The 72,089-nt window shown below is 34.0% G+C and overlaps 3 protein-coding genes across 5 annotated transcripts; 1 reads left to right on the forward strand and 2 right to left on the reverse strand.

Moving 5' to 3' along the window:
• Positions 1-4,043: 4,043 nt before the first annotated feature.
• On the forward strand, positions 4,044-6,094 carry LOC107914866 (probable serine/threonine-protein kinase At1g01540). 2 transcript variants are annotated; one of them, XM_016843946.2, is made up of 7 exons: positions 4,044-4,620; positions 4,690-4,791; positions 4,870-4,992; positions 5,070-5,240; positions 5,332-5,458; positions 5,547-5,756; positions 5,843-6,094. In XM_016843946.2, the coding sequence occupies exons 1-7, from the start codon at positions 4,097-4,099 to the stop codon at positions 5,906-5,908; spliced, it is 1,323 nt and encodes a 440-aa protein (XP_016699435.2). In that variant the 5' UTR covers positions 4,044-4,096; the 3' UTR covers positions 5,909-6,094. The 2 variants fall into 2 exon arrangements, with proteins under 2 accessions (XP_016699435.2, XP_040930685.1); XM_041074751.1 differs by lacking the exon at positions 4,870-4,992.
• A 70-nt stretch (positions 6,095-6,164) lies between these two features.
• Positions 6,165-10,869, reverse strand: LOC107914942 (glutaminyl-peptide cyclotransferase). Its single transcript, XM_016844039.2, has 11 exons — positions 10,266-10,869; positions 10,093-10,149; positions 9,866-9,901; positions 9,471-9,535; positions 8,984-9,047; positions 8,131-8,248; positions 7,892-7,989; positions 6,942-7,012; positions 6,827-6,854; positions 6,563-6,617; positions 6,165-6,447 (listed from the first exon to the last, which is right to left on the reverse strand). The coding sequence occupies exons 1-11, from the start codon at positions 10,458-10,460 to the stop codon at positions 6,350-6,352; spliced, it is 885 nt and encodes a 294-aa protein (XP_016699528.1). The 5' UTR covers positions 10,461-10,869; the 3' UTR covers positions 6,165-6,349.
• An 18,247-nt stretch (positions 10,870-29,116) lies between these two features.
• LOC107914729 (uncharacterized protein At3g49140) lies at positions 29,117-33,458 on the reverse strand. 2 transcript variants are annotated; one of them, XM_016843778.2, is made up of 11 exons: positions 33,239-33,458; positions 32,925-33,015; positions 32,523-32,742; positions 32,036-32,138; positions 31,885-31,952; positions 31,063-31,227; positions 30,836-30,958; positions 30,272-30,610; positions 29,802-29,954; positions 29,424-29,519; positions 29,117-29,339 (listed from the first exon to the last, which is right to left on the reverse strand). In XM_016843778.2, the coding sequence occupies exons 1-11, from the start codon at positions 33,309-33,311 to the stop codon at positions 29,250-29,252; spliced, it is 1,521 nt and encodes a 506-aa protein (XP_016699267.2). In that variant the 5' UTR covers positions 33,312-33,458; the 3' UTR covers positions 29,117-29,249. The 2 variants fall into 2 exon arrangements, with proteins under 2 accessions (XP_016699267.2, XP_016699335.2); XM_016843846.2 differs by having other exon boundaries at positions 32,523-32,736; positions 33,239-33,454.
• Positions 33,459-72,089: the final 38,631 nt, after the last annotated feature.

The raw sequence follows: 72,089 nt of genomic DNA on the forward strand, positions 1-72,089 counted from the left end.
TTTTGAAGTCGAAGTCGCCCACACTATCAAAGCTCCTTTTGGTATACTTTTGGTTGAACTTTGAAATGGCATGTATAGGACTACCCTCTTTGTTGTGGGTCATGGACCCTTGGATTTGTATAATTTTGGATAGCCATGCGAAAATGGCTTATATATGTTTGAGCATAATGTTATAACCATTTGGTATGGATATGGTTATTGAGAGGTGTGGATATGCTTAATAAGGATTGGCCATGGGAATGGTTAATCACTATCATAAATTGTGCTATTTATGCTAAAAGGGCTAGTTGAATCATGGAAACTATGAAATAGGTAAAGTCTACCTTAAAGGCAGATGTTGACAACAGCAGTGATGTAGATTTGGAAAATCACTAAAAATAGTAGGAATAGAATTAAATAGTGAATAAATTATGTAAACGAACCTTGATGAATCTATTTTCATAGGAAAGTAATGAAACGATCATATGAATAGTATGTTAAGAGATATTCAGGTTTTCGTGAGACAGGGCCAGAACGGTTTCTGGATTCCCTGTTCCGACTTTGGAAATTCATTATAAATCAAACAGAGATAATTAGAAGTCATGCCATATATGCATAGATTCCTTTTTGAGTCTAGTTTCTATAGAAACAAATGGCATCAGTATTGAAGCCCTGTACAGGGAGATATCCAAGTCGTAATGCGCAAATGTCAGTGTAGTCGATCCTTGTAACATGGGAGACTTTGACTAATAAACTGTACTAATTGGCCTGACCAAAAATTCTAGAAAAAAATTTGTAGATGCATATATGAGTCTAGTTTTAGGGAAAAATCACGAAATTGATTTTCGAGTTGTGAAACTCAAGATATGATTTTTAAGGTGATAGTGACGCAGTTAGCCAGCTTGCCTGGAAAATTTAAAATGGATTGTGCAAAGAAGTGATTTAAGTCTGCAAACCCCTCGTGTCCGACTCCGGCGACGGACTCGGGTACGGGGTGTTACAATTATCCTATACTTGGAATGTATGAATAAGTGTGCCCATGAGAAATAATAACTTTTATATTGAGCTCCGTTGTGAAAAAATGATTAAGGGATCCATGAAATGGTAAGTTCATGATAGTTGGAAATGATCTTATGATAGTGATCATTATATTGTACCAAAACAGATTTGGACAGCAGCATTGGTCCGACTTTGAAAATCCACTAAAAATAGTGGAAATTGAGTTAGAAGCTTAATAAAATATAAAATTAAATCTTAATAGTCTAGTTTCACATAAAGGAAACGGTGAAAGCAAAAGAATTTTGTATCATGAGATATTTGAATTCTTGTGAGACAGAGTCAGAGTGATTCCAGACTCCCCTGTCTCAACTTTTGGAAAATCACTAGAAATTGTAAAAAAATAATTATGAGTTAAAATTTATATTACTGAAATCCTTAATGAGTCTACTTTCAGGAAAATAGACGGGAACATTATCTGAGTCTCGTACTATGAGATAAATAAATTTTAGTGAAGAAAGGTCAAAGCTGTCAAATAGCAAAATAGGGAAGACTTTGAATAATAAAATGTACTTATTGGCTAGACCAAAAATTCTGAAAATTTTATGATAAGAAGAGATATGAGTCTAGTTTCTGGAAAAATTAACGTATCTTAATTTGGAGTTCCGTAGCTCTGGATATAGATAATTTAATGATTGTGACTTGGGAAAACAGCTTAACTGGAATTTGAATAAATAGAAAAAAAATGAAAATAGCATGTTATCGCATTGCTTATTATTTCATGCAAGCTTACTAAGCGTAAAGCTCACTCCCTCATTTCTATTTCTTTTAGTTTTTTCAGGTCAGCTCGGGGTTGGAGATCGTCGGAGACAGCATCACATTATCGAGCCATTATCCGTGGAGTATTGATATGTGTATGTTAAATGTTTTCAAATGAGTGGCATGTATAGGGACTTAGTTTTTCTATGATGACTATTGTTGTGATTAGCCAAAGGTATTGGTTTATATTGATTTGTTGTTTATAGCCATGAGATATGGCTTATAATGATTTTGGCTTGTAAGCCTATTTATCCATGATATGTGTTAATGTCTTGTGATGTGGTTATGTGATTGTGCTTGTTCACTATGTATGAGAAGTATATGGCATATATACATGTTGAATGTCATTGAAATCGTGTATGTGTGTGTATGTAAAGATGACAAAAAGGCTTGGAAATTAGCCTAAGTCTTGACCACACGGATAGAGACATGGTCGTGTGTCTCAACCGTGTGGAGGACACGGCCTCTGGCCACGGGTGTGTGCCTTGGCCGTGTGCCCTTAAACGGTTGCTGATGTCATAAACAGTGAGTTACACGGGCTGAGGACACGGGCGTGTCCCAAGCCACATGGACGTGTGCGACCACACGGCCCAACCCACACAGACGTGTGACTCTCCAAAGCTGGAAAATAGTTAAGTTGCCCAAAGACTTTCAAAAGTTCTCGGTTTAGTCTCGAACCACCCCGATGTATGTTATAGGCTTCGAAGGCCTGTATAAGGGACAATATGCATGTGTTTGAAAAGTTTAAATTTTGGGCGAAATTTGGTAACCCAGTTTTGTATGTTTGTGAATGTTTAAGTCCGGGAACGCCTCGAACCCTGTCCCGGAGTTGGATACAGGTGAGGGGTGTTACAGTATCTATTGTGACAAGATAGATTAGCAGTTGACAAAGTGAACCTGATCGTCGCAGAGCGAAAGTAGCAAACTTTTGAAGATAAGGTTCAAAGGAATTTTAAATTCAAAACTAAAGAACCAGTTGCCTCAAGAAAAAAAAAAACTAAAGAACCATAAGCAAAAAGTTAAAAACAAAAATCAAGTGGGCTTAATGGAAAGTCTGCTAAATTTTTTATGATTTCAAATCTATCTATTGGACTTAAAATTGGGTTTGAAGCTCAAACAATAAATCATAAATCAAACCCAACTTAATAAAGTAAAAGGGATGATCCGAAGCCCAACTAAAAGTAAATACTCAATTCTGTAATCCACATTGTTTGATTAGAATTAGGGGTGAGTATTCTTTCGAGTCAAGTCGGATCGAGTCAAAAAATTTCGAGTTAGTCGAGTTGACGAATCCTATTTTAGCAACCGAACTTAATTTGAATTTTTTTGAATCGAATCGAATCGAGTCAAAAAATTTCGAGTCAAGTCGAGTCGAGTTAACGAATTCTATTATTTGTACTCAATGTTACGCTTACATGAACAGATTATTTAACTAGTAAACGAAGTATAAAATTATTTAACAACATAAACAATATAATGATTTTGCCTTTTAACTTAATTAGTAAACATTTATTAAAATGACGTAGTTTTGCCTTTTCTTATTCGGATTTTCGGATAACTCGAATTGTGTAATTCACATCCGAGTTAAACTGAAAAACTTATTTTTTTTATTCGAGTTGATCCAAATAACTTGATTAACTCAAATAACTCGAACTATTTAATTCAAAATTTGAAAATTTTATCAAGTTCTTCAAATCGAATCGGATTTTGCTCACCCCTAATTAGAATAGTCGGATAAAATCGGGTATTCACGTTATACATTATTTTAGTTTTTAAAATTTACATGGTTGTAATTTAATAAATTTATCATCTAACATTTGCATAAATATTGAAGATGAATTTATTCAATTTTTTAGAATTAAGGTCAAAATGATAAAATATATAAATATTAAAAGTTAAATTTATTATTATATCTCGTATTTATTTTTTTTAAGAGAAATTAATTTACTCAATTTTAAAATTGAAAGAGACAAAAACGATTTAATGATTAAGAAATAAGGCTGATCCAACCACTGATTACCTTTCGATTGATGATTTTACCAAAAGTATGCACAAGACAAATGAATTGCTTATTTGAATTAATGGGAAAACTTGAAAAAAGGTGGTTTTTAGTAAATTTAATGAAATATATATTCCCTTTAACCCCGCTAATTAGTTGGCGTAGGAAGAATTTTTAAAATAAATCCCATAGAGATTTAAGCTAAACTGAATCTCTTCTGTTTTACCAACTAAACCACATTTCCTCTTCCATGAAGCCTGAAACCCACTAATTCCACGTCCTTTTCTTCCTCTGCTACGCACCATGTCATCAGAGGTTTCATATCTCAGTGAAAAGCTCTCCAACCATACCTCTTTTCTGGGTCTTCCATTATGGATCTTGATCCTTGCTTTCCTGTCTTCCTTCCTTCTTTTATCTTTCTCCATTGTCTCTTGTTATGTCGTATGCTATCGACGTACAAAATCCAGCAGAACCCCCACCAATTATCGAACCGCTTACTGCTCTTCCTCACTCAATAGGAGTCTCCTTCCGCTTAGCATTTCGGAGATAGAGATTAACACGTCCACCCAGCCTGAGCTTCAGGTGATGTTTCCCGACCAGTGGTCTACTCGCGCCAATTATCTAGCTGATATAGAGCACTTTCCTAACTTCTCCCATGGAGTTCCCGACACCTGGACGAGTAATCGCTTCAGTTTGAGGGATGTTGACGTTTTCACAAATGGTTTCGCCTATGATAATTTAATTGGAAATGGTTATTATGGTGTTGTCTACCGTGGGGTTCTTTTAGACGGTACAACAGTGGCAGTGAAGAGGCTACCCACTAACAGGTATCTATCATTATTTTTACTTCTTTCAATGAGTTCACTAGCTAAGCGAATTGATCATGTGACGATCAGTTGCCAAACGGAGGGGTTCGTAACAGAGGCCGAGGCAATCGGGCATGTCCGACACAAGAATCTAGTCAAGCTCCTAGGATACTGCATGGAACAAGGTTACAGGTATTTTTTTTTTACTTTATGTGATCCGGAAATGGTGATGCCTCAAACTCCTGCCTGATTAGTTTTCTGCTTCATTAGGATGCTTGTATATGAATATGTTAATAACAGTAATCTCCATCAATGGCTTCATGGTCCTCTAGGACAAGAGAGTCCTCTTACCTGGACCGCTCGTATGAACATTATCCATGGGATAGCAAAAGGGCGAGTTCTTCAATCCTAATTTCTAATGATTTAGTTCATGTTACATTGATATGGTTGATGAGAATAGTGATTTACAGATTGGCTTACCTGCATGAAGATATTGAACCACATATTGTCCATCAAAACTTAAAGGCAAACAATATACTACTTGATCACCTATGGAATCCTAAGATCTCTGATGCTGCACTTTCTAGGCTGCTGGGTCCAGACCACACCCATGGAACCACTCCTTCATTGGTGAAGCTAGGGTCTGTTTATTGACTGTTCACTTGCAAGTATTTTGAGAAACATGATAATGGGTTAAAAACTTTTTTGTTGATTTGCATGGGGAGCCTATAGTTATGCTGCTGAAGAACACGGTTCCACCAGCCGCTGGGATAAGAAGAGTGATGTGTATAGCTTTGGAATACTTGTGATGGAGCTTGTATCAGGGAGGATGCCTGTTGATCATCATCATCAACCCCAAGTACCAATTCTTAATCTTTGAATGTTTGAGCATTATATTATACAGAGCTGCTTGTCACTAATTTCGATACTGAAATTTCATGTTGTAGATTTACTTGATTGACTGGTTAAAGTCCATGGTTGCAAACAAGAAAATTGCAGATGTAGTTGATCCTAAGATGCCAGAAATTCCTTCTGTAAAGGAACTCAAACGGATTACCTTGATCGCATTTCGATGCGTGGATCCGGATTTAGACCATAGGCCAAAAATGGGAGAAGTGATTCATATGCTTGAGCCACGTGACTTATTGCTAAATGATGTAAGAAAGAAGATATCACACTTTCTGTACCTATTGCTGTCTGGTCTTTTTGGGCTACCGATCAGTTCAGTTTTTGTTGTATGCAGGAACGGCGCATCAGACGAGAGGCTTCGCTAAGAAATCATGCAAAGGGTAGCCGGGTGGACGTCTGATGCTTCTCATGTGTAACACTTGTAATAATATACCACTGAAAATCTAGTACGAGGAACTCCAAAATCTCTTCACAGATTTTTCATACCATCATGTATAACTTCCTCCCTATTACATTCCTTCTTTTGGGTAGAAGTTTCCTTCCCAAGGTTTTCCTTCTAATGAATCATGTAAAGAATCCAATTTAAGTCGTGGAGAGCTTAAAGAACATGCATCTCAATATGGGGTTTCAAGTTCAATACTAATTATAATAGAACATAAAAAAAATGTGAATTATTAGTATTATCAGAACTGGCCGATGCTGGCTTCTCAAGTAAATACAAATTTTACAACAATGCTAGTAATCAAATGTGTAAATACAATCTCCAATTCACGTATTTTTAAATGGAAAAATTTGGGTTCCAGTTTTAACGTACAAATATCCCATGCGTATACCTTAATTTTCACGCCAAGCAAAGCTTCTCAATGTCTTCAATGTTGTAGTGTTTCTTAGCTGGATGCAGCTTGATCTCATAAAGCTTTGGCCAGAGTTTTCCGGTAACTAGAAAATGAACAGAAATATGGGTCCTCAATATATATAATTGTCATGCAAAATGGACTAACCAAACATATAAGCTGCTGCATAAAACATCGGCCAATTCTGGTTTACAACTTACCAAAAATGCGATTATTGTCGCTATCCCAAGCGATGCCATTTAAAACATCAATACCCTAAACCATAGTGAGATTCATGAGTTAGGCTGCTAAGCAGTAAACATTGATGAATCAATGTACCATTAAGTGATGAAGACTGGAATAAGTAAAAGGTGTAGCATAAAGAGTATCTACCATCTTTAAAGAAATCGTATAGAGCTTCCATTGTACCACAAGCGACAGGCAGTGTTAAAAAAGAAAAAGGAAATTCAGAATTAGGTGCTTACGTTATATCCGGCCGCTAATAGTCCTTCTCTGTAAAACAATCAAACAGTACGATGGATTTAATTAGTAATTATTAGATTAGAGAGAACACTAAGCCAAATAATAATATATATATACCTTAAACTTGGAAGAAGAATCCATCCAAGTATTGTACCATTATTAGGTGAGATTCTTATAATGCAGTCAGTCTACACAGAAAGCAAGCAGACTTCAGGAAGCAATTTAAGTAAGCAGCTAATCTTTTCTTTCCCAGATATATAACTCATAACGCAGAAGATTGAGCAGTGACAGGGGCAATAGTGTCAAATAAAAGTTAATATATTGAGAAAATGAGACAGATAAAACAAAGGTGAATTTACTTGGCAAGTCCCCCTATTATAGGGACCGGATCGAATTAGTCTCTCTACTATTAAATTTATCAATTTAGTCCTTGTGCTATCAAAAAGAATCAAATAAGGCTAAATTTCAACAGAGTTAACATTATTTATTGTTTAAAAGAATTAATATTTTTGAAGTTTTTTATGGTTCTGCAAAATGGAATCTTTTGTTTGGAGTTGAACTACAAAATAAAAAGTCAATTTTCATGCCATTTTTTAAACAACAAATGTTAACTTTGTTACAATTTGACCTTATTTGATTCTATTTAACAGTACAAAGATTAAATTGATCCATTTAATAGTAGAAATATTAATTTGATCAAGTCATAGAGGGACTTGGCAAGTACTTTCACCATAAAACAAATTGATTCTCATGAAGGCCACTCAAGATAGACATAAATCGATTCGCATGTGAAAGGGAAAGGATTGTGAAGGGGCCATTAAGAAATAGTTTCTTCTAGGCATTCACAGAATGGTGTTTTCCAGGAAACTTTTGTTTAGAATGTCAAAAACCAAAAGCCAATTAATTATTTTCTGCTATACTGCTATCAGAGGACACAAGATTACGTGAATTTCACAAGGTGAACAACCTGTTATAAAGCCAGACTCCACTAAGTTCCAAACAATGAAACATAAAGTCCATCCTATATGAACCCCAAAAATAAAATAATAAAGATATCAAAGGCATACCTGCCAAACATTAGCCCATATTTCACCATTTATATATTCCAATTCATTCAGGTAGCGTACATTTTGACCATTAAACTTGATGACATTTTTTGTTGTGACTGCAACATATTGTAAAAGAGAGAACACAGTTATAAAAACACTAAACTATGAAGGTTACCGATATTTACTATTAGTAAACAAAACTTCTATCTGGAGTGAGAATATATATAATCAACAGTAAATGCATGTACAAGGAGAACCTTTTAATGTTTGAGGATCGATTTGATACAGTGTTGAAGTCCCATCACTTCCATATAAGATTTTGCCATCAGTTGCCAGTCCCCACCCATCTTCCATCTCATGTGTAAATTGCTCTAACTGCAGTGGGTATGACAAAATAATACCATTACAGACAAAGAACACTGGTATTACAAGCAAAGGATGCACTATATTCAAAAGAAACAAGTAAAATCTGTTTGGATAATGAGATGGTAAAGAAAGCAGTAAGCTGTTTCTAATGAGATGCAAACATAATGATGATTTTTGTCATATCATAAACAAGAAAGTTACTATTTTGGACATTGTTTCAAGTTACTATTCCGGATATGCATCATACAAGCAAGAACGAAAGGTAACTTATGAAGTCAGTGACCCAAATCAAATAATTGAACATGACAGGACACAAAAAAGTAACAAAAATACCACATTAATACACAAACATCTTTAATACAAATTATTAACCTATCAATATTTATAAAAATAAAAAGTACTTTAAACATAATTGTAACATAATACATGAACACGACACTAGTACATGAATTGCCAAATTCTTGTATTAAAAATTCATGACAGCATAATGTAATATCAGTAGAGCAAAAGGAATAATGGAAATTATTGCAACACTTGCCAACAGCCATGTGGTCTGTTAGTAGAGTGTTGGGCTCTAAGTTGACCAAGGATCAAACCTTGGCAACTTCAATTATACAAAAGAAATTATTGTAACACTCAACAATGCATGCTTAGATTCTCAACAAGTGTTTATTTAAATCATGATAATACAAATCAAACGAGCGAAACAAGGAGTATAATGATGAAGAGACTGGAAGCACAAACTTTCTGCAATTTTTTTCTGTCATATATGAAACCAATTTTCGTCAACCAAGTTACTTGGAACAGCCTACAAAAGAACATAAGAACTACTAATTAGTCTTAAAAGCACGCAAAAAGTTATACAATGCAAAATCCACAAATTTAGAAACCATATTAATAAATGTCATCCATTGTAAACCAAACGATAAACGTAGATGAAGAGCAAAAAAAATGTCAATTGAATGCATATAAATGCAGAGCAAGCTGCCAAGTATGAACAGAATTTCCACTAACTGGAAAATGATCTTTATGTACTTTAAACTTCAGAAATATTAAAACCAATTTGGAGGCAAAATAATTGGCTTAGCTAATAGGGAGCTTCAAAGGACCTGATGAAGTGAAAAGGGAAGAACACATAACATGAAGAAGAGGAAGAAAATGAAGAAAGGAGCTCAATGTTTTAGATGAACGCAAGAGCCGAAGTATACCAACTAAATTCCTTCTAACAGACCTTTCACCCAGAAGAGTTAAACCCTCTCCAAAATATGAATCAGCCATCTTGTGAAGAATCTCAACCTGGAAAAACATACATATATGTATATAAGATTGGAATTACAAAATATGGTTTGTTTCAGGTTACAACCAAGGACATATTCTCTGATTTGTCACTTTAATTCAATCAAACTGTTATTTTAAACTCATAATATAATATGGCATGTATATTACACCCTACTAGCAAGCTTTCAAGCAAATTTAACTCCATTTACGTTATATTTCTCAAGAAATCTTATTGTACACAATTTTTAACATCCAAAAATACTAATATTCGTTCATCTGAAAATGGAAAATTATGAATAACCAAGTAAGAACAAGCTTGAATGAAAATCGAAAGACAGGGATCTGTACCTTTCCAGTCCGAATAGCTACTTTCCGAACCGATGACTGAAACAGTGAGAAGATTAGGTGGTTAAGTAAAGGTTTTCAGATCATTCAAATCCAACCCTAAACAAAAATTAGAGACACGAAGCAAAATAATGGAAACTAATTTTGGAACTGCAAACTGATGATTCAAACTTGAGGAATAATGAAACATATACATACATAAAGAGACAGCCAAAAAAAAACTAACTCACTTGCCGGTAAAGACCAGTTGACTCAAATAAAGTATCATTTCCAGCATAAAGAAGACCCTGAAAGCAATCAAACCATAAAATTTCAATGTTAAAATATGGTCAAAAGATAAATAAGGAAAAATAAGTCTGAAAATAAATCATAAAGTTTGATCGATCCTCCTTTGGGGACTTACCTGAGTGAAGGCAGTGGAGTCGTGAGGGAATTCATTGACTATTTCAAAGTCGTAAAACTGAAGGGAATAATGATCGGAGGATACCTTATTCCAAGTGGCTGAAGAAACTCCCAAAACAAGAATTACAGAAACAAGCAAAATAATGGATACTAAAATGAAGACTTTTCTGAGATACAGTTGCTTGAAAGTGGCCATAGAGGCGAAGGCTTGGAGCTTGATCTCTTGCCGTAATGCTTCCTTTCAAAGTCGGAATTTCGTAAAGAGTTGCAAAGGCGTCATCTACACTTAGATGTATAGTTTGGCGAACATGGTAAAAGGTGCATAATACGCAGTTGTTGGTTGACCAACAAATATCAAACAAATATTTGTGTAGACTTTCCTTCCATCTTTTTTAATCTTTACTTCAGATAAAAAAAAAAATCTTTATTTGATCTTCCTAGCCAGTAATGGACAGCAATAGCATATGATGTTGTCCCAACAAATTGGAAGATTAAAAAAAAAGAAAAAAAAAAAGAAAGAGCTAGGGGTATATAACCGAACTTTTGAGAAAATTTATAAGCCACAGCTAAAAATTTACTCTTAAATTCTCAAATTGTATTAATCTAGTTATTTGACTAATATTTTTCGACTTTAGTAGTTAAAATATTGATGTGACCGTAACAACCCTAACATGACACTTTATGTCAATGACAATTACTAGCATAGCGGTGCCACGTTAATTACTAGCTCAGTAAAAATAAAAAATTTAAAAATAAAAAACTAAAAGTAATATTTTTACTAGAATGAATTCATGTCAAAACTTAAAATCTTTTAAAATTAATTTTTTTAAAAATATTTTTAAATTTTATAAATTTTTAAAAACATTTTTAAAATTTATAAAAATATTAAATAAATTTCAAAAATAAAAATCATTTAAAAGTTAAAGTTTAGAATGCATCTAGACATGTGGTTGTCTAGATTCAATGTAAATCTGACATACATTTTGTTAAGCTTACTGTTTAGTATTTTAGTATCGGACATCACAAACAATGGATGATGTGATTGGGTTTCCATTAATTTGATTATTTCGTTTGTTTGAAGCTTTGATTTGATGCCTAATCACCAAATAATATGTGCATTCTATTGATACAATGTACAACAAAGGAAGAGGATAATGAGGAGTAAGGAAGAGATCGCGATGGTGCAATAAAGGTCAGTTCACCTAAAGAGGCTGGGAGTCGAAATAACAATAAGAGGACAGGTTGATCAAAAAGATAATTGCTCAGAGTAACTTTAGAGTGCTTCAAGATCGATCATTTCCTCATTGTTTATTAGCGCATTTATGAGAAAGGTCCCTCTTTTTGTTAGTATGACGTGACAGGATATACATTTAGTTCGCTAAATGTGTAAATATAATCATGAGTGTGTATCGTGGCACTTTATCAATATGAGGTTATCATGCCTGAATGAACTCCTTATTGTCTTAGAAGTCTGTTCATACTAGGAGAGTGTTCACTTAGATATTGATGGGTGACTCCCTCTAGGTAGAACGTGTAATTTGTCTAAAGTTATTAAGAGTGGGTGGTCTACTAAGGCGTTACTTCAATAGGAGTCAATGTAGAGGTCAACGATGTGCCTGGTGCTGATATGTGTCCGAGTGGCAGAAGGTTAAAACCTATAGCTCCCCTGAGTTGAACAAAAGGTTATAAAGTATCTTTTCGTGAGACATGATCTAAATTTTGATTAAGGTTTGTCCCATCGGAGAAGGTGAAGGAACACTTGATTCCTTCTAGGAGAACAAACAAAAATGTGAAGTTTTGGGGAATAGTGGCCATGATGAAGAGTATCTAACACTGTGCAAATGGGTAGATGCTATTCGTCATGCCTTTTGTTCCCAAAATGATGCATTTAAGAAGGTGTATTGAAAAATCTATGAATTTGGTTTCTTACTTTCCCTAAAACTAATTTGTTGTTTTTGTGTTCGTGCTTTTTTGTTGCTTGGATTTCTTTCTTTGAAGTTGCAGTTTAGAAATTTTCTTTGCTTCGTCATTGTTTTTGCAATTTCGTAGGGAATCTCCAAAGCCCAAAGCTTTTTAACTACCCAACTTAACTCCAAGACAACCATCTTTGTCAATCCATAATGGTTGCCTATTCCATCGCTAATGGTGCTTCCTCTATCCAGTACTATGGTTCCGAAAATCGGCACCCACCTTCCGTAAGAGTATGATCAACTACATTAGTCGTCCTACCAACAAAATAGAAGGTAATACTTTTAAAAAAAATCGCATCCTTGCCTTTATATCTTGAATAATTGAACTAAATATCGATCTATTAGGAATACAAAGTTCAATTTCTTGATGACCGTAAATGAATCTCCCTCCACCTAGATCGATCGAAACCCTAACTCTTATGCAAAAACAACTGCTTGTTCACACGCCCTTGCTTCAACTGCGAAAGCATTAGCAATGCCATGATGAGGGTAAGTACAAGCAGCCATAATTTTCCCAAATTCATTTCTGGCAAAAGTACCTGATACAAAAGTATTTACACTAGAGTTAAAAGAAGCATCACAATTTGGATTTATTTTATCTAAATCTAGTGGTACCCAAATCTCTTGTTTAGGTAGAAAAATACTTGGTCTTAACTCCTTAAGGGCCTCAATTTCCTAAATATGCCTCTTAATAAACACAACAAGCTCTTGAATAGTGGGTCTAATTCCCTTATGAGCCATCTATTTCGAGTATACCAGATTGCCCAGTAAGCAATCACCATAATCTTCCTATCTCTAATATCTACTTGATTGAAGACCTCTCTACTAACCAAAGCATGTAATCTGGTTACTGTAAGACAAGAAGCACCCCAATTTTCAATCAGCCAAATGTTTGCTTAAAGATAAAATAAAATCTTAACAAATAATCCATCGTTTCTTCAGCTTCCTTGCACGAAGAACACGGGTTGCCAAGAATAAAATCTGAACAAATAATCCACCGTTTCTTCAGCTTCCTTACACGAAGGACACAAGTTGTCAACATGCAGCTTGCGCCTCAATAAATTCCTGAAAATAGGTAAGAAATTATTAGAAAATTTCCATATAGAAATCTTAATTTTTGCTGGAATTTGTAACGTCCACTACTTTGTATAAAATACTATAATTAGGCTAGGCATAGTCGTAGAATGTAATCCCCTATTGTGTAACTCTTCATTAAGAAGCAACTTGTATCCACTCTTGGAAGAATATTCACTATACCCTTCATAGTGCCACACTAGAGTATCTGGAGGTCTTATTTGAGCAAGTGGAATAGTAAGAACCTTCTCAGCCTAATCAATCTCAAGAATGGATCTAACTCGTCCTTCAATCCAAGTACACGAATATGAATTAGTCAATTGTGCCACAATAGTAAATCTAACATCTATATGCTGACATTGAACTCTTTCATTTCTCGGACCAGGAATCCAAGAATTATTCCATATAGTAACCTTATCCCCAATACCAATTCGCCAACCAACTCTAATTTCAATTAAACCTCTAGTGCTTAAGATACGTATCATGGTAAATGAAGAGTAAGTCCTAACCGAACTAACATAAAATCTATCTGTGGATAATACCTAGCTTTCAAAAATTTAGCCAACAAACTATCTAGATGAGTAATAATACGCCAACATCTTTTGGCTAATAGGGCAATATTAAATTTGGACAAATCACAAAAACCTAATCCTCCTTTCGCTTTCGGCAAATAAAGTGAATATCATGTAGCCCAATGTATAGCTCATCAAGATTTATTATTCCTCTACCAAAATAAGTTAAGAACATTTTCTAACTTGCTACATAACACTTTTGGTAAGAGGAAACATTGCATTGCATAGATAGGTATAGCTTGCAAAATTGCCTTAATAAAGACCTCTTTCTCCCCCCCAATCGACAAATATCTCATACTCTAGCCTTGCACTTTCTTGTTAAACCGATCCAAGTAATGCACAAAAGCTTGCTTCTTACATCTACCAACCATCATCGGCAGACCCAAATACTTCTCTGGGCTTGTTGAAACCCTAACTCCTAAAAGGCTATCCACAATCTCCTGCTCAACTGATCCAACATTAGCCCTAAAATGATTCACCTTGCCTCAAACCTCTCGAAGGTAAAAATGATTCACTAATGCAACTATTAACGCCAACCATATAGGAAACATAGGTCACACACTTCATAACCAAAGCCACACAACTATCACGAAAGCCCAATTATAACATTATCCTTGCTAAGAAGTCCCATTCCACCCTATCATATGCTTTGCTCATGTCGAGCTTAAGCGCAGAATTACCCTGCTAGCCAGATCTTTTTATTTTAAGGGAATGCAAACTTTCATACGCAACTAGAACATTATCTGGAATCTGCCGTCCAGGTATAAAAGCTCATTGAGCCTCATCAACACAACCTTTCAAAACTTTACTCGTTCTACCCATTATTACTTTAGCAATGATTTTGTACAGAACATTGTACAAGCTAATAGGTCTAAATTGTGTCATGTTTCTAGGACTACTGACTTTCGGGATCAAGACAATATGAGTCTTATTTATCTTCTCAGTGGCAACCTCCCTATGAAGAACTGACGATAGTATTTCGTAACATCATTGCCTACAATATGCCAATATTTTTTATAAAAAAAAACCATCAATACATGATTCCTTAATAGGTGTCATAGACTTGACCGCAGCCCATACTTCCTCAAGTCTGAAAGGAAGCAACAACTTCTTATTCATATCTGATGAAACCTTTCTTTGAACAATAGCACAAATCCATGAAGCATTCCCTGCGGGGGAGGTCGTGAAAATTTCAATGAAATAATTTAAAGCAATTTTTAAAACCTCTTCCTCCTCAAATACCCAAACTGCCTCTTCACCTTCAATACTGATAATATTATTGCACTTTTTTCAACTAGTTGCAACCTTATTAAAGAAAGTAATGTTTCTATCACCATTTGAAAGCCAATTGACACGAGTTCTCTATTACCAAAACAATTCCATCTTATCTGCTTTTAAATTCAGTCCAACCTGAATCTTTGACAGCTTAGCGAAGATATCATCATATGGATCTTTTTCATAAAGCTCATTCATTTTGAGTTCTAGCATTTTTCTTATTAACCTCTCTATTTCCTTTTACTATAAGGCTCTAATGTCTCAACTTTCTTCCCAACCCAACCAATTTTAAAGGCAACGTATCTAAAGATGAATACTAAAATTGGCTTATTTCTTCTTCACAAGACCCCTCTAAACACCAATTAGCATCAAAGTAAAAATTATGACAACCCCCTCTCAGCCAACTTATTCGCCCTTTCGTATCTATTACTACAAGAGAGAGATCAATTAAAAGAATGTGTCCAATAAGCAACCAAGTAATCAGGAAACAAACTCCACCATGTTGTATTCGGCATTCCCCTATCAAGCTTCTCCCAGATGTTGTTTGCCGCTAATCTACCTCTCTCCCATGTGAACCAGCACCCTATAAACCGTAAATCACTTAGATCACAGTCTTGCAGAATAGATCTAAAAGCCTCCATATTCATTTTCACTTGCAATCGTGTACCTTTCTTTTTAAAATAATATACTATCTCAATAAAATCCCCAACCACCAACCACAGAATAGATTGATCTTAACCCAAATGGAAAAGTAGATCCTAAGAATTGCTTATTAGGCGTTCCTCAAAATGCCCATAAAAATCAGTAAAACGCCATAAAAAAAACCCCTGCTCATCCTGAATGTCAACATTAATATGATACTGCAAATAACTTTGCAAACTAAGCACACAACTTTGTCTCCAACCCAACGATAATCCTCCTTTAGAATCCACTACTCCCGCATCAATACCATTAGAAAATCCACACTTCTACCAAACTACTTCCATTCTTCTCGTGCTAACTTTTTTTCATAAAGAACACTATTTATGTAATACTCCATACCCGTATCCTATACTGTGATGGAATACGAGGTGTTACCCAACTTTAAACTCAAGTTTTCATTCCTTTTCGAGTTACCGAAACTCTGTCCAATTTTAAAAATTATCAACATACCATGAATATGGGCTTACGAGGCCCAAAACACACATCGTACATCATTCGAGACCATTTCGGGCCATTTTCCCATCTATAGAAAAATGTCACTTAACACAGGGACACACACCTTTGTGGAAGGGTAACACGCCCATGTGATCATTTTGACATGGTCGTGCTGATGGCCCGTGTGGCCCACACGGCCGAAGCACTCTAGGACACGCTCGTGTTCCACACCCATGTAGAATTAATTTCCAATTCACACCTACAGGGGTTTTCACACCGCCAGACACACGCTCGTGTCATTGGTCCGTGTCCCTCACACGGCCACAACACGCCTGTGTCCTAGCCCATATGCAAAAACTTGGGTATTCTGTTTCTGACGTCAGCATGCTCATAATGTTACACGGCCAAGGCACACGCCCGTATGTTGGGCCGTGTCCTCCACAAGGATGAGACACACGATCGTGTCTCTGCCCATATGTTTATTGCTATGTATACTGACTTGAAATTTTTACGTGCAGGGGACACACGGCCGGACCGCACGTCCATGGGGTAGACCGTGCGTCACACACGGCCTAGACACACGCCCTTGTACCTACCCATGTGGACAGTATAAGGATATTTACCAAGCATCATTGCCACCCTTACATATATAGTTCCCTACAAATACCAACCAATATCGAAATAAGTATAACTCCTATAACTAAATCAGCCATAATAGAAATTCATTCAACCATGAAAATGCATCTTTTATAAATTCAAAATGAATACTACTGTCATTAAAAGCTTAATACAAATTAAAGGGTTTCCAACCCAAGCCAACACATTTGGCCAATTCTCAAAGACACAAAATAATAAAGTGTAAGTCCTATACATGTCATATTCAAAAATATAAATCCAACTATATTGAATGCTTCGGTTGATAGTGTGATCGATATCTCTGACTTCTGGAATCTTGAGCTAGTTAGGCAGCACTGTAAAGAAATGGAAAGGAAAGGGAGTAAGCATAAAAACTTAGTAAGTTACATATAAGTAAGTACACAACAATAACATTTTATCAATGATCCACATGCTCATGACACCAAGGTAGGCATAGGCATAACTTACTCATTACCATCCATACTAGTCACATATTGTTCAATAAGCTCATGTCTCATACGTACCAATTAGGTACCTGTACCACTCACAACACGGTTATACTTTCCTCGTTAGCTTAAGAACATAACGTTCACCGTTGAACCATTTGGAACAGTATCGGATATTCATTAAGCCTCAAACGTGGGTAAGGTGCCGATGCCATGTCCCAGACATGGTCTTACACTGGCTCATATCTCAAGTCAATGCCATGTCCCAAACATGGTCTTACATTGACTATCACATCGTAGCCAATGCATGTCCCAGACATGTCTTACACTGGCTTACGTCTCGAGGCCGATGCATATCCTAGACATGTCTTACACTAGCTCTCGTATCAATGCCGATGCCATTTCCCAGACATAGTCTTACACTGGCTCTCATAATGTGGCCGATGCATGTCCTTGATATGTCTTACACTAGCTCACACACAAATGACCCAAACTTCACGGCATGAATATTTGATTTATTTCCTAGGTTCGAATAGGAACTCTACTATCTCTATTCTCATCATACCATATCAATCCCACAATCAAGCAATTCATGCTATATTAATTCAAATGCAATTCAACACATACATTAGTAATGTAGTTGTATTATTTACATACAACTTACCTCAAATTACAAAATGTGGCAACTAATCGGTTTAGTCAATTTGCTTGATTTTTCCCCAATCTAGGTTTGGATTTGGCAATTCTTGATCTAAAATAGTAAAATGCACTCATTTAATCACTAAATAAAATTAAGCAATTAAAAATTCACATATTCGGTAATGTAACATCCTGATTTTTGGGTTTTTTGCGATTCTTGATATTTTAAGTAAGTTTCTAAAATTTGGTATGTGATTATGGAATTCATAATTTGGGTATGTAAATGGGCTTATGGAAGGCCCATGAGTTGGCCAAAACCCGGTAGAATTTTTAAATTTTGGACTTAGGAGTTAGGGGTTCTGGCTAGGTGCCCTTATATAAAGTTGTGGGTAAAATGTATCACAAAAAGAGCTTTAGTAAAGTGGCAAGGGTGACGCCACTAAGCTCCTAAAAAGGTGGCGTGTGGAGCATTAGGGAAGACAGGGGATCGATTCCCTGTGTTGGCAAGTAAGAGTATTTATTTTTATGTGCAGGAAGGGTAAGTGTTGGAATCCAAGTGGATTCTGTAAGAGGAGAGTTTGGATCAAGTCAAATGCATGGATTAAGGAGGGATAAGGGGAGAGATTTTAGGGATTTGATATGAAGATAGAGTTGGCCGAATAAGGGAGATTGGAGGGGGGATTTTCGGCAGAGGGGTTTAGTTAGGGATTTTCGGCACTTAGGTATTTGTGTGCCATTTTCTCCCTAGAGGATTAGTCTCTTTCTCTCTTTTTCTTTTGCAGCCGAATCTACCATCTCTTCTTCCATCTTTTCTTCCTTCTCCTTCTTTCAAACCAGCCCACTATTCCCTCCATTCACCCATTGTTTCTTTCATTTATCTCTACTTCTGCCGAGATACCGCAAAAAGCCGAAATCAGTGAAGATAGGGGGTGCCGATTCTTTGTGACTAGCAACCTTTTCTTTCCTTTTCAATTGTTGGCGTTCAATTCCTTTACCTTTTAGGCATACGGATTCAAGAGATGAAAGATTTTGGTAAGTGCTCGAATTCTAAACGATTCCTAGAGTAACTTTTGGCCAAAAGCCGAAACCCCTCTAGTTTAGGGAGGTGGCCGAATATGGGTATAGGCCTTATGGGGTCTTCTTTTAATATTTTTGTGGTTTATTTAGTGGAGGACCAACAAGGTGTAGTGTCGACTTGGAGTAGCTTGGATCACCGGAGTGGTTAGAACTAGTCATCAATCGCGGCAAGGTAAGATTCCTAAGGCCATTATGGATGGTGGCCGAATGTGTAAGTATTAATATTAGATGATTTTTGGGTTGGTTCAATTATGGGAAGCTGATTATTAACGATGGATATAGGAGAAATCGTGTAGGAGATCTCGTCGAGGAATATCGCCAAACATGTGTGTAACGAACCCTTTTTCATAGCTTAAAGTGATAAATGCCGAAAAGCCAAAATGCCGAAATTCTGGCATTTCGAGGACTTGTGAGCAAGCGAACACTCATTAGTTAGTTTGATTCGTTGAGATGATGATCAGGAACATTGGAAATAGTAAGATCGTGATTTTGGCATTCACGGTAAGTTGGGCCTCGAGGGGCTGCAATAGGGCCCAATAGGCTTTCGGGCCCATTTGGGAAAATTGGTACAAAACGAAAATCTGTTAAATTGCATGTTAAGACTGTTAATACTGTTATGGATATGGGCTAAATGGGCCTAGATGACAAAATCGGCTAAGTAGGGCCCATTAGGGGTTTTAGGCCCAATAACTCGATTTCGCTAAAAGTGGGCCAGAAACGCTGTTTAAACAAATGAATAGTTAGTAATTGATGATGAACATGGAAAAATCCCTAAATTTTGGTAAAATTATGATATTACCCTTATAATATGAAAATGACCGTTTTTGCCCTTAAGTAAAAATGACCATTATACCCCTAGGGTTTAAATGTGAATTTTGATACATGGGATTTTAGTAAACATGGTATGTATGATATGCACATGACATGTATGCTATGCACATGATATGTATGATATGCACATGATGTATTCATAAATGCATTGGGTTGGGCTTTTATATGGATGGAGGAAGTGCAAAAGGGCTTATGCCCCAGTTATTAAAGGGCTTATGCCCCAGTTATTAAAGGGATTATGCCCCAGTTATTAAAAGGGCTTTTGCCCCAGTTATTAAAAGAGGCTAGGCCTCCAATTATATGATAAAGCAGCTATGCTGCCAGTGGAGAGTTATGGCGAGGCGGGTCGAGTTAATCCCCACATGGTGTATTGGTTGGTACGGGTGGAGAGTAGCGGATGGTGGGTTGAGTAGTCTCCCCAAATGGGCTTGCATTCTCTCATTGACATTACATGTGATATTGAAATGGGCCTATGGGCCATACCGTTTACAGTAAAGGCTTCGGCCCAGTAATATGAAATATGAAAAATGAAAAGGCTTCGACCCAGTGTTATGAAATATGAAATATGAAAAGGGCTACGGCCCAGTACATGTTGAGATTGGATTTGGGCTTAGGCCCAACAGGCTGTTATTGTTTCAGGCTCTGAAAGGGGCTTGTTGCACACTGAGTTTCCAAACTCACCCCCTTTCCTTAACCTCGCAGGTGAGCCTTGATGTGGGGACTTGGGCCGGAGGGGATTTAAAGTAGCCACGGTGATCGTCTTTGGGCTTTTAAATAAGCGTTGGTTTTTATTAAATTTCCTTTAATTATTATTTATTTTTGGGTTTTAATAAGGCCATTTTAACTTTCCTTTTATTTCTTTTCGGGATTATTTTATTTTTAATAACTTTAAACCTGGTTGATATTTATTCAAATGGGCTAGACTTAGGACGTGTTTTCAAAACGATACTTGTTTTCAAAATATCTCAACGCCACGATTAATCGATTTATCAAAGACGTCCACTTAAACGAATTTAAACACGATATAACAAAGCGTGGCTATGGTTGTGGGCATGTCTAGGATTGGATCCAATCAAAGAGCTTGGTACTTAAGCAGCCTTCATCGCTCACCTCCTCTGTCTCGGATACCTACCTGGTGCTCAGCTTCCATACACTTTGTTAACTCAACAAAAAAAATATGGTTTTTAAAACACTAAAACGGAACGTGGGTTTTCAACTCCAATGTGGCACGTCAGATTCGGCCATAACGTCTGGGCCGAGTTTGGGGTGTTACAGGTAAAATGACCATTTTGCCCCTAGACTTTGGTAAAATGACCATTTTGCCCCTAGACTTTGGCAAAATGGCCATTTTACCCTTATGCTCGAAAATCAATTTTTATCAAATTTCTTTGCATATTAAGCCTAGATGAACTCTTTTTACTCTTATAGTAACCCCAAATTCTCCCTATTTCACACATTTATCAATTATTTTACAACTTGTGCAAAATGGTCTCTTTAGGTGTTTTCATGGTAACACTTTTCACAAAAGTTATCTAGTATACAACTAAGACTCATATTATTCCATAAAATTTTAGAAAACACCCTAAATGCTCTCATGGAAAAACCCTAGACCTTCAACCATTTTGCAAGACATACCCCTCATTTGAAAGCTCATGCTTCAAGGGTCTTAAAAATGCAAAAATCATCAATAAAGGGTATGGAAATCACTTACTTGTGAGTCAACTATGTAGCTAAAAATTTTAAGCTTTCAAACCCCCTTCAATGGCTGATTTTCGGTGGTGTATGGGAGAAGAAAAGAAAAGATGATAACTTTTCTTTATTTTACTCAATTTGCTAATGTCATCAAAACCTAACACATTGACTAATTGATTTCCTTGTCTCATGGCAGGCTATGCTTTCTTTAAAGGGTCTAATTTCCCTTTAAATACCCTCAATTTTGGTTCTCTAGCTATTTGACACCTTTAGCTATCAATTTAGGACTTTTACATTTTACGCGATTTAGTCTTTTTTCGCAATTGGGCTCACAAACGTCAAAATTAACTCACCAAAATTTTCATGTACTATTATAAACATGCTATGACTCCAAAATAATAATAAAATAATTTACTCAACTATGGATTTGTGGTCCCGAGACCACTATTTCGACTAGCCTCAAAATCGGGCTGTTACAATTTGGGGACAAATTTCTCTTAATTTATTCCTGAGACAATTTATAACATGTGGTTTCCCCAGTCCACAGGCATTCCAACTTAAAGTTTTTATTTTGCCTAGCTGGCATACATTGTAGAGCTAGTCGATTTATCTTGACCTTCCTCTGACACCTTAACATCGCCATTGAACAAACCAGTAGAAATTGCACCAAGCATCCGTTAGCTCTTTTTCCCCTCAACAAATTGAATAGGACACTCTTTACCATATGAGCCCAACCCCATAAGCTCAGAATCATTAGACCCATTAACCTTCAACTCATTATCCCAGTTAGGTACTCATTCATTTTCCTTAGCTAATTGGAATTTTATGGTTTGATTGCGATTAAGATAGATATTTGTAACATTATCCCCAAAATCACACTCGTTTATACTCTTACCCTTATCCAACCTCTGACTCACCATTCTATCATCTCATAACCATCGGCTAACCACCGAAGACCCTCTTCTAACCAGAGCATGCAACGAAATATCCCACCCAAAAAGAATCTTAGTTAGATCTATCCTCACCCTAACCGAGAAAAAACTCTCCCCATGCTCAAGCTTCCCATAGAGAAAACAAAATAGGCTGAGCTTTTTATACTGAAACCTAGCATATACAATCCAACTAGCCCTCAACACAATCTTCTTTATACACTTCAATGGAAGTCAAACGTCCAATCAAACTTTAATCCTCATATACCTCTTCACGACAAACATTGTAATCTTCGTATCATAATCAAGAAAACTACCCAAAAAAGAACAAAATTGATGTGTCATTGCTTTTAACATCAAACCCAGAGGCAGATCGTGAATCTACACCCAAAACTCCACATATAACAATGACAATGTATTTGGACCCTCCCCTAGTTGAATCTTATACAACAACAACAAATGATTATTAAAAAACCACGGAGTTCCCTCCAAAACCCAATTCACATCAACTTCATAGAAAAACTGAAACAAAACTGCTTCTCACCTAGATCTGTGATAGAAATACCATCAATAGGGTACCATAAATCAGCCAATGTGTTCCTCAATGAAGAGAAGTGCACTACACTATCTGTCAAACAACTTCCAACCAAACAAAACTTGAAATCTTCCTCTAACTCACTCTTCTCCTGTTGAAATGCCTCCACCTTCCCGTTGACAAGAATAAAATTTTCCAACTCATCCTCATGGCCCTTTCCATGGGCGTCTTTAAAGTATGAAATTCTACTGTTGGATCGCAACACCAGATTTGCATTGTGGCAGATTAAGATGCAAGCAGTTCTTGAGCAGATGGACTAGAGGATGCCCTGCTAGGGATAGATAAGATGCCTTTGAAATTAATAGATAAAGAGAAGAAGCGTAAGGATAGAAAGGCGTTAACACAATTACATCTGTATTTGTCTAATGAAATTTTACAGGATGTGATGAAAGAGAAGATCGTCGCTGTATTATGGAAGAGGCTAGAACAAATATGTATGTCGAAAAATCTAACAAGCAAGTTGCATATGAAGTAGCGTCTTTATGCTCATCGTTTGGAGGAAGGTGCATCTGTACACGAACACTTAACAGTGTTTAAAGAAATTCTCTCAAACTTGGAGGCCATGGAGGTTCAGTATGATAAGGAAGATCTAGGGTTGATTCTACTTTTTTCGTTGCCCCCGTCTTATTCAACCTTTAGAAACATGATTTTATATAGCCGTGAGTCTCTCACAGTTGATGAGGTTTATGATTCTTTGACCTCGTATGATAAGATGAAGTATCTTGTGGTTAAACCCGACTCTCAAAGAGAAGGTCTCATTGTTTGTAAGAGACAAGATCGGAATGCTGATGATGATCGTGGAAGGACACAGAAACGGAATCCTCGCGGTAAATCTAAAGGTAGATCAAAGTCTTCAAACAGAGGTAAAACTTGTAACTTCTGCAAGAAGAAATGGCACATTAAATCTGAGTGTTATAAGCTACAGAACAAGATTAAAAGGGAGGCTGCGAATCAAAAAGGAAAACAATCAAAAAATTCTGGTGAAGCTGATGTTGTAGAAGACTATAGCGATGGTGAACTTCTAGTCGCTTCAGTCAACAATTCTAAAGTGAGCGAGGAGTGGATACTTGATTCAGGCTGCACCTTCCACATCAGTCCTAATTGGGATTGGTTTACAACTTACGAAACAGTGTCTGAAGGTATTGTTTTGATGGGAAATAATGCTTCGTGTAAAATCACAGGTGTTGGAACAATTAAAGTTAAGATGTTTGATAGAGTTGTCAGAACACTCAGTGATGTACGACATGTTCCAGAATTGAAAAGAAATTTAATTTCATTGAGTACTCTTTATTTAAAAGGGTACAGATACACAGCTGAAAGTGGGGTTTTAAAGATTTCCAAAGGTTCCCTTGTTGTGATGAAAGGGCAGAGAAAGACTGCCAAGTTATATGTTTTGTAGGGTTCTACTGTTACTGGTAATGCAGCTGTCGCTTCCTCTTCCTTGTCAGATGATGATATTACTAAACTTTTCCATATGCGCCTAAGGCATATGAGTGAGAATGGTATGGCAGAATTGAGCAAAAGATGACTTTTTGATGGGCAAGGAATTTGTAAACTGAATTTTCTTGAGCACTGTGTTTTTGAGAAGCAAAAGAGAGTTCAATTCACAAGAGGAATCTATAACACGAAGGGAACATTGGAGTATATTCATTTTGATCTGTGGGGGCCATCCAGAGTGCCTTCGAGAGGTGGAGTTAATTATATCCTAACCTTTATTGATGATTTTTCCAGAAAATTTTGGGCGTTCTTCTTGAAGCAGAAAAGCGATGTGTTTTCTACATATAAGTCTTGGAAAATTATGATTGAAAAACAGATGGGAAAAAAAATAAAATACCTCCGCACAGATAATGACTTAGAGTTCTATTCTGATGAGTTTAATAGATTGTGCAAGTTAGAAGGGATCGTGAGACACTTGACAGTTTGCCATACTCCACAGCAAAATGGCATTGTAGAATGAATAAACAGAATGATCATGGAGAAAGTTCGATGTATGTTGTCAAATGTTAACTTACCAAAGTCGTTTTAGGCTGAAGCAGCCTCTACTGCATGTTTTTTGATCAACCAATCCTCATCCGTTGCCATTGAGAAAAAGATTCCACAAGAGGTATGGTCTGGTAATCCTGCTAATTATTCTAATTTAAAGATTTTTAGGTGTCCTGCGTACGCTCATGTTGATAATGGAAAATTGGAACCGAGATCCATTAAATGTGTTTTTCTTGGTTATAAAGCTGGTGTAAAAGGGTATAAGTTATGGTGTCTTGAAAATAGAAAAGTTATGATTAGCAGAGATGTTGTTTTTAATGAAACTGATATGGTACCTAACTTATCTCTTAAAGACTCTTCCAATAAAGAAAATCAAAAGCAGTTGAAGCATCAGATTAATACAGAGTCGACTCCTCAAGCCAGTAAAAAAATTGAGAATAGAGTTACTTCTTCACCGCAATATTCTATCGCCAAAAATAGAATTAGAAGAGAAATTAAACCTCCAAAGAAGTATGCCGAGGCTGATCTAGTTGCTTATGCTTTAAATGTGGTTGAAGATATAGATGCAAACTAGGAGCCATTTAATTATTCTGAGGCAATTAGCTGTGAAGACTCAGAAAAGTGGATGTTTGCTATGCAAGAGGAGATGGAATCACTTCACAAAAATAGAACATTGGATATTATGAAACTTCCTAAAGGTAAAAAGACTGTTCGTTGTAAAAAGAAAGAAGGGACTCTAGGAGTTGAAGAACCCAGATATAAAGCAATGTTTGTTGCAAAGGGTTACAGTCAAATTCCAGGAGTATAATTCACAGATGTGTTCTCCCCAGTTGTGAAGCATAGTTCAATTCGAGCTTTACTTGGTATTGTGGCCATGCATGATTTGGAGCTTGAGCAATTAGATGTAAAAACTGCATTTTTGCATGGAAAACTTGAGGAGGACATTTACATGCAATGACCAGAGGGTTTTATAGCCTTAGAAAAAGAGGAGTATATTTGTTTATTAAAAAAGTCTCTTTACGGTTTGAAACAGTCACCAAGACAATGTTATAAAAGGTTTGATTCCTTTATGACTTCTCATGATTTCAAAAGAAGCAGTTTTGACAGTTGTATTTACTTTAAGAAAAACAGTGATAGTTCTTTTGTATATCTACTTCTTTATGTTGATGACATGTTGATAGCAGTAAAAGATAAAGGAGAGATAAGAAAGGTTAAAGCCCAACTAAGTGAAGAATTTGAGATGAAAGATTTAGGACCAACAAAGAAGATACTTGTTATGGAGATTCTCAGAGATAGAAAAACAAGTAAATTGTGCCTAAGTCAGAAGGGGTACATTAAGAAAGTTCTTTGCAGGTTCAATATGCAGAGTGCTAAGCCTGTTAGTACTCCTTTAGCAGCCCATTTCAAACTTTCATCGGCTTTGTCTCCACAATCAGATAATGAGATTGAGTACATGTCACATGTTCTATACTCTACTGCGGTGGGATCTCTCATGTATGCTATGGTTTGTTCACGTCCAGATTTATCATATGCTGTCAGTGCAGTTAGTAGATATATGGCGAATCCCGGTAAAGAACACTAGAAAGCAGTTCAGTGGATTTTAAGATACTTACGAGGTACTACTGATGTTTGCTTGCAGTTTGGAAGAACTGAAGATGGAATTATTGGGTATGTTGATGCTGATTTTGCTGGAGACCTTGATAGAAGAAGATCTCTCACAGATTATGTATTTACAATCGGAGGTTGTGCAATCAGTTGGAAAGTCACTTTGCAAACTACAGTCGCTTTGTCTACCACTGAAGTTGAGTACATGGTAATATTGAGGCTTGTAAAGAAGCTATTTGGTTGAAGGGACTCTTTAGTGAACTCAATGAAGACCTTCAAATCAGCACAGTATTTTGTGACAATCAGAGTGTCATATTTCTTACAAAAGATCAAATGTTTCATGAGAGAACAAAACACATTGATGTTCGGTATCATTTTGTTCGTGATATTATTGCTCGTGGTGATATTGTTGTGAGCAAAATTAGTACTCATGAAAATCCTGCAGATATGATGACTAAGTCACTTCCTATAACCAAGTTTGAGTATTGCTTAAACTTGGTTGGTGTTCATTGTTGAAGTTAAACCCTTAAGGGGTTTTATGGAAGAGGTGGAGAACTTGTTCGTTGAGAGTTCGCGATGAAGAACTTTTCATTGAGAATTCATGTCAATGTGGAAATTGTTAGAATTAAGTGACCTGAATCCTTATTTAAATAAAATACAGTGGTAAAATAAAATAAAAGAAGAATCCATATAAAATTACACTTTTTTTATTTTATTTTAGAATAAGGTTTTTTAAACCTTATTAAATTCCATCTATTTGATATTGATTAGAATAAGGTGTTTCAGTCTTACTAGAATATGACTTTACAAGCCTATAAATAGACATAGTCTATTCATCTTGTAGTTATTCGAATTCGACATAGTGAATTTTCTTCTCCTCTGCTCGTAGTTTTTTCCCGAAAGGGTTACCACGTAAAAATCTGTATGTTCTTTATTTTTTATTTTATTTTCACAACATTATTTTATAAAATTTTACATCCTAACAATTTAGACAATACTATAGCATCTATTTCGCTTTCAATGAACGTGGCAACATATATTCCAATATTTGAGTAATTAACATTTGCAAATGGCAAAAAAAAATAAAAATACATTTGTAACAATATATAATGCATGCTATTTTTTAAAATGCTTACAACTGAGTTCTTAATGCAAATTGTGTATGCTTTACTAAATAAATCTAGATGTTTAACTTTATATTTCAAATTATAAAATAATCAAAAGATAGGAGAGGGATCCACTTACAAGGGTAAAATTAAAGTAATTTTGCACTTTTTTTTTATCTTTTTGTACCATTAATATTTTAACAATGTAACCGACATAATTCATATTTCATTTATATAGATCATGCACCTCAGATTTGATGTAAATTAAAAATTCCTATCTATTTACTTTATGTAAAAAACTTTCAATCATTTAATAAATATTAATATATACAGTATTGTAGATCGTTATGATAGTGATATCAGATCAGTTTAAAAAAATGCATGCATGAAAAATACAATTATATTGATAAATCCAACGATTAAATTGTTAAAACATTAATTGTACAAAAAGATATAAAATAATATAAAATTACTTTAATTTTATACCGTGTAAATGGATTTCTTCCTATAAGGGGATAGGAAAGAAAGCTCTTGAAATTATTATATTTTCAACTTTTTTGAATATTTAAGATTACTTAATTACATTCTTGGGTTTTTTTTTTAATTTTAATTCTCAAGTATGACATATTAAACCATTTTGTTAATTGATTACTAACCTTTCATTAATGATATATTCTACTATTTTCAAACATCTGTTTTTTGGGTTGTAATTATAGTTAGAACTTTTAAAATGAGAATCAAAATGATTTTAGCCATTACATGATTTTAGGTTTTAGATTTTGTATTTATCCTACCTTATTATTATTGTTTTTTTGAGAAAAAAATTGAAATGGTAAGCAAGATATCAAGATTATTAAGATTAATCAATTTATGTATTAAGTATTTTTTCTTCTTAATTGATGTTGACCACGAGTTTTAAAGTTGCCTCATACCCAAGGCAAGAATCGAACCCTCAACCACTGATTAAGGTAGGAGAGACTTATCATCTCACTTATCTCCCATGGTTAATACTATACACATTTTAAACATTATATTAACACACAATAGTCATCTGTTTAAATATAAAAGGCAAAAACTATTTTACTGGTTTAATCCAATTTTTATTGGATATGGATTCATTGGATCCTCTTGTTGGGGATTTGTTGAAGTAGAGGTAGCTAATCGTACAAGTCAGACTAAACTCGGTTTTAGACTTTGGATCATCTTCGCCTGTATAACTTGTCCTCCAATTGGCTTTTTATCAGTCTGTAGACTTTTTGGTTGTTGGCAACATTAAATTGTGATATCATCAAGGAAAGAATTTATTATCGCGTCAACAAATACATACACTTGATGCTGGAAACTATTGTTGCTTTCTTTCAGCCTGCATTTTACAAAACTATTCAGAATTATGCTGATGACTTTAGCTCTCATTTTGATCACCCTGTTATCCTCTTCTGTGGCTTTTGATGACTCCTTGGAAACAATAAGTCCTTAATTTGTCGCTCAGCACTATACTCTGAAGTTGCCTGCAAAGGCCAAATTCGACAACTGCTTAAAACCAATGATCTTAAGAATAATAATAAGAAGAAGAAACAAGTCAAGGGACATACCCGAGCATTATACGTGAATCTTAAGGTTTGGATTTGGGTTCCACAGGAAATTCTCAAGTTAAACCCAAGGGAGTCTACACTGATAATTGCTGCCTCCTATAATGCATTGCAAAGAAAACGAATCATCATCTAAAGTATTATAATTAACACAACAAATGATACTAAATGTTAAGGTATTAGGGATATGTTAAGGCAACGAATCTTACTTGTCAACGTCCTCAAGGTTCCTTTTTAAAAAAAAAATAGAACATGTTTCCGAAACTTGGACATTTTACACTTTGCCAAGTATGGTCAGATATAGTACCAGTAGCTAAACATCCAGACAGCAGACATTCACAAAGTTAAGTTATTCCTAACTTCCATTTTAATGTTTTTTACCTCAACTGGGATACCCTTGCATCTCCAACATAGTGATTTAAGTGCTTGTACGGTCTTCTCTCCACCAGCTTTCAGGCGAGATATGATTTTGGCTGCTGAATGTGCAATGGCATCAGGTTGAGCTTGTTTGAAGTCTTCTAATTCAACATCTGTCTGGAGAAATGGAAGAAATCAATTTTGCTGATGGAACAAGTGCTAGCGTAGCACTCAATTATATTCCATGGAACAGCCTTCCTATGTGGCAAATTATATATGACAATATGATTTAGTTACAGAAGAATGTTTCTTAATAACACTAACAAACAATGCATATCAATCAGCAACTTTATTAATCTAGCTAAGAACAGGATACAAGACCAGAACTGCAAATGATCTCGAACACAAGTAATAAAAGAATTCACACATTAATCAAACAAAATTTAAAAGAGAAAGAGGATGAAAACCACTAAACACGAAAGCCTTCTACAAACCTGATGTCCATGTGCTGTAATTAGCTGAATTTTAGACATCTGCAATTTGTAAAACAAAGACCCATTCATGGAGATTTCATTTTTCTCAGATTCTTCTGATGTTGAATTATCTTCTGAGGACCCTAACCCATTTCTGTGACCATTAATTATGCTAACATCTTCTACTTTGTCTCCCACAACTTTCTCAACCTGATTTTTATCAGAACTACGAGACTGATTGGTAGATATATGCTTCTGAATTTCAGAATGTTCTTCAATGAAGGCTGGCCTTAGACGGCCTTGAATAGCTAAACCATCCGAAGGTTGCTCCATCAAGTCTATAGGATCATCTGAAGCAACCTATAACAAATAAAAAAAGATAAAGTGAGAAAATGTTCACTGGTACAAACCCATGCATCAAAGATATTTTCTTTAAAACATAGTTGCTACCAAGGGTTCCTTCAAATCAAGCTTGACACATGCCAGGAAAGGTTATATTGGCATAAACATGGATTTAGTTCACTCATCTTCCAAGCAGTGTTCCGCGTTAATTTGCCCTTACTATCAAACATAAAGTATCATTACCTCAGTCAACTTGTTGGCGAAGTACATCGGATGGGAGGAATGCATAGTCTCCAATTTTGCCCAGTCTCCTAGTGTCCCATCAGAGTCATCTTGATCATTATCTTCAAAAGCAGCAACCAAATCCTACAAATAAGAAATTAAAAGATGTCTTAGACAGGTTAGAAGAAACATCTTGCATGAAAAGCTAAGTTCATGCACAAGTTAAATTTGAAAGGAGAGGGTCAAACCTCATCATAATCCTCTTCTTCAGCATTCTCATCTTCATCTTCATCTTCATCTTCAATATCACTATCTTGATCGTCAATATCCTCAATTTCAAAATCAACTTCAGATGGGCCTGATAACTCAAGTTCCTTCATGATTTCTGTAGTATCAAAGCCTATAATGACTTGCTGCATAAATGAACAACGTAAGCTTTCAGGAAGGCAACAGGAAAAAGAAAAAGGAACTATAAGTTGACCTTTCCGTATGTGACTGCAACTAAAGGTTATTATTCTTATAAATTATTCCAATTTACTCAAATTGAAGCCCATTATTCCGATTAGAATAGCGCATTCATTATCATGTCAAATCAATAACATTAATGCCTCATTTGGTTAGTAGTGTAATAAGATGAGGAAAATGCCTATTTATTACAGTAGTTACTTAAAATAAAAAATAATTAATACAGTTTTAAACTTGAAATTAGAAAAATGAGTAAAAACTCTTGTAAAAAAAAGAAAAAGAAAAAAGGAGCTCTTCAAAATAAGCAAAAGTCTTTTCCTCTTTTTGCAAAGAATAGGTCATGGGAATGGCTAAATATTACCAATTGAATTAGTTTATTACTCATGTACTAAAATATGGGTAAAAAATACTCCTACCAAACATATAGTAAATACTCAAGAACTTTTAGTTATTCATGGGTTACCTTGACAAACAAGACTAATGTCAATATTGAAAAACAAATGCTTCAGACAGAATCTAAGCACCATCTTGAGCCATGCATGCAGGCGTTTCAGATTATTGCAGGTCAGCATTGGAAATTTTATCAGAAAGAAAATATTGCATACCAGAAAGTTATTTTCTACAGCAAAACTTTGCAAAATATCTTCATCACTTTTTACTTGAAAGTATACATCTGCAAGGCATCAGAGTACAGCTTCAATTTGATAAAATAAGACTGACAAGCCTAAATCACAGATATGAGAATAGTCAACTTACTTCCATGTCCGTCGGTTACATAAGGCAAGTCTGGCCACATTATACTTTCATGAATTTCATCATTAATCATCCCCGAAAACATAAGTGTAGCTTTAGTATTCACCTGAATATGATATACTATAGCCAACATTAGCCGCACATACGGGCTAAAAAGTAGGAAGCTATTTTGCTCTGACTATTCAATTTTCTTAAACTACCCAAAACTGACACCCATGTCAACCATATATTAAAACACGGGTATGACTCTCCAAAGACATAAAAAGAGAACCTTAGAAAAATCAAACACACCCACCTATATCCAACACTTAAATTTTCTACTATCCGGATAATATAGCATAAAAGTACATATTCCAAATGTTAGCCGATCCCAAAACTCCTCAAAAGACATCTAATTTTCTTTTCTTAGAGAATAAAATTTTAATTCCCTTAAATGACATGCATCTGAACTCTGAAGTTGATTCTTTGATCAACAATCAAAGCAATTTACCTCAATGATGGTCCTACAGGTTTCTGCAGCTGTGAGTGTAGCATCATCGCTATTATTAGAATTCGCCTCACCAATCTCCTCAAACGGATGGTAATCCGGCCTTCCATTCTGCTTGGTAGGACCAGATGCAGAACCCAAATGCTCTGCTGTCACTTGATTCTTTTTCTTTATGGGAGCTCTTATCCAAGGGGAAGCAGTGTTTAGTCTTTGAAATCTATTCCTGCATACAGCTCTTAGTCCTTAAGATTTCACAACTACTATTCTTAATCTCCATGAGCATTTACACAAAAATGGGAAAAAAAATCACCATCAGCTAATGCGCAATTCTACAATTTCGACTAAAACCAATGTGTTACTTAGGACAAGTACTTAATTAGGAAATATATAAATTAAACTTAGTACCGAGTTACGTCGAATCCACCACGGCGAAACGGGCGGCGAGAGGTGAGGTGGCAACTAGTAACCTCATCGGAGCAGCAGGTAGGACGGTAATCTACTCAAACAGTACATGCACAACATATACAAAAAGGTTAAGTCGCGGTTTGGCGGCTTAGAAAATGCAAGAAAGTTTAAAAGAAGCAAAAGCTAACATATCGAATCATTGGTGGCAGCTAAGTTCATTGAGTTGGTCTCTTAGTCAGGTCTTAATAAGCCATGAACAGCACTAAAAAGGTATATGATTTCGAAAAGGTAGGCAGAGAGGGGAAGAGAGTTACGGTGGAAGGCGGAGGAGCAGAAGTTAGCAGCGGCGGGAAATCGGGCGGCTATAGCTGATTCAAGCATCATCATATTTTAAGACAAAAACCAAAAATTAATTTCTATCCCCGGAAAAACGAGTGCAAAATCTTTGTGAGACACGAGCGAAGTACCCATTCCCTTCCAAGAGAGAAGATGAGGTATAAGGCTAGAGTTCCTCCGCCGCAAATAAGAGTTCTGTATTTCCTGCAATCGAACACGTGGAGTAATATAAATGGATGCAAATATTGGTAGGGACAACTAAGAAATAAAAAGACAGCCTCGTAATATCATAATTCTTTAATATATAATTATAATATTTGGATATAAAACTATATCAACTAATAAAAAAATCACTTGAAAACAACATTGTTCATTGAATTAAATCGAATGAATTTTCGATCGAATTGAATTAAATCGAATGAATTTTTGATCGAATTAAATTGAATTGAATGAAAAAATTTTGAGTTAATCGAGTTGACGAATTATATTTTATCATCCTAACACGATTTAAAATTTTCTCGAATCGAGTTGAGTGAGATGAAATTCAAATCGAATCAAATATATTTGTTCGAGTTCAATTTTAAAAAATAATTTTGGATTCTTGTAACCACTGTCACTGACCGTAATCAAAATTTTCCATCATAATCGAATTTATTATTAACTTTCATCACCTCATAATTTATTTATTAATCTTTTATATACGAGTTAGCTTATTTGCTTAATTAGTTGCTTCAATTATCTTCTGATATGTATTTTGAAATTAAAAAATATATTAAATGTAAAATGTGATTTTTTAATAAAAGTTAATTTAAAGATAAATTGTGAAATTGATACCAATATAAAATTTTAACACAAATATTTATGGCATTATTAATTATTCAATTTTAATATAAATATTCAATATGATTAAACAATTCAATAATTTAAATAGTACAAAATGTGAAATTTAATTTAATAATATAAATAGTATATATAAATAAAATTATTATTTAGGTTTAGGGATTTTTTTAGATGATTTTAATTTTTTATTTGGGGTAAAGGGTGAGAAGTAAAAGTTTAGGGAGGAAATAAAAAGTTTCGGAGGAGTAAAATTTTGAGGGAAAGTGAATAGGGGAGTAAAATTTTAGAGAGAAAATATTAAAACAAAATGGGAGGATGAGTTTGGGGTAGATGGGGGTAGGATGGGATGGGATGGGATGGGATGGTATGGGATGAGAGGGGAGGGGAGTAAAAGTTTTAGGGGGAAAGTGAGAGGGAGTAAAAATTTGGGGAAAAATAAAAAGTTTTGAGGGTTTTTGGGAGTAAAATTTTGAGGGAAAGTAAATGGAGGAGTAAAATTTGGTAGAGAAAATATTAAAAAAAATTGGTGGGAAATGGATTTGGGGTAGATGAGGGATTAAGATGGGTGGGGAGGGGAGTAAATGTTTTGGGGGAAAGTGAGAAGGAGTCAAAGTTTTAGGGGAAATGTAAAGAGGTTTGAGGGTTTCAGATAAAAATGTAAAATATCATAGTTTGATATTCGGTTTATTCAAATTCAAAAATTCAACTTGATTTGAATTCAAAATTCGAAAAAAAATTTGAGTTGACTTGAATAACTCGATTAACTCTAATAACTCGATTCGTTTAACTCGAAATTTGATTTTTTCTTCGATTTTTTGAGTCGAATCGAAGTTTTCAGGTCGTGGCAGATGTAGGAAATATGTCGAGTTTGGCATGTGTCTATTTAATTTAAAGAGGGAAAAAAATGCCATTTTTAGGGACACTTTGTGAATAAAAATGCCACTAATAGTAGCATTTTTCCATTTTCTTGAACGTGATACACAACTTGCCTCCAACGCTCCGGTTGCCTTTTTTACCTCAATACCCTTTTTTCACTTTATATAACTCTATTTCTTTTATGCTTATTTGCAATATCTCTTACTATATTCGACGATTATCATAGATAAGATATGTCACATTAGCACATTTTTAGTATTTATAAAATTTTCTTTAGCAAAACCATCATTAATAATTTAATAAAAAGCACCTTTGTTCAACATTTGAAGAGCTTTGATCACATTTTAAACTAATATGGAATCATATCATAGATGTTCAGACATCTTAAATACATAAAACCAACATTTAGTAATTTAAATGCAACCAAAACACTTCAAAACAACCCTAATGCCATCCAGATGGTTATTTTTTCATTCTTATGGCCATTTGGCAAGAACATAATTACTAAGACAGCTTATCTCCTATCTGAATGGCGAATTTGACCATCCAAATAGCCTTATGGCTACTAGGCCAAACAAATCCTAATCAATTAGTCATTTATTGGAATGTCGGTACGCCCCGTGACACGGTGAAAAAGTAATTTCAATGATTACAACCCATGGATCCATGCACGAGTAATGAATCTAAGTTGAAAGAAAGGTTAAAAATTTTACCTTCCTAAATTAAGTAAGGAAAAATGGCATACCCCAAAATTTTCTAATCCATGTTTTGGATGATTTACCAAGTAAGATTAGTGATGACTTGCGTGTGAGCTAGTCAAATTCACGAGAATTGACTTGTTCCATTTTATTGTATTTTCCTTGTAGATCATTCCGCCAAGTTCCGCCATCTTGCGGATTCCTATTTCACATTTGGTGAGTTCTTCCATTGCGAACCTACCAGTGGTGAGTTCAACTGTTGTGAACATGTTCATTCATTTTAAAATCCACAATAGGTGGAGCACGTACAAGAAGCATGTCACTAGAAATTTTACCTTCCTAAATTAAGTAGGGAAAAATGTCACACCCTAAAATTTTCTAATCAATGTTTTGGATGATTTGCCAAGTGAGATTGGTGATGACTCGCGTGTGAGCAAGTCAAATTCACGAGAATTGACTTGTTCCATTTTATTGTATTTTCCTTGTAGATTGTTCCGCCAAGTTCCGCCATCTTGCGGATTCCTATTTCACATTTGGTGAGTTCTTCCATTGCGAACCTGCCAGTGGTGAGTTCAATTATTGTGAACATGTTCATTCATTTTAGAATCCACAATAGGTGGAGTACGTACAAGAAGCATGTCATTTTGCATGATACATGTAGAGCCTCGATGATTGTGTCTGATTAGTGGAATTTTGTGTGATTAGTGGAATTGTGTGTGATTAGTGAACTCATATGTGCATGTAATATTATCAGGTATCTTGCTTAGAATTGGATTACGGGCTAATTCTTATATAAATAGGATAGAAGTTTAGAGGAAAAGGCTTTATTTTCCTTTTCTCTGTTCATCTTTGTTAGTGTAGAAGAAACCTAAAGTGTTTTTCATTACTTGAAGAAGGAACCAATTTTTCAACTTGATTAGCAACTAACCTTTTCAAGCCAATTGTTGGTAAATTATTGAGTCCTTCTTTAGTTTAATACAAGGAAATGAAAGGGTAGTTGAATTGTTTATACAGGTTTCTACTGGAAGTCATGGAGGGAAGGAAACTTCCTTCTGGCTAATGATTGCATATTATCTATTCTCATTTTTACTTTAAAGTTTTAATTATTTCTATATTTAATAGAGTGTTTGATTTTATTTAACTAAAGAAATGGGAGAAGGCCCTAGTGCAAAAGGGAAAGAACCCGTAGAGTAGACAAAGTTTTTCCTAATAATATTTGGTGAGTTCCTTTTACTTGTGCTCCTGATAAATTCCAACTGAATCAATAATAATGTTTTTCTTCATATAAGTTAGTTTATTATAAATTAGTTGTGAGTGAATGTGTTAATAAACTAGAAAGATAAATTTTGTTGCAAGAGCAAATGTATAAAATGTTTTAATAAACCTACTGAATGTAATAAAATTACTATATTTAACCTTTACAAATCTAGATAAACCCATAAAATTAATTGAAACAGACAAAAGTTTATTGAAACTTGACCAACGAGAAAGCATGTCATAAGAAATCAGTAGCATACTTATCAAACACATGCGATGTATGCCCTCTTAATTCAATTTCTAATGTTTCTTTTCCTTTCTTACCTTGTAGCACTTGTGGAGAATTATTAATGTTCAACTTATCTCTCTCCCACAAGTAAAATTGTCTATCGATAATAGGGTAATGTAATTGGAAGTCCTTGAATCTTGTAATAAAAAAACACCATTGAAAAGATCTGAGTTATGATTAGTTAAAACATGATCATTCCTCACTTTTGCATAGATATTTTTTTCTTTTCATCTTCTTTTCCCATGTAACGCCCAAAAAGTTATACCTTTGTTTCTGTGAATTTATGAAATAAATGTGTATCTACTTCAGTGGTTAAGTGTTTTGGTATGTGTGAGAGGTCCCAAGTTCAAGCCCTGACTTGGGTAAATTTTGGTATTTTTCTGAATATAGCCTTAACTTTGTTTAATAGGCTTATATTTAAATATTTGTAAAACCATATCAGAATGGGCTTGCTGGCTGGTGGTTAAGTGGGGTGTTAATATGTTGGAAGTCTTTTGTTCGAATCTTGTCATAGGCATTTTTTTTCTTGTCTGTCCAGGAAAGTTTGAGATGGACTAAAAGTCTAGGAAGTGAATTAGTGGGAGAAAAGTAAGGATTTGGGAGTTAATTTGAAAAAATATTTTTGTTTTCAAAATTATTCTTTTCTTTTCCCAAAATTTCCCCCCCTTCTCCGAGAACAATTGACATTAGTTTCTCTTCTCTCGTTTTCCTAAAGTTCGTTCTATTTTTCCAATTCTACCGATTTTGCTGTGGAATTCCTGCGATTTTGAGTTTTTGCGCTATCCATAGTTCGAGTGGTAAGTGTTTTTGGTGCTTTGTAATCTTGATTTTCAGATATTAATTGGAGAGCTATGTTTACTATTTTGACACCGGAAGAGTGGGTGTAAGGGGCTGTCTAGTGCCGAGTTGTAGTTGGAAGCGTCCCGAGTTTTCGAGGTAAGTGTTAATTCGATGTTTTAACCTTTGTTAAGAAGGTGGTTTTAGATTAATCAAGGTTTTAGACTGATTTTTAGGTGTTGTAACGTCGTGTGTAGGTTTGGGAGTGCTCGTGGTTGTTTTAGCAGCATAAAAAATACAGGTGTGTACTCAAAAACATAGAAAACGAGAATCAATGAAAGCTGAAAAATGAAACTGTTGATGCCACACGGGCGTGTGATCGACAAGCCAGGCCGTGTGCTCAAGACACGGGCGCATGACACGACTGTGTGATGGCCGGTGAGGCTGTGCGCAACACACGAGCTCTACCTATTGGGCTGTGTGGGTTACACCGGCGTGTGGGCCCACACGAGTGAATGACACAAGCATGTGAAATTCTAGTCCAGGCCGTGTGATCCACATGGCCAAGGCCAATTTGGGCCGTGTGGTCCATAAGGGCGTGTGGGCCCACATGGGCAGGCCACATGGACGTGTGAGCTCAATTTTTTGAAAAATTCTGAAAGGTTGCTTAGGTCACCCAAGTCAACTGGGACCTTTTGTAGGGTCGGTAAAAGTCACTTGACCCCTGATTACGTGATCTGACTATGTGATATATGTGCATTAGCATGTTACCCTTAGCATGTAGACCGATTTGTATGTATAATCTGTTAATTGCATATTTTCATGACATGTATTGTATGCTGCATTGCATCGAGTTAGGTTATTATATACGGAGGAAGAATTCTGAAAGGCTCCTTAGCCTGATATCTGGCAGCACAGTTGCAATTATCTGATTATGTGCCGCATTTCGGTACAGCATGGTGTGTAGGGATGGGTGGGTCGATTTTATCCCCACATGGTGTGTAGGGTTGGACGGAGATGGTGTGTAGAGGCTGGTGGGTAGGACTTTATTATTCTGTTTTGTTATGCATGATATATCTGAGATGGGCTAAGGCCCATTCGTATCTGATTCTTATCTGAGTGGACTAAGGTTCACACCGACTCTGTAAAGGGTTCAAGCCTGAGTTATCTGATATTTGGATGCATGCCTGGTTTATGCTATTGTGTATATTTTCTGAGGGGATTACACACTGAGTTTGCGAAAACTCACCCTTTTCTGTTTAATCTGTGTAGGTAATCCCCAGACTTGACAGTTCGATGCAGCAGAGGACTCGACGGTGGCCACACATATTTAGACTATTTTAAATTCAGTCTCGGTATTCATTTCTTTTAATTATATTCTGGGTTGGTTAATGTAATTTGGGACTTTATGGACTTTATTTGGATTTTTAAACTGTTTATGGGATTTTAGACTAAACTCGGTTTTCCTAAAAGCTAATGTTTTCGTACACAAAACGATTTCCAAAAATTTATTGGGATTTTCAAAAGCTTCTGCTCAAAAGAAATGTTTTAAATCAAATCAATTAAATCAAGTTTTCTCAAACTAAGTAAAATTAATAGTTGGGATAATTTTAAGGTCAATGCGTTTTCAAAAACACTCTCATGTGATATCGCCAAATTCGGCCATAACGTCTAGGCCGGGTTTGGTGTGTTACATCCCAGTTGAGAACTCTCCAAATTTACCTCATATGTATTTTCACTCACCAAAAGTGGACTATCAAGTAGACTTTTATTATTCAATGTCTCTTTTGTAACAACCCAATTTTCAGTGGAGTTGGAATAGTTGTTTTTGGGCCTCAAATCTGACAAGTGAGTTCATACTATTTAATATTTACGAGTTAAATATTACTATTTAATATTTACGAGTTAAATATAATATTATAATAAAATTTGATATGGTAATTTATGTTATTTGAATGAGTAGTTAAGTTCAAGTGGTATGTCCCTAAAATCAAGTGGTTTTAGAAAATGAGGTATCGGGACCTCGTTTCTATAAATCGAAATATTTACAGAGAGTTATTAGGTTCATATTAAAATTTAGTTAAGAAATTTTAACGTTTAGATAGTTAATTAATTGAAAGAACTAAATCGTGAACGATGTAAAAGTTGAATTCTATTAGTTTAAAGGATCAAATGACTATGAAATTTTAAAGTCACGAAATTAAAAGGTAATTATACCAATTAGAGATGTAATGGACGGTTTTGGATGATTAAAAGCATGAAATTTGGCTAATTTTAAAAAGGGTAAATTTGTAATTTTAAAATTAGCCAAATCACCATTAGAGAAGGCAAAAGCCTTCGACCAAGCTTGCTTTGAATGCATGGTATGTATTTGATGCCCGTTTTTAGTGATTTTTATATTTTTGAGCTCGTATTAGCTTAATCTAGCTAACCTGGGGATCAATTTGTAAAAATTTTAAATGTTATAGATTAACCCATGGATGAAATTGATATGTTTGTGAAGTTTTGTGATAGATTGCTAAGCTTGGTTGTTAAATAGATATATTTTGTTAGGTAATTTTTTATAATTTTAAGGTTTAGCGACTTATTTGTGAAAGTAGTAAAATTTAAGGAAAATATTATAAATTATTGATAAATAGGGGCTATTATAAGAGTAGGCAAAAACCAGCTAGTATGATTTATTGTTAAAAATGGTGAAATTGCAAGTTTCAAGTTTAGGGATTAAATTGCATAAAAGGAAAACTTTGAGGGTAATTTTGTAAATTTTGTAATTAAGGGTTATAAGCTAAATTGATTATTTTAAATGCTGGAATGAGGTTAACTGAATAAAAATATTTATCTAGATCAAGAAACAATTTGAATGGACACAAATCACAGAAAAATCAAAGTAGCAGAATAGTGGTCGATTTGTGTTTGAAGTCGTTATGAGTTCAGGTAAGTTCATGTTTCATTTTAAAATATTACTTTTGAGTTTAAAATATTAATTTATAGCTTTATATATGTGTTTATGAAATTGTTAATTGGTTTATTTTATTTGAGAAAAAGGAAAGGATCATAATTAAAATACCTCAAAAAAGAAAAGACCATAGTTGAAAGACACCATGGCACTACATTCGGAATTTCTAAATAATTGAAAAGGTTGAAAAGGAAGCTACCCGAAAGGGATAACACATGAAAAGGTTGAAAAGGATGTATTTGAAAAAAAAGGATATCAATGGAAAAGTCTAAAATGATAGTCAGTATCTTATCCTTCAACCATCCGCTATTCAGGTAACATGTTTCAGGTGAGATATGTATCATAAGTATGAATATGAAATGAATGTTTTGATTAGTATAGTTTGATAATGAATATTAATGCCTTGGTAATTATATGTTTAATATGTCTATAAATACGTTATCTAGTTATATTTGTGGTGTGTTTAGAGAATTAAATGGTTATATGAGTACTATCCTAAGTATTTGATGTTATTCTATTTGGTTCAACAGGTAAATAAAGCTAAAATAGGTATATGAATATATGAAATGAATCATGATTTTGGCTAATGAAATGGACTATAATCACATGTGTAATTAAAAAGAAATGATGGTTTATTATACATGTATAAGTGATGAATTATGAAATGGAAATGTTGACATGTTTTATACCATGTTTTGGTTGGATTTATATGGGTATTGCTTCGCCAACTAACCATGTGAGATGTTGCTTCTACGAAAGGAAATTTGGACTATGACTAAGAAAATTATGCTTGATTACTTAATTTAATGTATTCGATAAGTTTGAGTTTCCTTTATACAAACTTACTAAGCATTAGTTGTTTATACAGTTGTTTTAATTATTTTGTAGATCATCAAAAAGCTCAAACGGTTGAAATTAACATTGGAGCACGATCACACTATCCGTCGATCTGCTTCAGTAACCTATGAATATATTGAATTCGTTATAAATGGCATGTATAGGGTAGTATGTTAATATGATCTGTTTCGAGCCTATGCTTAACCTGCTTGTGTATATATATTTTTGAAATTAGTTGGTATATGCTTGTGTTGATAGGTGAATTTGGTCTTTTATGTGTGTCTTGTGAAGAAGTATGGCTAGGTGGTATAAATTGAGAATGAAGTAATTAAATGAAGTGTATGTGTGATATGCGTTTTAACATGTATAGGAATTATTGCTACTTTGGCAATATGGTAATGTTTTTGAGTTGTACCAAACCTTGATATGCATAATGCCTTTTGTCTTTGGTTTTATGGCTATACACATTTGAATACGATCATGTTGGTTATGCCTAGCTAAATTGTAAGTTGTGATGGTTTAGATTGAAAAGAAGTTTAGGGCCACTTTTGGTCATATAAAAGTGTGTGGGATTTGAGATGTAGCACCCCAAACCCGGCCCAGACGTTATGACCGGATCCGACATGCCACATCGAAGCATTCAAAACATTTTATATTGTTGAACCGAGAAAAACTTACTTAGTGTTTTAAAAGAAAATTTCATTATAGGTTAAAGTGAATGGAAGCTGTGCACCAGGTAGGAAACCGGAAAAGAGGTGGTGAGTCCATCGGACTGCTTAAGTACCAAGCTCCCTTCGGATCCAATCCTAGACATGCATACCGCCATTGCCACACCTTAACGTCATGGATATTTCTAGAAACCGATTTGATTATGTCATTTTTAGGAAAAGTGATTAATTTTGGAAAATACTTTCATTGCGGAAGCTTTGCTTGTTGTCGTGTTATTTTGAAATCAACTGTTGTTTTTGAAAACGCGCCCTAAAGCTATCCAATTTCAACAGTTAAAATAAGTATTACCTATCTTAGTAATACATATTAAAACCATCAAAAATAATTAAGCGGCCTTATTACATTTAAAAGCCCAAAAACTTCAAACGTAAATAAAAGGATGTCCAGTTCACCAGAAGAAAATCAAACTTTCAGAACGGGTAGCCACTCCGAATTCCCTCACAGCTCCAAGCCCACTATGGTTGGGGATTTCCTGCGTGGATGAAAATAAAAGGGGTGAGTTTGGGGAAACTCAGTGTGTAAGGAAAACCCATTCAAAGCCCAAGTCAGCTCAAGTCTATTGGGCCTAAGCCCATTCAGGTTACAGTGGTACTGGGCCAGAGCCCTTTTCAGATTACAATAAAACTGGGCCTTAGCCCTTTATTCAGATAACAGTATGGCCCATAGGCCCATTTCAAAATACATGCAACATCAGTAAACATATGCAAGCCCATTTGGGGAGACTACTCAACCCACCAACCACTACACTCCACCCGTACCAGCCATACACTCCATGTGGAGAATAGCTCAACCCACCCAGCCCAACACTCCACAGTTGCAGCCTTGCTGCTCAGTTAACAGTAAATTGAGGCAAAGCCTCCAGTACGTGGACAAGCCACTTTCAGTACTTCCTCCGTCAATATCCCAGTCCCATGCATCAGATAATAACAACATGGCATGCAGTAAATAACAACAGTCAAACATGCATTTAGGTCAATTTAACCCTAGGGGTATTTCGGTAATTTACCTCCTAGGGGTAAAACTGTAAATTTTCCACTTTTAAAGATATTTCAGTAACTTATCTATTTTAGGGTTTTTCATGCATATTCCTACCTTTCACGTACTAACAAAATCACTACTGAGGGTTCTTACCGAATTGGGCCCGTTGGCCCATCATTCCAATTTTGGCCCATTAAGCCCAAAAATATCGAGGGCACAGAAATCATGCACTTTGCAGTCCAAACATTGCAGCTTACCAAAAACATTAATCGATTTACCTCACGAGCATTCGCACACTCGCAAATCTACAAAATACCAGTTTTCGGCATTTCGGCTTTTCGGCTTTTGCCGATCCAGACTAAGAAAGAGGGTGTTAGTTACACACCTGTTTGCGACGATATGCTGACGAGATCTACACACGAACCGCCTACAATTGGATTACTAACACGTTAATCTAACTATTCAAATACAAACTACGTATTAACCCCTTACAATATTCGGCCAACCACACCTACAAATCATAGTAAGCTTATAAGAAATCAATAAGCAACTCATTAACAAATTTTTGTCAATGTTTACCACATAATCATAATTTCACTGCAAGCTGTCTTCCTGAGCAATAGTCACTAAATTATTTATAACTGGAGCTACGAAACTCCAAATCAAGTGCCGTTAATTTTCCATGAAAATAGACTCATATATCTTCTATCTACAAAATTTTCAGAATTTTTGGTATGGCCAATCAATACCAGATTTTTCTTAAAGTTTCCCATGTTTCACTGTTTGACTAATCTGACCACTCTTCATTACGAATCAAATTTCTCATTGTACAGAATTCAAAATATGTTCTAGTTTATTCCATTTGAAACTAGACTCATTAAGCTTTAATTACATAATTTATGCAGCTTCTAACTCATCTCCCACAATTTATGGTGATTTTCCAAAGTCACGTTACTGCTGCTGTCCCAAGCAGATTTATTACCAAATCACTCTTTCACACCTAACTTGCATGCTTGTTATTTAAACATGTATATCACCAATCAATCATCACATATCTATGATTTTACTTAAGTATAGTCTCCATTTCATCATTTTAAAGCACAACATGTTAGCTGATTTTTCCCTTTAACATCTAAGGCACATGCATGCTCATTTGTTTGGCTCAACTTCACCTATCCTCCATTTTTCATCAAAAGAACATGAAACAACAACCATTTCCTTCATTTTAATTCATGACTAAATGCTCACAACACAACTAAAAATCAAAATATACTTCAAGAGTTAAGGTAGAATTAAGAAGAACTCATGAACCTCAAAATAGAAGCAAGGTACCAAGAACTTACCTTCAATTTTCCTCCTCCTAATGACCGAATACTCAAGAGCTTTCTCCTCTCCTTTCTCTTCTCTAACTTTCAGCTATGATGAACAAAGATGGACAAAACTTTGTTCTTTTCACCCCTTTTTCTTTTAATAAAACTTCATATTTCATCCATTTAATTCTTTAATACAAAAGACATGAAATTCTTATCATGAAACATTTACCTAACCCATTATCATGAAACATTTACCTAACCAATTATCATGGAACATTTACCTAACCTATTATCATGGAACATTTACCTAACCTATTATCAATTTGTATCAATTTGTACCATAAATTATGGATATCAAGTGCACATTTTGTCTACAACAACATGATGGCTAGCCACTTCATGTAAAATGGGAGGTTTGTCATGCAAATCCTCCTATTTTGCACTCCTATTTATTTGGCCACTTCAATTTAGCCTATAGCATTTTCAAACATTTTCACATAGGTTCTATTTCGTAATTTCACCCCCTTTTTCTTATGGAACAAAAATTAACTAAAATTGCCGGGTTCTATCTTAAGCTTGGGCCTTCTAGAGGCCCACTAACATAATTAAACCTATGTCAACATTCACAGAATTCCCGAAAATTGGGGCGTTACATGAGATGACTTGTTTTAAAAGCTAAATTAGGAGCACACGGCCTGGGACATGGGTTAGCACACGGACATGTGACACAAACGATCACTCCACATAGCCGTGTGTCATTTAAATTTTAGATGTAGGATGTAATAGCCCGATTTAGATCTTATTCGAAATGGTGGTTTCGGGATCACGAATATGAGTCAGAAAAATATTTTAAAAATATTTTGTGTTTATTATGTGTGGATTTATATTTGTGAAATTTTCATGTTTTAATTTTGTCGTTTGAGTGCCGATTTAATAAAAAGGGCTTAATCGAGTAAAATGAAATTTTGATGGTGAAATGTGAAAGGGCCGAATTGTTCTTGTCTTTTTAATTTGAGGTATTTATAATGCAATATAACCATTGTTAAAGTGATGGACGGTTATAACCATGAATTATAATGGTTTAAAATTTTATTATAAAGGTTATAAATGTAAAATGATTAATAAGTTATAAAAATATAAAACATAAAATTAAAAGCCATTTGTTCATCTTTCTTTCTATGACCGAATAAGAAAAAGAAAGAAAAGAAATAAAGCTTAGGGTATTCGGCCATTGTTGAAGCTTGACTAAGGTATGTAACTAGCTCGATTTTTGATAATTTTTACGTTTTTGAGATCGTTGCAGTGTAATGTACAAAGCCCATACTTGAATTTTTGACTTTGATGAATATTTTGGGTTATGATTTTGATGAATAATTGAGTTTTGTGGTGTTATTTGATGAATTATGAAATATATGTTTTGGATTGATATGTTTTGTATTGGAATTTTTGATGAATTTGAGTAATTAAGGCTTAATTGCAAAAATAATAAATTGAGGGACTAAAATGTGAAATAAATGAAATGTATGGACTTGTATGAACATGGGTAACATTCAGCCTAAGCATGGTGTGTGCAAATTTTGGATGTTTTGTGTTTTGTGCAATTTGGACTAAATTGTAAAAAGTGTAAAATGTCAGGGGCAAAATGGTAATTTGCCCATTTATGTGTTTTTGGATTAAATTGAATGAAAATATGTTTGAATGAGTTTAATTTGAATATGTTTAGATCAAGAACCAAAGAAATCGGATTTGGATCAGGGGAAAACCAAAGTTGTCGATTAGTCGTCCCGTTCCAATTATCGTTGTCCGAGGTAAGTTTATAAGAAAATAGATGTTATTATTTGATTAAATACGAACTATATATACTGAAATAAATAATTTGATAGTATATATGTGGAAGGCGAATATGTATAAGCTTGAAATCTATGTGTACGAGTTCAATTTGACCGAGTTACGATGTCCGAAAGCCCGTATGAACCGTAGGAATAGCTAGGATAAATATGTCATGACATTGGACTTTCGATATGTGTATTCGTGTAAGACCACTTCTGGGACGTTGGCATCGATATGTGATTACGTGTAAGACCATGTCTGGGACATCGACATCGTATTTGATTCGTGTAAGACCCTGTCTAGGATAGTGGCATCGAATATGATTACATGTAAGACCACGTCTGGGATGTTGGCATTGTACAATATTGTGATTATCCGAGTATCCTATTCAATTTCGAATGGTTCAACGGGCAATGATAAGTTGTGATCAAATATGTAAATCGAGCTAAAGTGATCAGGTATGTGATAGTTGATTATTTATTTGAAAATAAGGTAAGTTGGTTATTTAATGTGTGATGCAAATTCTACATGACGCTAATGTAAATATATGTGTATTTGTGAAGTATATTCGGCCACATGTTATGCATAAGTATGTGATATTACAGTTTGATTCATGAGTATATGCATATGAATGTATATATATTCGGTTACATAATGATATTATGACTTTGAAATTGAATGATACTTTGATAATAGGTATATGTATATTCGGCCAAGATAAGTTTATATATTATAGTATATGTTGAATATGAAACTGTAAGCTTGAAATTAAATATGATTATAATAGCATGAATTAGCTTGGTTAATTTGAGTTGATTATGTCATTGAGTTATTTATTTGCTTATGACTTACTAAGCTATGATAGCTTACTGTGTGTGTATGTTTGCCTTTGTTTTATAAATTTTGGAGTCAAGTTACGAGCTCGAGGATCGTCAACGAAGTTTGTCACACTATCGACTATTTTCAGTATTTTATAAGTTGAATTTCGAACCTATGGCATGTATAGGCTAGATTATATTTGGATATGTTGATTTTAGTATGTGTATATATATATAAGCCATGCGAAAATGGCTTGATCATGATACTAATGTTGGTATATATATATGGTTATGTTATAAGCTTAATTTGGAAGTATGTTTTATGTTAAATATGTTTGTGATGTTGGTTATATGATTCAGAAATGAGATGTGTCAATGATGAATTATAATCGGCCATGAAAGTAGCTCATTTTGGAAGTATGATTTATGGTATATTTTGTGTGGGGTTGATTATAAAATTCGACTTAAGTGAGGTAAATTGGTAAATGATGTGTTTATGATATAATACATATGCTTTCATAAGCTAAGTTATGTATATGTGATAGCTTGCATATTGTTTGTTAAGGTACGGTTTGAGATGTAAAAGTATGAATATGTTTTGTAAATTATTTGATGTTCATTTAGGTACGGTTATAAATGGTACAATTAGTTTTGATTTAAATTTTGAAATTAGTTGAATTATCGAAGAATAAATTTTATGATCGAATATATGGTTAAAAGAAGGCTATGCATGTGTATTTTGGAAATGGTCAAGGGGTGTGTATTTATATTTGGCTAACAATTGGTAAAATATAATTTTACATGCCTATGATATGTTTTGTTTGTGATTTGGGAAATAATGGTTAAGTTGTTAAGTTAAATGCTTAAGTTTTAAAATGTGCCTTATATGTGGTTTATGAATTTGGTAAATGATAGTTAGGTATTTTGGATATTTCATTAGTCAAGTGATATTGTCGTTATGGTATGATTTGATTCGGCACTTATGTGTAAATTGGTAGTTATTATTTTGGTAAAATGTGCACAATTTGGTAAGACCAAATTTTATACTTGACCTTATGTGAAGTTGTTAATGCTGTATATATATATTAATGATTAATAAATCATGTGGTTTGGCTTGACTTAGTAAAGTGTGAAGAAGTGCATATTTATAAATAGTGTTTTTGATAAGTAGTTAATGAATTATATTTATATGAGTGGATATCTTAATATATAATCGGTATATGAAATGAACTATACTTGGTTATAAGTTAAGCATTCGATTGCCATGATTCATTGGTTATAATGTTTGAATATTAATTTGGGAAGTGTATGAATTATAGAATAGAAGCATGTTAGATTGATTTAAAATTTTACTAAATGATTAGTATTGAAATGATTATATTATTTGGTGCATGAATTGAAATGAATGTCTGTTCAAAGTTGTATTTTGATCGGTAATGCCTCGTAACCCCATTCCGGCGATGGATACGGGTTAAGGGTATTACATAGGATGAACCACACAGGACTTAGAGAGTTACATGTCTGGCGACACAGTCGCATGACCCAACTTAGTATACACACATGGGCAGACACATGGGTTGGGAAATGGTCATGTGTCTTAACTTCGAATGTCCACACGATCTGGGCTATGTCACACAGCCTGGCCACACGGTCATGTGACCCTTGCTTTCAAAATTTTTAACTTTTTCTCAAATTTTTTGATTTGTTTTAAATTTGTCCCAGATTGTTCCCAAAATATTTTTAGAGCCTCAAAGGCTCGATTTAAGGCCAAAAAGTGTATGTTTTCTAGGTTTGTAATGATTCTTTGGTGATTAATATTAAATGACATTTTTATCTATTTTAAATTTATTTGTTTTGATTTGTATGGTAATGTTCTGTAACCCTAATCTAACGATGGAGACAGGTTAAGGGTATTACATCTTTTCTCTCTGTCTTTTCAATTTTTTTTCTTTCCCCTTAACCCTCTCACAGAATTTATTGCCATAGCCTTCCAAGAAGCAAATGGGACATATGCATGAGAAATTCATCACACCAAATCTCGTCAAAATAATTCCCAATTTTGAAGGCAATTAAAGACTATTTAACTACCTTAACTTCTGAACTTTCGTTAAGCCATTGTAAGTGATATGGCTTAGGATGATGTTGACAAGGTATGTATCCACTAAAAAATTACTTACCACTTTGGCACAACTATCACTATCAACAATAAGAGAACACAACTTCCCTTGAATCAAGCACCTCGAGAGGAAAATGTTAGTCCTTTTCAGTTTGTTAGAATCGTCCCTTACTTGAATGTTAAGGGATTGTCCCACTACAAGACAATTGGACTCTAGCAAATCGTCCCCATCAATAGGAGGTTCCAAAACCTCTTCCATACTATGTCTGCGTACCATTATTAGAGGCTAAAATAAAAAAAAACTAAAAAATTTGATTAAAGAAAATTAAGCTTCACTTTTATACACTCACAATAAAAAAATAAACAACTTGAAAAGACAAAGAAAAGAAGTTAAGATTTTCTCGCTTGTAACTTTTAAAGAGTAATCAAAATCAATAATATTCAAAAAGATGTGGGATCACTCTCTAACAAAGTTCACCTAAAGATCTAAGAAGCTAAATAAAAACTCGACCCCGAAGGAAGTAAGTTGCGCAAAGAAAGGAGAGGTAACTCTTTTCATACCTATTAACACAATAAACGAAAATATGTTAGAATGCGTAATAAAATAAGAAAAGCTAAAACAAAAGAAACGCTAATGCTAGAATCAAATACAATAAATTACCTAACCTAAAACCCGAAATAATAGAAAACAACTTGAATTTTTTCATTTGAGGTGTTCCTGATTTTTAAAAATCACAAATTTAAACTGGAGTCTTTTAAAATAATGTAGATCTAATCTGGAAAATTTTGGCACAAAATTCAACCTACAAAATATTTTTTTTTGTATTTCTCTATTTTTGCACTTTTTCTATTATTTTTTTGTGGGAAATAATTTTTTTATATTCTAAGAAGTGCCAAGAATTAATATGTAAATTTTCAAATCGTTTGGAAAATATTTACCCATTGAAAAATATTTTTACTGAAAAACTTTCTAGGTAAAAAGATAAAAAATTATTTTGAGGTTGTTTTCTGAAAATCAGTTTATAAGAACACAAAGAATACCTCAAACGCCCAAGTTTGATACCAAATGATAAGTAATTGAAGCGGAGGAAGCAAAAGAATGATTGAACTTAAGTTGTTTGACTCAAAAAGGAAATATTTTGATCTGATCTGAAAAGAAGAAATAAACAAATTTAGAAACTAAAGAAATTGAAAACAATAAAAGAAGAAATTTGAGAACAAAGAACAAATAAAAATCATAAATAAATAAAAAATAGAAATTAAAAAAAATAAAGTGGAAGATGGATCAAATAAACCGATGGATGTGATGAATAGTTGGATAAATGTCCAATTGAACCATTTGAAATATAAATCCCAACAAACTCAATTAATGGCTCTAATCAACCCTCAAAGAAATAATTCTTGACAAATTGAAGGGTGAAGAATGAATTTTCACGATTCCTTGAAGAAAATTGAGAAGAAAACTACTTCTAAAAATCACAAGAAAAAAATCTTGCACAAAGAAACAAACTCCTAGAGTTGGAAACTTTATTAACGAAAACAATTATTTTCTTAACGAACTATGAAGAAGTAGGCTAGTCAAGTACATCCAAATAAAACTCTAAAGTATACTAAAACTCTAATTAATCTAAATAAGAAGTAGTTTTAAACTAAACTTTGTTGTTTGACTAAGAAATAAAAAATTCTAAACAACTTAAAATACTTAAAGAATATCCAATAGTTGAAATAAATAATAAAACCTAATAAAACCTAATAAATACAATATTGAGCTCATCTATAATAAAATTTAAGCTAAAAACCGAACCTAATATAATTTAAACTCGAATTAAAAGCTCAAAACTTGTAATTCCCGTCATAATCTCTTCCAAAAATTCTGCTCACATAGTCATCACTAAAATGATCATAATTTGATCTCTCGAACTCAAAATTGAGTGATTCAAAGTGAGGTTCGAAGATAAGAGATACATATTCAAACGCATGAGGACATTTCAACATAGAAATGCCTAGACCCATCCAAAAAGTTGTCGCAATTCTGGTGATTTTCCAAACTTGAAAATTGCAGCTTCGGTGGATGAAATTTAATAAATTTCACCCCATCCATGCATGTATCATAATTATATGTGTGAATGATTGAAAATGGAAACTCTTCCTAGGTACACAAACTTTGTATCTGGAAGGGTGGAAAGGGGGAAATGGAGGAAACTGTTGAGATGTGATGGGAGAAATGTATGAAAAATATGAAATGGTATGTGATTTGCCTCTGGCATGGCATGTAAATGCAAACCGTGATTGGTGAATGCTCCGACCTTGCGAGGGAGCACGTAAGTGTTCGAATTAACAAAGAGGATTTCAATGGAATACTGGCTTTATGGAGCAATACCGTGAATATGAAACTGTAGCTCTTTAGAGCGTTAAATGGATCAGAAGCTAACACATGGAAGTGGTCAATGGACTGTTCCATACAAAGCATGCATGTATTACGTAAAGTTTCTACATGTGAACAGTGATTTAGTTAGAGTGGGTATTCGTGTGATATGAGCTTAAGTGTAATAAGTATCTACATGTGAACTAACTCTAATTATGCTTGGAAATTTGACTATGAATTGTTATTAGATATAGCTAACATTAACCAAAAAAATAAAGTTAACGGTGACTAGTATTTAAAAGTAGACAGTATCCGTGTAACACCCCTATACCCAGTTTGATCCAAGGAACTTGATATAGGAATATTACACTTGGTGCCAAAGTGATTTTGGCTAATAACTACTATATTTGAACATTTAAAAAAAAATTAAGTTTTCATAACTTATATTTTTGTCCCTACTAATTGGAACACACTTGAGATTCCTAAGTACATGCCATTCTATTCAAAATTTTGAAACATACCCTCTTGGCACTTGGAGATGTGATGGATGCTCACAACCTCAATTACAACTCTTCAAAATCACTGTACCTAATTTGTACACAGAAAACAAAACCGTATGTTGAGTAAAAACTCAGTGGTATTTCTATAATTTGAATAATTAAAGATAAGAAATTACAAATATACAATTGAAATATAAACACATATAAATATTTAATTTTTACAACAACCATATCATATTTCATTTATTTCACAAATATCTCAATTCTCATACTTGCTATATAAATAGCATTTCACAATTCATTATACAATTGCATTATCCATTCCATAATCATTTCTATACAATAACTCATATACTCCATATATTTGCAGCATATTTCACATTCTATTTTCAATTCACTATTTCATTTCCATTTCTCATACCATACCATTTCAATATCAATCATAGAACTTTATTATTCATTTACCCCTATTAGCACGACTTGGACTCGGACGGATACACAGATCCAACCAAAACACACCAATTTGGCACCTAGTGCCTCATCGGATAATTCGAAGTAATAAATTGACACTCAGTGTCTCGTCGGTTAAACTGAAGTAATTTGGCACCCAGTGCCCCATCGAATTAATACGAAGTAGTAAATTGACACCCAGTGTCTCATCGACTCAAAGTGGAAGAATTCCCTGAACTCTTCCAATCCTATGGCATGCCATCTATATCTGACTTAGCCCGATACAGTTAATAGGGTTTTCAATTCACTTTTCAAATACAACCAATATTCATTTTATTTCAAATAATTAATATATTCAATATGTATATATATATCAATTCAATAAATTCATCACATACTAAATCAATTTCATTTCAATTGCAAAACACAATAATTCTCACATCAACACTTACTATATACATTAAATTAAATTATAACAATTAATAGCTAAATTCGGATTATAGAAATACAAACCGAAAATTTCGAGCTATTCCTCGTCGAATTTATCTTTTCCCTTTTTAGTCGAAGATTTCGGTACGACGTTAGCTACGGAATTAAAACAATTAAAATTCATCAATACAATACAATTTAATTTCATTTTGAAAATTTCAATTTTTACTCAATATTTGCCTAATTTCCAATTTAGTCCCTAAACCGAGACTAATTTATTTCTTCACAATTAATCTTAGATTTTCATAAAAATTCCACTTTAAACTAAATTTAACTCCCTATTTTCATTTAAATCGATAAATTTCAAAATTTTCACAATTTAGTCCATATTACACAAAATTTACTATTTGTTCTACAATTTAATCCTTTTTCATTTCTAGCTTAAAAATCTATCAATTTAGTCCCTAATACTTTAATTATTCAACATAGGCAACATTTAAAAACTCAATAATTTCTAAACTTTTGACATGGGTTGGGTAGCATTTAATTCTAGGATTCTAAAAACATAAACATTATAAGAAAAAAGATTAAATTGACTTACCAATTGAGCTTTTTCTCCTTTTTCTTTCTCCCTTTCCTTCTTTCTTTTTCTTTCGTTTTACTTCTCTATTTCTATTCCTTTTTCTATTTCATTTCTTTTATTTATTTGTTTATTCTTTTATAATTATTATAATAATATAATATAATATAATATAATATAATATAATATACTTAAATATTAAGTATTACATATATTATTATCTACATATGTATATTATTTTTACACATGTAATTATTTTTACCATACACTTGTTAAATAGGGCTTAATTGCTTATTTAGTCCCTTTGCTTTTTCTTTAATCTATAATTAAACTTTCACCTTTTATGTAATTTAGTTCTTATACCTAATTACCCTTAATTCATGCAAATTTACCTAACCAAAACATAATTAACCACACAACTAACTTCAAAAATATTTTTAATAAATATTTACAAATCCGTTTTATGAAAACAGAGACTTGAAAATACACTTTTCGATTTCCGGTGACTATCGGGTCGTTACAATTCGCCAATGAATAGTAATTGATGTGTGATATGTATTCACCAACGGATAGTATGCAATTATAATGTTTCATCTGCATGTAAGATATTTGGTAATATCAAATGTATCAATTAGTTAGATTGATTTTGTTTCTTTGAAACCTTAATAAAAATGTTATTAATTATCCTTGGAACTCACTAAGTTCATTTTGAATTTACCTAGTTTCTTCAACCATTTCAAGTTTTGTAGAGCATTGCGGACTCTTGTAAGGGACTCAACCAGACTACGGATTCATTTGTGAGCCATTCATTGTTTTAGTTGTAACATGTATATCAATCAAGGTGGCATGTAGTTTCAGTCTCTTTTATTTGAACGATGTATAAATGGATTTGGTTTTCCTTCGTATAACAGTTTGTATAAACCGAATGATGGCACTTCGCCAAAATATTAACTCTTATGTTGTCTATGTTGTGGCATGCTTTTATTTTTCCTTGGTTTTTTCCATAAAGATTATAATTCGTCAAACAACATTTTAAGACTATTTTTGTAACACCCCTAACCCGTATCCACTGTCTAAGTAGGGTTACGAAGCATTACTAGACTTATTTATTAAATAATCATACTTTTCACATTCATTTCTCAAATCCAAACAAATGTCATTCAAATACAATCATATAGTCCCTAAACAAGCCCTCGAGGCCCAAAACAAGCATTAGAACTGGTTCGGGACTAATTCAAATACTTAATAATTTTTTAGAAAAATATAGAAAATTTTCAAAGTGCAAGGGACACACGCCCGTCTCACAGGCTGTGTGGACATTCGAAATGGGATCACATGGCCGTGTCCCAGCCCGTGTTCGACCCGGTGTAACTCTCTGACTCGGGTCACACGGCCAACCACACACCCGTGTGACTAGCCCGTGTACCCTACGAAATGGCCTCACACGCCCGTGTGCCAGGTCGTGTGCTAGGCCATGTGAAAATTGGAGGGTATACTAACTTGTGCCACACAGCTAAGCCATACGCTCGTGTGCTAGACCATGTGATGCAATCTCCGAAAACTTCCAAAGCGAGCGAGCTTCTGAATCACTATAAAACACGGAAAAACAAGTAAGCAATTAAGCTTAATAAGCTCGTATGGCTAATAAGTACAATATACCATTCATTCACAATTTAAAGAAGCATAAGTAAACATAGGTAAGTTACAATCAAATCCAAAGGTTAGCATATAATAATAACCATGTTAGTCATGTATAAGTACATCAACTATGAATTAATTGGCATACTAGTCACAAATACCTGAACTGGTTTGTATCATATCTTATATCATCGTACCATCAACTTTGCCCATTGAACCATTCGTAATACTATCGGATACTCGGGAATCTCGCACATTAAGTGCCAATACATGGTCGAAACCATCTCAATCTCATATATCATATAAATGTTCACTCTCGAGTTATCACTGGGTCTGCTCACACAAGTTGACGGTGAAGCCGTAGCTACACGATGCTGTTCGCACAAGTTGATGAGTGATCGTAACACATGCCAGAAAACTCAGCCACCGGTAGAATGTACAAGACTAGCACCGAAAACACTATAACCCCTAATGACATGTCATTTGTATCCTTTCTATTCCTAAGGTTCAACCGAGATTTACATATTGCCAATAACTCGTCAAGAATTTTAGTGGTGTCGTATCATTACAATTATTTCAATTAAACATTCAAACATATATAATTTAATGCTTATTAAACATACGAACTTACCTCGATCACAAAAAATAGGATCAACAAGTCTGACATTTTATCTTTCCCTTGATCTAGATCCGTACGAGGCTTAACTTGATCTAAATAATCAAATTCAATCCATTTGGTATTCATTCTATTCAATTCAGCCCAAATTATATATTTTTGAAAATTTACACTTTTACCCCTAAACTTTTGACTTTTTACAATTTAGTCCCTAGTTCATAAAAATGCAAATTCATGCAATTAAATTTCAACCCATTATAGTCAAATATTATTTAGGCCCATAGCAGCCCATATTTTTCATTATTTCACACATTTACCATATAATTTTCATTTTTTTCAATTTAACCCCCTAATTTGCAATTTCATTCGAAATCACTTAACAAATATTGTGTATCTAATAACAACCATTCATTTCCTATCATCAAACATCAAAATACTTACATATTCATCAATGAAAAAATTAAAAAAAACTCAATAGTTTTGTAAATTAGTCCCTGACTAGTTAGATTAAGCTACAACGAACCTAAAAACATAGAAATCATTAAAAACAGGAATAAAAAATCACTTACATGCAAGGGAGAAAGATGGCTGAATGTTTCAAGCTATTCCCATGGTGTATTAAGTTACAAAATTGGCGGGGATAAGAATAAGAAGATGATACTTTGCTTTTGTTTATTTTAATTTACTTTATTTATTAAATTACACTTTTAACCTTTGTTAGTTAACATTAAAATTCACTTAATTATGCATATAAATGTCCACTCACAATTAAAATGGCTTAATTTCCATATAAGAACTCTTACAAGTTAATTCTATAGCTATTTAATACCTTTAGCCTATAGAACTCAAGTTTCGCACCTTTTGCAATTTAGTCCTTTTTATCGAATTAAGCATGCAAACGTTAAAATTTATTAATGAATTTTTATACAATCATACTATTATTTTGTAAACCTAAAAATAATAAAAAAAATAATTATTTCAAATTCAGATTTGTGGCCCCAAAATCCACTGTTCTGATTTCACTGAAAACGGACTATTACAATTTTGCTAAATCGTACTGATTGACTTAACTACCAAAACCTTTGTTTTGTTTTTGACATTTCGCGGTGCTTTCTATTTTCTAGTAACATCACCATTTTTTGGTCAAACGAACAAATTGGGATATTACAAAAAAAAATCTAATTCTTGAAGTCAATGTTTGAGGCAGAAAAATGAACCACGGCCACAATGTTCAATTCTAGCTTTTAAAGTATCCATATGGTGAAACAATCAGAAAACCTCTTTAAGCTTTTCAAATAATTTTTGAGAAAAACCCTTGTTGCTAGACAATTGAATTTTTTGGGGTAAAGGATGGAAAGAGAATCCAGACTTTCTTATAGTAAAAAATTCTTATTCAAGCCAATTTAAGGGATTAAAATCGAACGTGATATATTTTCCTAAAATGATAACTATTTATTTCCACTCTTAAATATATCTTTTGACTAAAATTAGTTAAAAACTCTTTTTAATAATTACGAAAAAGATATACCCAATTAAAATTATATGAAACTAATTTTATACTTTTTTAATTGGATTCTTTATATATGCGCATCAAGTATGCACGTACATTGTGTTTAATACTTAACTTTATCAAACTAAATTAATTATGAAAACAATTCTATAATTAATATAGTTCGGGCTACAAGTTAAATACCCCCATCCTTTTACATATTCAAACTATTTTAACCATAAGGTGTGGCCCTGTAGGATCATGCAATGTTGGAAATAATATTAGGACATTTCTAATGTTACAAACAGTGAGTGACATCTAGCAATACATCACTACTACTGTAATATCCCGAATTAGGGCCTAATTGGAATAATGGTTTCGGAACCACAAATTCGAGATAGAAATAATTATTTTATTATCATTTTAAGGTCTATGGCATGCATGATTGTGTGAAAATTTTGTTTAGAAATTTTATCGATAGAGGGTCCAATTTGATATTTAGGACTAAATTGCAAAAGTTGTAAAATATGTGTTCTAGTTCACAAAGGTACTAAGTACTTCTGAGTAATGGGTTTTTAAAGTGGAGGTCCTAGGATAGTAATTAGACCATTATACTAGTTTGGACAAAATACCTAAAGGAAGATAAAACACCGTAGGTTTTAATTAAGGGCATTTTGGTCATTTAGTTATTAAAATGAATTAAAAACAAAATTAAAAGCCAATTTTTGTCCATCTTCAACCCCTTGGCCGAATTTCACATGAGGAAGACATAGCTAGGGTTTTTCAAGCTTCCAAGCTCGATTGTAAGTCCATTTTAGCCCCATTTTTAATGTTCTTTACGTTTTTGGAGTCCCGGTAACTTGATTAAGCTTATTCTAGCAATAATTTAACCTAGGGTTTATATTTGGAAAAATACTCATAGGTGAAATGTGTTTATTTTGATGTTCTATGGAAGAATACGAAGCTTGAAATTGTGTTAAACAACTTTTTCTAAGCGATTTTACTTGAAAATGAGTAAAACAACTTTTGCTAAGTGATTTTATGTGAAAACGAGTAAAACAACATAATCGGTAAAAATATCTAATGTTCATAGGTACATGTTAGAGTGAGAATTTGATGTTGCCATAGAAGGGAAAATTGATCAGCATGTTATAAAACATAAGAAAATCGGATGAAGTTTAATTTCCGAGCCTTGGGGAAAAAGTGTAAATATGTAAAAGTTTAGGGTCAAAAATGTATTTTTGCCAAAGTTTGAGTCAAGGACTGTTTTAATAAATGTGAATATTAAATAATCTAAATTTGTTATTTTAGATCAAAAGAAACAAGATTCGAGTCGTGATCGAGGGAAAAATAAAGTTTACAAGGAATTGGCTCGATTTCTAACATTTTGTATCGAGGTAAGTTTAGGTGTAAATGTAGTAACATAATTGTCATTTTAAGTAATTTAATGTTATTTATATGATATGATGATTATTATCATGACATATTATGCTTTGTGGATTATTATTTAGTAATATGCAAATTATGTGAGCTACTTGATAAATATGAAATGCTATCAAGTATCGGTTCTGACATTCCGTGAAAGACAACAAAGATGTATGATTGAGGAAAATCATGTTTGAACCTTGGGAATAGATTAGGATACAAGTGACATGTCACTAGGATATTTGAGTTCTGAGCTCGTTGAGTTGAGTCCGAGTTCGTGAGATGTAACTAGGAATCTGAATTTGTTGAGTTGAGTCTGAGTTCACCTATGGATGCGAATGCCTGAGCTCGTTGAGTTGAGTCTGAGTTCGCTTATGGGCGGGTTACATGGTAGCTTGGTTACATAATTTCCACAAACTATTGAGTTTGTCTAGCTACGGGTATGGCACTTATGTGCATGCAATTTGTGTATCCAAATTATATTCTGATGTGTTCAACGGGTGAATCTTAAGTGAATAAGGAGAATACTTAAGATGAAGGTGACATGTTGGTAAGTGTGATGAATGAGAAAATTTGGACAGGTATGCGCTTAAACCCTCGGGTTGAGAACTTGGTATGATGAAATCGTGGTAAGATAGTAAATCCAAATGTAACATGAATGTCTTGGTGATATTTATACAAATGATGTTTTATGTTGGAATGATGTTTTATGTTGGATTGCATGATTATGTTACTTGCTATTTATGTGAACTTACTAAGCATTTATGCTTACTCCTTACTTTCCATTCTTTTTAGTTTTGACAAGCTAGCTCGAAAATTGGGAACAGTCAGAGGCTCGCTCACACTATCCGTGGACCATTTTGGTATAGTGGCTTGTATATTTTGAATGTGGCATGTATAGCATTATAATCATTTTGTGTATATGATCTTATGATATGGCTATTGGGTGGTAAGGAAATGTTTGGTAATGATTAGCCATTGGAATGACTAATCAAGATCATAATTAGTGTTATGTATACTTAATGTGCTATCTAATCCATGGAAATTCATAAAAAGGTAAAATTTGCTATAAAATAGTAGCATACAACAGCAATTATATGAGTTTGAAAAATCATTAAAAATAGTAGAGATTGAAAAATCATTAAAAATAGTAGAGATAGAATTAGATGATGAATAAAATATGAAATTGAATCTTATTGAGTGTATTTTCATATGGAAGAAACAAAACAGGTAAATGAGTTGTATTTTATGAGAAATTTGAGTTTTGGTGGAATAGGGTCAGAGCGATTTCTGAATCCCCTATTCTAACTTTATAAATTCACTAAAAATTGTACAAAAATAATTATGAGTCATACTGTATATGTATAGATTTCTTATTGAGTCTAATTTTAAGACAAACAAACATCATAGTCATCTGAATTATTTACAGAGTGAAAAGTGATTCGTAGTGAACAGAGATCAGAGTAGTTGAACACTGAAACAGGGGAAACTTTAACTAATAAACTGTACTAATTGGCCTGACCAAAAATTCTAGAAAACAATTATTAAATAGGTATATGAGTCTAGTTTCAGGGAAAATATACGTATTTTAATTTTGAGTTTTGTAACTCGAGATATGATTTTTTTAGCGACTATGATGCAGATGCGCAGTTTTTTACGAAAGGTGAAATAAATTGTTTGAAATTGTTTAAGTGATAATTTAAGTCTATTAATGCCTCGTGCTAGACTCTGGTGACGGTCTTGGGTAAGAGGGTGTTACATTTGGTGGTATCAGAGCTACAGTTTAGTTGATTCTCGGATTAGCGTGGTGTATGTACGGGTTTTGCTATACATGCCATATATATATTGTGATAGTGTGACGACTTCTGACCTTTAAAATGATTTTTTATAGTAAATAGATCTCGATCCAGCAGTGGCCGATGATGTAGAGAACAATGCGCCAGCTCCTGCTGAAGGGGCGGTGCCGACTGAAAACTGACCTCCAATTGTTAGTCAAGGAGGAGGAGAAAGGGCTCGGGAAGTCTTTCTCCAGATGATGAATACATGTTACACTGAGTTCATTTGTACGAACTCGAATGCTCAACAACCTCTCCCACCTCCCTCAATTCCTCAACATGTACCCTCGATGCCTCAAGGTATGGATCTGATGAAATTTCATAAAACCCCATTAACAGAATTCGCAAGCAAGAGGCTGAAGAATTCAGGGCAAATGTTGATGATGATGCCGAGAAAGCAGAATTTTGGCTTGAGAATTCTATTCGGGTATTTGATGAATTGTCTTGTACACTTGAAGAGTGCTTAAAATGTGCTATATCCTTGTTGAGAGATTCAGCCTATTATTGGTGGAAGACATTGATTTCAGTGGTACCGAAAGAGAAAGTGACTTGGGAGTTCTTTCAAGAAGAATTTTGGAAGAAATACATCAGTGAAAGATTTGTTGAATAGAAGCGTAAAGAGTTTCTCGAGTTGAAACAAGGCAACATGACAGTTACTGAGTATGAAAGGGACTTCGTTCGGTTGAGTAAGTATGCTAGAGAATGTATTCCTTTAGAGGCTAAAATGTGCAGACGATTTGAAGACAGACTCAACGAAGACATCAAAGTATTTGTGGGAATTCTTGAGTTGAAAGAGTTCGTAGTACTTGTTGATTAGGCTTGCAAGGCTGAAGAACTAATTAAAGAAAAGAGAAAGACAGAGGCTGAGACTAGAAATTTGAAGAAAAGACCGATGAGCAGTGCATTCCTACCGCAATCTAGAAAATCCAGAGATATGTATTCTCATTCTCATGTTTCGGCTGGACATTCGTATGAGAATCGTAAGAAGCAAAATGCGGGTTTTAAATCTCAGACTACTTCTGTGGCTAGTGTGGGAAATTCGAGATTTGTTAGACTCGAGTGCCAACGATGTGGTAGAAGTCACCTTGGCCCATGTAGAAATAACAAATGTTACCAGTGTGGTTCTCCAGATCATTTTATTAGAGACTGTCTCGAGAGAATTGAGAAAGAAAAATTTCAGAGTGCAAAACCTAGTGGTGCAATTTCGAGAGGAAAATCTTCGAGAAATGCTGGGAATGAGGCAAGCGGCAAGAATGTAGTCAGAGATTCAGCGTTTAAATTCTGAAGCTAGAGCTCCAGCTAGAGCTTATGCCATAAGGGCGCGTGAAGATGCTTCATCTCCCGATGTGATAACCGGTATTTTCTCTCTTTATGATGTTAACATTATTGCTTTGATTGACCCTGGTTCTACTAATTCATATGTGTCCATGAAATTAGTGTCTAATATGAGTATACCTGTTGAGTCTACGGAATTTATGATTAAAGTGTCAAACCCGTTAGGCAAATGTGTTATAGTTGATAAAGTATGCAAGAAATGTCCTTTGATGATTAAAGGTCATTATTTTCCGGTCGACTTGATGTTGTTGCCATTTGATGAATTTGATGTTATTTTGGGTATGGATTGGTTGACATTGCATGATGCTATAGTAAATTGTAAAGAAAAGGTTATTGAATTAAAATGTGAAAATGGTAAATTTCTGCGGGTTGAATCAGACGAATCAGAGGCATTTCCTAGTGTGATTTCTTTGATGTTGGCTCAGAGATATTTAAGAAAGGGTTATGAAGCTTATTTGGCGTATGTGTTTGAATACAAAGGAATTTGAGAAGAAAATTGAATCAATGCCGATTGTATGTGAATTTGCGGATGTATTTCCAGAAGAGTTGCGGGTTTGCCTCCTGTCAGAGAAGTAGAATTTGGTATTGAGTTGATACCAGGAACAACTCTGTTCTCGATTGCTCTATATAGAATGGCACCAACAGAGTTGAAAGAATTAAAGTCACAGTTGCAAGAGTTGACTGACAAAGGCTTTGTGAGACTGAGTTTTTCGCCTTGGGGTGCTCCCGTATTATTTGTGAAAAAGAAGGATGGTTCTATGAGATTGTGTATAGACTATCGGCAGTTAAATAAGGTAACAATCAAGAACAAGTATCCGTTACCGAGAATTGACAATTTGTTTGATCAGCTGAAAGGAGCAACATGGTTTTCAAAAATTGACTTGAGGTCTGGATATTACCAGCTGGGAGCAAAAGAGTCAGATGTGCCTAAAAATGCTTTTAGAACAAGGTACGACCATTATGAATTTTTAGTTATGCCATTCGGTTTGACAAATGCTCCTGCTGTGTTTATGGATTTAATGAATCGCATATTTCAGCCATACTTGGACAAGTTTTTTGTGGTATTTATTGATGATATCTTAATTTATTCGAAAGATGAGATAGAGCATGCTGAGCACTTGAGGATAGTTTTGCAAACTTTGAGAGATAAGTAGTTGTATGTCAAATTTAGTAAGAGTGAATTTTAGCTTTGAGAAGTTGGATTTTTGGGTCATATTATTCCAGGTGATGGTATACGGGTTGATCCCAGTAAAATTTTGGTTATTGTTGATTGGAAACCGCCGAAGAATGTAACTAAGGTTAGAAGTTTCTTGGGTTTAGCTGGTTATTATCAACAGTTTGTAAATGGATTTTCTATAATTTCTACTCCTATAACCAGACTACTCCAAAAGGATGTTAAATTTGAATGGACGGAAGAATGTCAACAAAGCTTTGAGAAACTGAAAAACTTACTGACTGATTCACCAGTGTTAGTACAACCCGAGTCAGGTAAAGAATTTGTGGTGTATAGTGATGCTTCTCTAAATGGCTTGGGATGTGTACTTAGGCAAGAAGGAAAAGTGGTGGCTTATGCTTCGAGGCAGTTGAAACCTCACGAAAGGAATTATTTGACTCATGATTTGGAACTGGCTGCTATTGTGTTTGCTTTGAAGATTTGGTGACATTTTTGTATGGTGAAAAGTGCCGAGTATATATCGACCAAAAAAGTCTCAAGTACTTGATGTCACAAAAGACTTGAATTTGAGACAGCAGAGATGGTTAGAATTATTGAAAGATTACGAGCTTATGATTGACTACCATCTGGGGAAAGCGAATGTGGTTGCTGATGCTTTGAGTAGAAAGTCGTTGTTTGCTTTGAGAGCTATGAATACTCAGTTGATGGTGTCTAAGATGGTTCGATTCTAGCAGAGTTGAGAACAAGACCAATGTTTTTACAAGAGATTTGTGAAGCTCAGAAAAGTGACAAAGATTTGCAAGCCAAGAGGAAGCAATGTGAGGTTGATACAGGGTCAGATTTCAGAATCAGTTCTGATGGTTGCTTGATGTTTAAATATCGGATTTGTGTACTGAAAAATGATGAGTTGATTCAAAAGATCTTGTATGAAGCACATAGTGGTTGTTTGTCAATTCACCCGGGCAGTACAAAAATGTATAATGACTTGAAGAAAATGTATTGGTGGAACGGAATTTAAAGAGATATCTCTGAGTTCGTATCGAAATGCTTAATTTGTCAACAAGTGAAAGCTAAACACCAAGTGCCTTCGGGACTACTTCAGCCTATCATGGTTCCTGAGTGGAAGTGGGATCGAATTACTATGGATTTTGTATCAAGGTTGCCGTTAACTATGAGGAAGAAAGATGCCATCTGGGTAACAGTCGATAGATTGATTAAATCGGCTCATTTGATTCCGATATGTACTGATTATTCTCTTAATAAGTTGGCTAAATTATATATCAGTGAGATTGTTAGACTTCACGGAGTACCTTTTTCGATCATTTCAGATAAAGATCTGAGATTTACATCGTGGTTTTGGCAAAAGTTACAAGAGGCATTAGGTACGAAGTTAAATTTCAGCACTGCCTTCCATCCACAGACTGATGGACAATCAGAGAGAGTAATTCAGATTCTTGAAGACATGCTCAGATGTTGTGTATTGGAATTCCAAGGTAGTTGGGAAAGATACTTACCGTTGGTAGAATTTGCCTACAATAATAGTTATTAGACGAGTTTGAAGATGACACCATATGAAGCATTGTATGGTCGTAAGTATCGGAAGCCATTGTATTGGAATGAACTCAATGAAAATTAGATTTACGGAGTTGATCTAATTAAAAAAACCGAAGAAAAAGTGAAAGTGATTCAAGATTGTTTGAAAGCTGCTTCAGATAGACAGAAATCCTACGCGAATTTAAAATAAAAAGAAATCGAGTTTCAAGTCTGCGATAAGGTATTTTTAAAAGTGTCTCCATGGAAGAAAGTTCTTAGATTTGGTCGGAAAGGCAAGTTGAGTCTGCGTTTTATCAGACCGTATGAGATAATTGAAAGAGTTTGACTGGTAGCATATTGGTTAGCATTACCACCTGGATAAGAGAAGATTCATGATGTGTTCCACGTATCTATGTTACGCCGGTATCGTTCGGATCCTTCACATGTAATTTTACCAACGAAAATTGAGCTACAACTTGATATGACTTACAATGAAGAACCGATTAAGATTTTAGCTCGGGAGGTCAAGGGAACTAAGAAATAAAAGTATCGCGCTCGTGAAAGTATTGTGGCAAAAGCACAAGGTAGAAGAGGCTACATGGGAGCCCGAGGAAACTATGAGGAATCAATACCCACACCTATTTACCGATAAGATTTTCGGGGATGAAAATCCCTAAAGGGGGATAGTTGTAATATCCTGAATTAGGGCCTAATTGGAATAGTGGTTTTGGGACCACAAATTCGAGATAGAAATAATTATTTTATTATCATTTTAAGGTCTATGGCATGCATGATTGTGTGAAAATTTTGTTTAGAAATTTTATCGATAGAGGGTCCAATTTGATATTTAGGACTAAATTGCAAAAGTTGTAAAATGTGTGTTCTAGTTCACAAAGGTACTAAGTACTTGTGAGTAATGGGTTTTTAAAGTGGAGGTCCTTGGATAGTAATTAGACCGTTATACTAGTTTGGAAAAAAATACCTAAAGGAAGATAAAACACCATAGGTTTTAATTAAGGGCATTTTGGTCATTTAGTTATTAAAATGAATTAAAAACAAAATTAAAAGCCAATTTTTGTCCATCTTCAACCCCTTGGCCGAATTTCACACGAGGAAGACATAGCTAGGGTTTTTCAAGCTTCCAAGTTCGATTGTAAGTCCATTTTAGCCCCGTTTTTAATGTTCTTTACTTTTTTGGAGTCTCGGTAACTTGATTAAGCTTATTCTAGCAATAATTTAACCTAGGGTGTATATTTGGAAAAATACCCATAGGTGAAATGTGTTTATTTTGATGTTTTATGGTAGAATATGAAGCTTGAAATTGTGTTAAACAACTTTTTTTAAGCGATTTTACGTGAAAACAAGTAAAACGACATAACCGGTAAAAATACCTAATGTTCACAGGTACATGTTAGAGTGAGAATTTGATGTTTCCATAGAAGGGAAAAATGATCAGCATGTCATAAAACATAAGAAAATAGGATGAAGTTTAATTTCTGAGCCTTGGGGAAAAGTGTAAATAAGTAAAAGTTTAGGGGCAAAAATGTAATTTTGCCAAAGTTTGAGTCAAGGACTGTTTTAATAAATTTGAGTATTAAATAAGCTAAATTCTTATTTTAGATCAAGAGAAACAAGATTCAAGTCGTGATCGAGGGAAAAATTAAGTTGATGAGGAATAGGCTCGATTTCTAACATTTTGTACTGAAGTAAGTTCAGGTGTAAATGTAGTAACATAATTGTCATTTTAAGTAATTTAATGTTATTTATATGATATGATGATTATTATCATGAAATATTATGCTTTGTGGATTATTATTTAGTAATATGCAAATTATGTGAGCTACTTGATAAATATGAAATGCTACCAAGTATCGGTTCTGACATTCCGTGGAAGACAACAAAGATGTGTGATTGAGGAGAATCTTGTTTGAACCTTGGGAATAGATTAGGATACAAGTGACATGTCACTAGGATATTTGAGTTCCGAGCTCGTTAAGTTGAGTTTGAGTTCGTGAGATGTAACTAGGCATTCAAACTCGTTAAGTTGAGTCCGAGTTCGCTTATGGGCGGGTTACATGGTAGCTTGACTACATAATTTCCACAGGCTATTGAGTTTGTCTAGCTGCGGGTATGACACTTATGTGCATGCAATCCGTGTATCCAAATTATATTCCGATGTGTTCAACAGGTGAATCTTAAGTGAATAAGGAGAATACTTAAGACGAAGGTAACATGTTGGTAAGTGTGGTGAATGAGAAAATTTGGACAGGTATGTGCTTAAACCCTTGGGTTGAGAACTTGGTATGATGAAATCGTGGTAAGATAGTAAATGCAAATGTAACATGAATGTCTTGGTGATATTTATACAAATGATGTTTTATGTTGGAATGATGTTTTATGTTGGATTGCATGATTATGTTACTTGCTATTTACATGTGAACTTACTAAGCATTTATGCTTACTCCCTACTTTCCATTCTTTGTAGTTTTGACAAGCCAGCTCGGAAATTGGGAACGGTCAGAGGCTCGCTCGCACTATCTGTGGACCATTTTGGTATAGTGGCTTGTATATTTTGAGTATGGCATGTATAGCATTATAATCATTTTGTGTATTTGATCTTATGATATGGCTATTGGGTGTAAGGAAATGTTTGGTAATGATTAGCCATTGGAATGGCTAATCAATATCATACTTGGTGTTATGTATACTTAATGTGCTATCTAATCCATGGAAATTCATAAAAAGGTGAAATTTGCTATAAAACAGTATCATACAACAGCAATGATGTGAGTTTGAAAAATCACTAAAAATATTAGAGAGAGAATTAGATGATGAATAAAACATGAAATTGAAGCTTATTGAGTATATTTTTATATGGAAGAAACAAAACAGGTAAATAAGTTGTATTTTATGAGACATTTGAGTTTTGGTGGAACAGGGTCAGAGCGATTTCTGAATCCCCTATTTTGACTTTAGAAATTCACTAAAAATTTTACAAAAATAATTAGGAGTCATAATTTATATGTATAGATTCTTTATTGAGTCTAATTTTAATAGAAGCAAACAGCATAGTCATCTGAATTCTTTACAGAGAGAAAAGTGATTCGTAGTAAATAGAGGTTAGAGCAGTCGAACACTAAAACAGGGGAAACTTTAACTAAGAAACTATACTAATTGGCCCAACCAAAATTTCTGGAAAAAAATTAGTAAATAGATATATGAGTCTAGTTTCAGGAAAAATTTACGGATTTTAATTTTTAGTTTCGTAACTCGAGATATGATTTTTTTAGCGACTGTGACGTAGATGGGCAGTTTATTACGAAAGGTGAAATAAATTATTTGAAATTGTTTAAGTGATAATTTAAGTCTGTTAAAGCCTCGTGCTAGACTCCAGCTACGGTCTCAGGTAAGGGGGTGTTACAACTACCCAAGTTACAAGAAGTTATGGTTTGGCATAATGTTTTCGTGATATTGTCATCATATAGTATATCCCTTTGTCTTTAATATCTAGATTGAACACAAGTCATGGAACAATCACACTTGTATAGCTCAATATTTCGTTTCTTGATTTCCCGAATAGACCAAGATAAACAAATGAGCATGATATCTCATATCAACTTATTTAAGCATGACCATGCCTTTCTAGTCTCACACCATCAAAAGGCCTGAGATATTTCTCCCATTATGTACAAGGGACAAATCCTATCTTGATCATGCACATGGCACACCCAACATCAAGCTTTATAGTGCAATCATTTACGGAAAACATTTGACTGTGTAAAAGCATACAACTCACGATGTTGGAACAATGATGGTCTCAAGTCTAAGTATCATACTTATAATTATCATTATAAAAAAATTCATGACTATTACATAATAATCCAAGAAACATTCTCATGATTGGTTAGTCTAGTATATTGTTCTTTAACACATACTTATGTGTTGATTTGTGACCTACTGTTAAATGTACTAGTTAATTAGGGTTAATTTCGCACTTAAAGAGTTTGTTTTCTATGCAATTTAATATTTTTTATTTCTTTTTTTGCATTTAGGTCGGAGGATTAAAATTTAATAAAAATAAGTCTTTTTTAACACATTTTGTAGGTGTTGTGACCCAATAGGCCGACAGTGGCCTTAGGTTGTGCTAATTGGTTTAATTTAGTGTATAGTATGAAGATATAGATGCCCAATTGACGTGGAAGCAAGGGTCGAGTGATGCACAAGCTTCATGGTATGTCAAGGTACAAAACGAACAACCAAGGCAGAGTTTGGATATTGTGTCACGCCACGCAAGGGGTGTGATGCGACAAACGTCAACATGCTGCCCAAGTTTATCAAGGTTATTTTCATCCGCGCAGTCAAACTTATACAAAGACCTAGGACGTGCCGAAGACCTAATTTGGGTTACCAACACCTCTATGATTAAGACATTAGGGTTTTGATGTAACTAAGTCATCCTAGACACTTTCAAAAACCCTAGTAGTTTAGGATTAGGAGTAGATTATTTTCTTTTCGGTTTTTCATAACTCTTTTTTTTCCTTTTGAAATCAGTTTTGATTCAAGAGTCTATCAATTTAATTAAAGTACTTTAGTTTATTTTCTTTTGCATTATATTTAATTCTTTATTCCAATCAAGATATTTACTACTTCGTTCCTCATTCGATATTCAATCCATAATATTTAAATCTCTTGTCTCTTCCGAATCAATCATGTTCTTCTCATGATTTATTTAACCAGAGTAGATATTATGAATAACATGAGTGGCTAAACCACTTAGGGGAGATTAATGAATGAATGAGGGTGTGATTTACAGAGGATTCAGGGTTTCCCGAGAGGGATTAGTTGGTATGAATTACGTGTGCTTAAACTACTAGGATTGACAACCCTAGGAAGTTATCATAGGCAAGACGAGACCAAAAAATAGGTCAAACCAAGTAAATCGTAATTTATCCTGGTTGAGAAAGTGAGGTCGGGAGATAAGTGAGTATCAACCAACTGATTAGTTGATTAGAGGTCGAGAGGTAATAATTTGTTAATCAGTAGCTAATCTACTATAAAACCCTAATTTGAAATTAGTTACAAACCCTGAAGCGAGTTAATCTTCCTGGCTGGTTTGTTGATTTTTTTTCGCTTGTCTATTTTTCTTTCTTTATTTCTTTTCATTATTTCTTTTTATTCCCTTAATCTATTTTATGGTCCATCGTAATATAGGAAATAATTAGTACTACTTAGACTTGTTATTGTAAAAGTATTTTCATTATTTATTTCATCCTCCCTTGGGTACGATCCTTAGAATATTTCCAAGTATTGTGTTGTACAAACTATATTACAATTTCATCCGTGCACTTGCGGGCACTGTTGTTCTTAATTTCTTATATTTTTTATGTATTGTTTAGCTATAAACAATAACACGTTCATAGGCGGTCAACTTATATCATATATCCATAACAACATTTGTCATCAATCAATCACATTATTTTTATCTAAGCCCATAATAATACTTGACTGAGGACATTTAAGAATGATCATATCATTCTTAGGACTTTATCGTTATACAACTTATTTAACACAAAAATAAAGATTGAAAACAATAATGGCAATGTATTTATTAATAAAGTAGGTAAAAGTATGTTATTACAATCATCATATGATTGGTCTTTAGGCATACTTCAACATTAACTACCAAAAAATAGTTTGTAAAACATAATTCATGTAAAATCCCCAAAATTCAACAACACATCAAAGCTCATAAAAGCCACATATAACAAATTTAATACACATTGCTCAGATCATCATTTCTATTTCATTGCTTACTTTAATCTAAACATGCTCCCAAATTTTCTCAAGGTAACATAAAAGTGTTTGCAAACACTTATACTAGCCTAAGCATTTGTGTACATGCCAAAAGACTATCATAAGCTAATAAAAAATAAAGTACTTTATACTTTTCAAACCTTAAACGGTGATGTGACTCTCTCAAGAAACAATTTCAAACTTACCACAAAGTCTTCAACCTATGCGGTTTAAACAATTAATGCATTAAGCTCGAAGGGCTTAGTAAGTATAATGATATTTCCTACCTTTAACTTATCACAAATTAATGTTAAATATTTCATAATTATGAATTTTAAGCTCAATTATACCACTTTTTAACAAAGATTTAGATCCATTCACTTATCCATTCTTCACTAAGACTCGTGTTTAGCTTATTCTAATCCTCTAATATGATTTCAACTTATTAACCCATTCTTATCATTTTGTGAGTTTTCCCTTTTGTCATTAACATCTATAGTTCCATTTTCAAATTATACATATTTTCCATTAATTTGTCCCAATGGTTCCTCATATTGTATGAGGCTTACAATTCATTAGGTAAATTCTATTTTTACATTATACTTATGATAATTCAATTCTAATTTCTAATTTCAATTTCTCAACGCTAAATTATTATATTAATGAATAATAGCTCCTTTATTTCACTTAGAACCAATCATTTTATCTTTGTCCATTTTAATACAAAACGTGTGTCTCATCTTGGCATCAATTTTAAACACATAGCCCATAGTAAACTTTAGTAAAATAGGACTCGAATACTAAAAATTTCAACCAAACACACCACATATAATTATTTCACTAGAAGTGCATCCATCCAAACACAACCATATATATATTGCACTAAGAGTGTATTCCTTCCAAACACAATCAAGTTGCACATACATGCTATGCCATGAGACATCAAAACGTATCTTGATTAAACAACATATCTTCATACCAAAGTGCGTACAGCTATCCTTATTGGCAAGTCAATTGTATCCTAACTATTCCACTAGTTTACTAGGTCAATAAATGTATTAACATATATTATGTATATACAAATCACATCTTATAACATCCGCATAATGAATCACATGCTTTCAAGTACATAACAATTTTCATATTTCACATATAACTCATTTTGGTTTAACATATTAAACATACAATATAGTATTGTTTGATATAATTAATGCAAATTAACGTTATTCAAAATAATATCTAATTAAAATAACTAAATCTGATATAAGTAAAGTGATAATTAAAATGGTTAGAATTTTATTCAAGTAATAACTCTATTTTATATGTTTACGTCAAAAAATTTTAGCTAATAAT

Source organism: Gossypium hirsutum, chromosome A08 (genome assembly GCF_007990345.1).
Source record: "Gossypium hirsutum isolate 1008001.06 chromosome A08, Gossypium_hirsutum_v2.1, whole genome shotgun sequence".
Classification (NCBI taxonomy): domain Eukaryota; kingdom Viridiplantae; phylum Streptophyta; class Magnoliopsida; order Malvales; family Malvaceae; genus Gossypium; species Gossypium hirsutum.

Bases quoted from the DNA above. Each gene is read 5' to 3' on its own strand.
- LOC107914866 (XM_016843946.2), top strand. From the start codon at position 4,097: ATGTCATCAGAGGTTTCATATCTCAGTGAAAAGCTCTCCAACCATACC. The intron at 4,621-4,689 runs GTATCTATCATT...TGTGACGATCAG, and splicing joins AAGAGGCTACCCACTAACAG to TTGCCAAACGGAGGGGTTCG. The intron at 5,757-5,842 runs GTAAGAAAGAAG...TGTTGTATGCAG, and splicing joins GTGACTTATTGCTAAATGAT to GAACGGCGCATCAGACGAGA.
- LOC107914942 (XM_016844039.2), bottom strand. From the start codon at position 10,460: ATGGCCACTTTCAAGCAACTGTATCTCAGAAAAGTCTTCATTTTAGTA. The intron at 6,855-6,941 runs GTATATATATAT...ATTGTTTTACAG, and splicing joins ATTCTTCTTCCAAGTTTAAG to AGAAGGACTATTAGCGGCCG. The intron at 6,618-6,826 runs GTAAGCACCTAA...ACTATGGTTTAG, and splicing joins TATTAGCGGCCGGATATAAC to GGTATTGATGTTTTAAATGG.
- LOC107914729 (XM_016843778.2), bottom strand. From the start codon at position 33,311: ATGATGATGCTTGAATCAGCTATAGCCGCCCGATTTCCCGCCGCTGCT. The intron at 32,139-32,522 runs GTAAATTGCTTT...TATCATATTCAG, and splicing joins CCTGTAGGACCATCATTGAG to GTGAATACTAAAGCTACACT. The intron at 29,955-30,271 runs GTTTGTAGAAGG...CCATTTCTCCAG, and splicing joins TTACAGCACATGGACATCAG to ACAGATGTTGAATTAGAAGA.